Genomic DNA, 72,089 nt, shown 5'->3' with positions numbered 1-72,089 from the left:
TTACTTCATTTTAAATTGAAATTTTTTAAATTAAATCAAATAAATTTTAATTGAAATACAGATGTACAAATGAAAAAAGAGTATATACCTCGGCTCGTAATTCAATTTATATAAAAAATATATATTTCATCTCTATTGAAACAGGTAATTCTGTTTACATCATAAATGGAAATGAAGATATGATCAAAAATCAAATAATGTTTAATAGTAGTCTAATAAATTTAAAACTCATGTACTTTTTTTATAACAGCCGCAAAAACATAAAACGAGAGTTCAAAGTTATGTTTTTTTATAACGATAATTACTTTTACATTTTTTTTAAATAAATAGTCGCCTGCCCGTTATAAGCCTCTATCCCTTACGGCAGGTACTGAGTCCAAACAGCTTCCCCACTTAACCAATTTTTTGAGTTTCGTACCAGACATCCCGTTATAAGCCTCCGTTAAAATTCTCTAAATTATAAACTAACAATAGGAACAAAATATCAAAATTAATGATAAAAATTTACTATCGATCTTTCGCGGATAATAATTTAATAAAAATTAAGTAAAATATTATTTATTGTTGATAATTGTAATGATTAATTACAATTAAAGCTTCTGTTACAATTTAAAAGTTTTATTGAGCATTATGTTGATCAATAACAATTATTATTATTATTACTGTAATTAATACCGTTGTCAATATAATTTTTTCCATTACAATTATTATTAGTGTAAAAAGATAAGTATTTATTTTAGCGCCATAAGCACTAGAAAAATCGGGATACTGTCGCATGTAACAAAATGTAAATGTGACGTTTAAAATCATATTGAATAAAACAGGCTTATAACGAGTAGTCGAGAACAAAACTAAACGCCCGGTAGTAGGGAGACTGAAATTCCAATAAAAATTTCCTCTACATCCCCTAGACCAGGCTTATAACGAGTAGACTAATAAAAAAATTTTTAAAATTAGATAATTTTGAGTTTTTCAATTAAATTTTGTAAAAATCCATTAATAAACTCAATTGTCAATGAAGCAAAAATATGACTTAAGACTTTTTTTTCCAAGTGAATTTTCACGATTTTTCATATAAATAACTCTGTATTGAGTTCATAAAAAATGATTTAGCGACCGATAAAAACTTTTACTTCAGTCATTACTAGCATTTTAATTTTTTATGTTAACCTGCTTGAGTTCAATTGATCACTCAGACATACACGGATTAAAATGAGTTAATATTTAAATTGAAAAGGCTCACCTAGACAAGATATTTTGAAATAAAATGTTCAAAAATTAAAAACAGCTTTATCATATTCAACTCATACGTTTACCATCAAGCACCTGAATATTTAAACAAGTGCTCAATAAACCCCTATTATAAAAAGTAATAAAAAATTAAAATATATAAATCTTTATAATTTTCTAAATTCACTTTTTCCAGAAATGACTTGACATTATTAAATTTTCAGACTTCATCTTTTATTAATAATTAATATATTTTTGGGTGTAACAGCAATAAAAAAAACTGCAGAACATAATTGTCAGCCTAATGGCTGTGATAATAAAAAATGAAATTTTAATTATCTTGACAGTTGATCCAGTCAATAATATATAAAAGTTTAGCAAAGAATAACGTCTTTATCATTTGTACAACTAATTCATGTGTCAACAGCACGCATCAACCCCCCCCCCCTCTCCACCCTTTCCATAGGGGGTAAAATATTCCGACATATTTTTTATTCACGCCCTTCACATGCACTTGGTTAAAATACAGAGACTAAAGGGTAGTACAGTAGTTTAGTAGCATAGTAAAAGGGTAGTAAAGGCAAGGGTAAGTAAATGTATTGTCGGTGTGTCATGGAAATAAATGAACGCACGCGTCAACTAGCAACCCTCTCTCAGCAACTCCTACTGCTACTGGCTTCCACCTCACTGTGGTTTCAACTTTCAATGAGTTTGAACGAGTGCTTTTGCCGCTCTTGTTGTTTACATCATTCCTATACTGCCACTCCGATACTTTTAAATAATTGATTAATTTAAAATAAAACCAATTAAAATACAGAAACAAAAAAAGTATCAGAATAAAATGTAAATGTTTAAATTTTCAAATAAAATATAACTTAAAAAATGTTGCCGCCACAAAGCTTATTAGCTTCTATCAAACGGTAGCGATTAATCGTGTTTTATGTCGCCTGACAAGTATTTGTGGTCGATGAGAATGTCGACTCGACTCGACTTAAACATTTTTTTTTTTCTTTTTTCTTTTCTTTACCTCTTTGCTCTTCATATCCCTCAAATAACCAGTTCACTGAGCTGACTTGTACTTATATTAATACTTTGTAGTGTGTATTATAGTTGAACATGTGTAGGAATATTTAGGCCAACGTGAAATCGATTGCATAAAAGTATAGGGGCTTTACTCAGTAGACCAATCACGAAAATAATTCGACGACTCGGCGCCTGAGCTTATGCTTTATACATATATATGTATATATATGGATATAAATATAGATACATAGATAAATGTTATAATATTCTATGACCTTATAACAAACAGTTATTTAACCGCCCTCTACAGTACATTAGGCCATTCAATTTTCTCTTTATAACCATTAATATATATATATATATATATATATATATATATATATATATATATATATATACATATCTTTTGAATAAACTCAAACTTGAACGATAAATTATTTTAAATTCACTTTATGAGTGAATATGCAGCGGGATTTTTTATACTTTTAAATGGAATATTTTTTAATCGATCTTTTAATTCAAACTTTGCTGAGTTTTGGGAAAAATAATTTAGATATAATTTTTAATTATATGCTTTAATTTATGTTTACACTGATAGGAGGATTTATTTGAGAGCAATAAACTAGATTTATTAAAACTCTTGTGAAAAGCTTCTTTGAGACAAATAAATATTTATTAATAGTTAGCAAATAATTCTTTGGCGAATATTATCGATAGATGGCTGCATAAAATCATATGTAGTTGTATATATTAGCAAGAGACTAACTAGACAGTAGTAAGCGTTGTCACACGGTCATATTTTATATAAAATATAAAAATTATTTTAAATAATTGTTTGTTAATTACTTAATAAAAATAATTTCTTTATTATAATATATTCTTCATCTTCTCACTTGAAATAAATTTTTAAAAATATTTTTATTATTTATATTATAAGAGAATTAGGTTATATCTTCAAATACGTTAAATTGCGTCAACTAAATGAATTATTAAATATTAATAAATCATTTATTATACATTAATAAATATTTTTTTGGTGTAAGGAAATACGCTCTAACAAATAATTTGTTGACTGTTAATAAATATTTATTTGAGCCTGTTCATTAATAAACCATTTATTAAATATTAACAAATCTTATTAAGTCCAAAGAAATTCTTCTATCAGTGTATCTACCCTGATTAAGAAAAATGATTTGGAATGATTCAAAATAATTTGAAATGATTTAAAACAATTTGAATCGACTAATATATAGATATACATTTAGCATGAAGTAAATCATTTTTCTTAATCAGGGTGTATAGATACACTCAAATCGGCGACCAACTCTTTTTTATTATGCAATAATTTCTCATGGTAAAGATGTCAGATATATTTTCTCATGCGAAAATTTTGAAGGGGTACAGAGGCTGAGTTTCTGGTGAGAGTGGGAACGAAACCTCCCAGTTGGAAAATCGAAAATGTATAGAGTATATTATATATCATGTATAATAATTGCTTTAATATAAGTAGATTATCCAATCATTGTTTCTCCTTCCCTTGGGGGTGTAAGAGACATATGATGATGATCATGATCATGATGTAGGTGTCTTTGTATAGATGTCAAGGTGTATCGCATAATTAATTTCTGTTCAAGTAAACTGTTACAAGAAATTTTTACTGAAAAATTTTGATACGAGAATTTATGGTGTATAAAAAAAAAGTGAGAGCCACTCAAATTTATGTAAATCTCATTAGATTATAATTTTTTTTTTTTTTTTTTTTTTTCATAAAATGACGGTCTGTTTTAAATTATAAATTATATATATACTGAAAAATATAAAATTATCAACAAGAAAAATAATATTGTTTATGATCGCCAATATAATATATTTTTATCTCGAATATTGATTATAGAAAATTTATTGACTGAAAATTCCCTATTGAGATTAAAAATAGTTATTTTTTTATTCATGAAAAATTAGTAATTAGTGCACTGTAAAAAAATGGAGTGAATTCGGAGTAATTATGGATTTTATTTAAATTCGAATTCGCTCTGTCACTCAGAGTTCCGGGTTTTAAAAATAAACTCCTTTGAAGTAAATTTTACTCTAAGGAAATTAAATAAATAAACAGTCATCCGGTCCGCATTCACTCCGGAAATTTTTTACAGCAATTTTTTTTCTTAAAATAATTTAATTGTTTTAAGTAAAAATATTAAATTGATTAAAACAATTTTCTAAGATAAGTCTTGAGTATATACGATAAGTCTTGAGTGTAACAGATTATATATTTTTTTCTGCTCCTACAGTTTGGTAATTTGCCTTCTCAAACTTTGATCTACTTAAATCTCCACGGATTTAATTTAAAAAAAATTATTTCTACTATTTGTGTAATGCAGGATTTAAGTCCTCGTATATCTAAATTATTTTTCCCCATTTAAGAAATTTTCAAAGTTTAAAAAAATTCAAAAATTGAAATCAGATCTCAGCACCGAAAAAAAAATTTTTTTTTGCCTCTGCGTCAATCGTACGTAAAAAAAAATAAAATTCAAGCCCCGAAATTTGGTAACCGACTAAAAAAAAAATAAGAGCAATTAATCAATTAAATATAATTAAAATAGAGTATTTATTAAACTATAAATAAATTTAAATAGTAATATATTAATTATCATAAAAAAGTAATAGTATTATACCTTTTTAACGACATCCACATACAAATTGCTATCGTATAATTATTTAACACTGGACGTGTTTGAGAGCAATAGAATCGTTTATGTCACGAACATGCAGTTCTAAAGAATTCACGATACCCTTCTATTCCATTTAAACAATCTTAATTCTCTTTTTATTTCTTTAATTATCTGTACTGATGTTTCTTTCCTTTTTATTCTCAAACAAATTCACTGAGCTTATAATTATGTAAAGTTTACTGAACAATAATAATTTGATTTATTTAAATAATTACTAACAAGAGTAGGCCACTTGTACATTATTTAGATATAAATATATATATGTATATATATATATATATATATATAAAGATTACATATACATAAGAGTGAATATGTTGACATCAGCTCAACTGTATATGCGTGGTTATCGTGACAGCGCGACGTAACTTATTCCACGTTGGCCTATTCTCACTATTCTCACCACCCTGACGATAAAATATCTCGAGTTAGTGAGTGAGACATAAAATATCTTTGAGAACAGTGAGACATTTTTTTCCGAAGGTAACTTTTCTTTTCTTATTCATTTTTTATCATTAATTAAATTTCTTTCTGTTTGATAGAACATTTAAACACTAGGGGCGTGCAAATTATTTTTATTCGCTAATTATTATCGATTTGAAATTGCCGCGACAAAATAACCGATATTGATATGACTAATATAGCTATCGGGACTAAAAAATGTTTATGATATGATGAAAATATTTTACGACACTCCCGGGTAAGAAAATTGTTGAAAAAATGTCAAAAAAGTGTTGACTAAATTTAAAAAAAATGTAGCAAAAATATATTTTAAAGACGTTCTTTTTTCACCCAAAATTCGCTCATATGAAATCGTAGATAAACTTTTTTTTTACTATCAAAATTAATAAAATTCAAAAAAGTTTTACTTAAGATTCAAATCTGGCTCAAGTTTAGAAGTTCCACATAAGGTAAAAGCCTATACCCGCTCACTTTTCATTGGTGTGAATTTAAATCACTCAATATAAATTAATAAATAAAATGAAAATCCATATTTTTTTTTTTTAGTTATTTTTTGTGGTTTCGAGTATTAGAATAAAAGTTTAGTTTGAAGAATAATGTTGATAATTAATTATTATTAATTTTTTAAATAAGGTCCTTGAGTGTACCCATAGTTGCTCACTAAAAGTCGTGATGTACCAATACTCGATCAACACAAGACCCTATAGTCGCTCAAAGACAATATCAATTAAACTACACTACTGGAAAAAATTAAAGGATCAAAAAAAAATTACAAATTTTTGGGTGATTTTCAGCCGGCCGTAACTTCGAGATAAACGGTCTACAAGGAAGAAAAAAAAGGAAACTGTAGCTCTGTGTCACTTTTTGGATTAGAACTTTAAAGATTTTTATCGTCAGCGGTTTTTGAGTAATCTTAGAAAAACCAGCGACAAAAAAATTTTCAAATTTTTTTTACTTTTTTTTTTGGTCTACGGGCGTGGGAAAATTTTTTTTCGATTAACCACTCGAAGGATCAAATACCTTCATTGTGTGATAAGTTTGTTGATTTAGAAAATAATTTATAAGATATATAACTTTATTCTTTCATAATATGAAATTTCATAAATTTTAAAAATACATTTAATAAGATATAGTTATAACAATTATTAAAAAATTTGACGTAATCAAAATTTAATTTAACGAACGAATGTTAAAGTAAAAAATGCCCGGCTGAGCGCGATTTTTACAACAGTCACTTAATTTAAATTTATAATCAATTTATTTATCAATAATTATTTTTTTAATTGAATTTTTTTTTAAAAACGCATTGAACAGTAAAGTGAGCGACTAATGGTACTGAGCGGATATAGGGGCTTTTACCTTACTACAAATTATCGTTTTTTAATCGCTTGTAAACTTTTTTTGACGCTCCATTAAGTACTAGGGTTCATAATTTTTTTCAGTGCAAAATGGATTCAGAAAAAACTGATTACGAACTATTTTTGAATGTTTTTTGTTTTAACATACCTCAATGATATCGGGATATTTATTGATTTTTTTCTTGAATTTTTAAAAGTTTTTAAAAGTCAACACTTTTTCAAAAATTTTTTTTACACAATTATTATATATTTCGGTTATTTTGTCCGCGGTATTTTTTCACGCAGCCGAAAAATTTGAATTATTGTAAAAAATTTTTATAATTTATCACATGTTAAAAATTTAATTTAAAAATTTTAACCAAATAATCAAAAATTATAATTACTGTAAAAAAATTAGCAGAGTAAATCCGGAGCGAATGACTATTTATTTACTTAATTCTCTCGCAGTAAAATTTACTACGAAGGGAAATTTTATTTAATACTGACACTGAATCGGAGTGAATGCGGATTTGAATAAAGTCCAGATTACTTCGCTGAAAAAAGCAAACTCCTTATTTTCACGATCCTGAGGTCAGCAGACAATTAACAATTTTTGGATTTTTGTTTTCAACAATTACAAAAAAACAAAATCTAAAAATATGCACAAGTAGACAATTAAAAAAACTACAAGTGCAATTTTTTCAAATATTTTTTTTTTATAATTTATCATTTTTAAAAAAAACCAAAAAATTATTAGACGTCGGCTAACTTTACTCCGTATGCATAGTAATTTTTTTTTCTCCAAGACTTCAAGCAACGAAGTAAATTTGGATTTAAATAAAATCCATAATTACTTCGAATTCACTCCCAATTTTTACAGTATAGAAAAAATAAATTATAATAATTTAAAAATTTAAAAATTATTTAAAAAATTCTAATTGATGTTAAATTTAAAAAATAATTTATCGCATGTAAACTAAAAATTTAATATTGCAACTTCTAGTAAAATATTCAAATTCGAAATTCCCCGCGTAATTCAAAAGCTCATGAATTATTCGAAAGCGTAAGAATAATTCGAATTTTCAAATTGAATGGTAATATTAAATAAAATTCGATTCAATAAATATTCACACATCCCTACTATACACTTTTATTATCCCGTTACTTTATAGATAAATTTACTTTTTTTAAAATAATTTCTGATACGAGCATCGACGTTCTATGACTGATTGACGAAATCCCGTTACCGTAATACTTCGACGTCTTCACTAAGTACCAAATCCATCAACTCACACTTCGACCGTATTTGAAAATGACACTTTTTATTATTATTTTTTTTTTCTCTCCTTAATGTCTTAATTTTTCATTCTTTACACCATTAGACTTTTTTTTGCTTTTCATACAAAGGAGATACGTTCGTCGAGTGATAAATTTTTTTCATCGTGTAATAACAAATGTCTTACATTAACCCTTTATGTCATGTTGCTGTATTTATGACTGACATATATTTATATTCACATTTAAAGCTTTTTTTTACATTATACATTTATAAAGTCATCGATTATTCATTAATTAAAACATAAATAATCAATGATTTATAATATTTTTATTCAATACTATTGTCAATTAAAATTGTACTTGATATTTATTTATTAAAAATATCGATATATATATCTTGGAAGCAAATAAGTATATTTGTTGTGACTACACTATATTTATTAGTTTTTTTTTATAAAATAATTATTTATTATTCATATTGATTATGAATATATTTTTTTAAACTGAAGCTTCGTTTTAAATCGAGTGGAATGAGCGGTTTTAGTTCAGACAAATTATTTATTACTCTGAGTCCCCTCAGGTATATATCTGCAGTTATTTATTTAAGAATTTAAATTATTTTATTCGCATTCTCAGATACTCGGATAAATAAATAATCGATATTTCGTCCTAAAAACTCTTTACATTCATCAATTTTTATTACAATATTTATAATTCTCTTTAACATCGATACCTTCCACGTAGTCTAGAAATACAGCAAACATGTTCTACTGACACAAAATAGACTTTTTTTTATTTTAAAAAAGTACATTGATAATATATAAGACGGGGTAAAATGGGTGACCTGGATATTTTAGTAAAGAAAATTTTTTTACGATCTTGTAATTTTAATTACATTTCAATAATTCGCACGAGTTATTTCAATAAATTTTTTTTACTCTTAACCTCCACTTGTATTAAAAGTGGATTTTTTTATTAAACTAGTTTATTCGAAAGTTAAAAAAAATATATAACTTTTTAAAAATTTATTTTGTTTTTTTTAATACTTTTAATTTCCAGTCGAACTCCAAATCACTTTCTTTTTTTTTTAAATTTGTAATTTTAATTTTTTTGATCTCCTTTGACAATTTTTTAAAATTTTACCTTCCAATCGTATTATAAATTATTTTTTTGCTCTGACTTCTAAACAGCAGTTTATTTCTTTTTTAATTTTGGATATAAATTAGCAATTAAAACGTACACTGTAAAAATTTTCGGAGTGGATTTTGTATATATTTATTCCCTCGGAGTGAATTTCACTCCGAAGGGAAGTACGGAGAATATTAATTATAAAAAAAATTACTGATATATAGTGAGCTTAGGTCTTTGATATTTAGACATTTATATTGAGTACGGAAATAATTACGAGCTTCCGGTCCATACTCACGCGAAATGATTTTTAAAAATTATAACCAGCTGATAATAAAACTTTAACAAATATAATTACACTGAGTCGCAAACTGTCGTATGATTTACATCAACCATACCACGAGATAACATTTTATATTGCACCGAAATATCAAAGATTCCCATAAAAACTATGTCACTACAGCTATTCAATAATTTAATATTTTCACTATGTATTATATATATGAAATTATAATTTAGTGAGTTACTAAAACATTTTATAAATTAAAAACATAATATTTTAAGTTTAATTATTAATATCTCAATGAATTATTTATTTAAATAATCATGTTTATAATTGACATCTGTTTCTATTAAATATAAATTTATTTAAGTATTAAAACTCCGGACTGGAGTGAATGCGGATTTAAATAAAATCCGCGTCACTCCGAAATCACTTCGCCCACGAAAAATCCCTATTCACTCCTTATGCACAGCAATTGTTTTTTAAACTCCGGCACTCCGAGTAAGAGCCAATTCGGATTACAATAAAATCCGTACTTACTCCTGATTTTTTACAGTGTACTTCAAACCCGAACTAAAAAAGAATCAAACCATTTCCTCAGTACCCATTTAGTCCCAGTGCCTTTGCATAATTAAAAAATTACAAGACATAAAGGATTACGACATCTCTAATGTAATCAATTATTACTTAATGTTCTCTCATCGACCAAATTCTAACTTATTTCCTCAATCTTTTAATCATAATTAAATTCATAATTCATTTAGGTCACCGATGTCACTAATTTTAACGACATTTCTCAATAAATTATTTAATTTAAATATCTTATAGTTCAAAAACGTCGAATAGTTTACTAAAAATCCAATAAACTCAACTCTCTTTCTTTAATTATTAAATATTTATCTTATAAATTTTTTACCATTACTTTTAAAATACTTATTTTCAGACAAATTTTATATTAAATCTCATTAATTTTGATACGTCCCGTTAATGATAAATAACTTTTTTATTCATGATACGTTTCTCCAGTTTATTTCGATAATCAAATAAACAGAACAATGATTATACGGCAGTTTCATCAACATACATCATATATGCATGTATACATATATATGTATATATTTAATATCATATATATTTATACATATCAGCGTGCACTTTTCCATCAAGTACGATATGTTTGATTATAAAATTTATTGATACGAAATTTTGATATATTTTGTTGCTGTATTTAATTAAATTTACTTAAATTTAAATCAAACTTGTTTACTTAATAAATAATATACAATATTAAAATTTAGTCATTAATCTGAGCATTTATAATAATAATTAATTAATTAATAAATACAACTAAATTCATTTTAAAAACCTGACTTACTAATTAAAAAAATTAATCCACTAAAAATTTGAAATTCAAATCCAATCACTCATTCGCGCTTTTTTTCAAATTTGCAAAATAAAAATAAAAACGTTAATCCACACGATACCATACAATAACCAACGCTAAATTTAAAATTTATATCTCATTGCTATATTTAATAATAACACGTCTTTAATTATATATAAATAACGCGATAAAATTTATATATCTTAATTACATTTCATTCATCCAATCTATCCTAATTATTGAATTGACTAAAAAAATTCACGTATATATATTTTTATTTTCATATTTATATTTATATATAATGTATATGTATATATATATATTATCTTCTCCATCTTAATCTTATATTTATATTTATATATATTTATACTCAACGATTTAATTATTACTCATTTTTTGACTTGTCAATAATTCCATCATTGCTATCTATACATTTTAAAAGTAATGTACAGTCTTAGTTCGACATAAGTTATGTAAATAATTATCATAATTAAAAATAAAAAAAAAAATTAACTCATTTTTATTAAATGTTCAAAATATTGTACTTGTAAATACACAATAAAAATGAGTTATTTATTTTAACTTAGATTATTTTTTTAAATACAAGTTCTTCACATATTTATTGTTTATCCATTTATCGGACACATATATATTTTTAAATTTATTTATTTATTTTATTCACTACCACGACCAGAATCACGTGCACAATAGTAGTTTTTTATTTTTAGTATTATAACTATTATTAATATTATTATTATTATTATTAATATTATCATTATTATTATTATTATTATTAATATTATTATTTATTATTATTATTGATAAATAATTAGTCCGTGAGAGTCGACATAACAATTTCATCTTGATGTCTTCTCATAAGTTCAAGATACCTGTGCCGTGGATCGCAGTAATGAAGTAGCGGTACCTAGACATCAGTACCAGTACCCTCTTGGTATCCCTCATCTGGAGAGCTGCGTGTTGACCCAAGTACTCGTTTCAAAGCGGAAACAGGTGGTAATACAGGTACACCTTTTTGCCATACCCTTAATTGTTTAGCGCCAGGTGGAAATTGTTGCTGTTGCTGCTGGTGATGCAGCTGTTGGTGTTCGATTGAGGACATTGAAGACACGGTAGACTGAACTATGTCTTTACCAGCATATGTACTATTGCTATTATTGGTATTACTTGTTCCCGTGGCATTAGTTCGCTCACGCGTGTCCCACAAACTTGAATAAAGTAATCGCGTATCGTCGACCATAAGGCCGCTCATCAGCGTATCCGATGTATAATTACCCAGCTCTTCAATGGATGTTCGTGTGTCACGTATCAAATCGGGGTTTTCAATGGGAACAAGAGACGCCGTTGATGAAAACCTCGCGCCATGTATCACTGGATGCTCGTCAATAATATATTCCCGAGACGAATCCAGTGGGACTCTTTGTACATAACTAAGACTCAGTGATCCTGGTGGTTTTGTTGATGATGATATGATAATACCATCATTAAAAGTCGTTTCATTTTCCTGCTGATCAACTTTACGACTGAGTGTGTTGCCCATTGTTGAATTATTTGTATCATGATTACTCGTGTCCGATGGCAGTATTTCCATAGCATTTGCTGCGTTTGTTTTAACATCCTTCACTGGCATCCGACGCAAACGTACAAAGAGCACGAGTATTATCAGCAATATTATCAATATCAAGACAACAAGGGCTGCGGAAATACCAGCGATTTGACCACTTCCCAGTGTCGACATACCAGCAGTTCTTACAGAAACATGGAGCGTAAAATTAGCCTCGACACTTCCGGCACGGTTCTCAGCAACACAAAAAAAATCACTGGAGTCTGTTTCCTGGGCGTTGGTCAGTATCAATGTACTCCGTTTACTGAACTGTCCTTCCTCATAAATATAAATTTTTTGATAGCTACTAAATGACGTTTGATTTGTCAATAATTTACTGTTCCAGTACCATTTTATTTTAGCCGGTGGTACTGCGGATACACGACAAACAATACTCGCATTTTCACCAATTGTTGCCTCAGCATAACGTGAAGTTATCATAAGTACTGGACGACATGCAAAATCATCAATTGTTAAATCAATAAATGGTTTATTTATTAATTGCTCTGGGCCATGGCATATTGGTGATATCAGTGTCGGTAAATTATGTTTTACCAACCACTGTTTCATTTCACGTAAATGACAATTACATATCCACGGATTATCATGTAATTCAATACTTGTTAATTTATTTAATGGCTCAAAAGTACCCGGATTTAATGTTAATAAACGATTACCATTTAATTTAAGTGTCTCCAATGACTCAAGACCACGTAAGCCATTCGACTCTATTTCACTTATTTGAGCGTTTGATAAATCGAGTTTTATTAAATTAGACGTCGTACGAAATACATTCGACTGTATGCGAATCAGCGGATTATTAGCCAACGACAGATCCCGTAAAAATGGAGCCTTGGCTAAACTCAAACTTGGTACCGATGTCAGACGATTGTTACTCAGGTCCAATTCAATTAAATTCGTCAGACCATTCAGTGCATCGTTATCTATCTTTTCCATCCGACAATTTCGTAAGTAGACACGTTGTAAATTTGTTAAACTAACCCGTATAAATATATTACTCGGCAATAATTTAATATCATTATCACTAGCATCCAATACCTGAGTTTCAGGATCTATTTCATCTGGAATACTCGTTAATAATCGTTTTACACACTCGACAGTACGTTTACCACCTTTCCACTTGCACGTACACTCATCAGCACACTTGTCACCAATAACATAACAAACTCTGCCCAATAATATTATCAAGAGTAACAACAAAACGCCTATTGACGCCAATGAACAGTGTTCACGTCGTGGCATCGCACTTATCCTCGTCAATCTTACTTCCATTTAATTTACCACCGTTTTACCTAAAATTTTAAAAGTAAAAATTTAAATAAATATTTTATCCTTTTTGTAAATCCTCTATGTACAAATGTACCTCATTGTTGTCTTTACTGTAAATAATTCACTTAAATATTCCTGGTTAAGCTGTAAAATCGTACTGTTATCACTAAACATGTCCACTGGGGCGAAACTAAACGCCGAGGACGCCCGATAACTGACTATTCTACTGTTACGATATAAAAAAAATATATGGGCAGTTGCGGTTTCAGTAGTAACGGCAGTAATAGACAGACGGGGTGAGAAGCTTTGAAGTAAAGTTGGTCTGATATGGAGTAGAGTTTAAGACAAGTGTGAGTGGAGAAGAGTTGAGTAAAGAGATGAAAAGAGAAGAGGAGAGGAAGGGAAAGAAAAGGGTGGAGAGTGATAACAAAATCCTGGACCGCCCACTTTGACACAAAACTTTTGCTATTCAAATTTTCACCCGCACCACTAAGCTCGGCCCTATTGTAAACAAATTCGACTTCATTTTAATGTTTTTTCTAATAATATTTTTTTAAAATAATTATACAACACTATCACTGATTAGTTTTGATATCATTGATGAGTAGTTTGTTAAGTATAATATATTGATATTTATTTTTTTAAGTAAAAAATTATAACTAAAGAACACGGTCAGGATTTAATGTTAACGCCTCGGTGGTACGTGAAAACTGCGGGAGTCGGTTGAAAGCGCCACTGGTTTGCTCACCACCACCGCGTCGCAGCACACCAACTACAACTACCCCCGCCCGTAAAACCTTTTTTTTTTTATTTTATACTTTTTACTCTTAAAATTTTTTTTAAACGCGCGCGCGCGCGCTTAAAATCTACCGGCTTAAATTTTACACAACAAAGACAGTGAGATGAATAATACGAGCTTCATTCGCATCTCACTCACTTATCATTATATTTTTTCATTTTTACAGTCTAGACTTTATGAATAAACGCACATCAGTCTTCTTTTTACTTATAGTTTTTTTTTTTTTTTTTTTTTTTTTTTTTTATAATATTGTAGTTTGAAAAAGGTCTATTCGAAAGAGTACGGGTGAGTAAGTACGTCTGTATTACTGTGATTTTTTATTATAAAATCCACCCTAGCCCCGGTTAACTCTGAGCACGATCTCGCGTTTCTACCCTTCATAGAGTTCAGAGCCAGACTCAACTCTGGATACGTTTCTATGTTACGTTTCTTGCTCTGTAGTATACAGAATAGAATGAAATGCTATGCAACACAAACAAGGATAAAGAAACATTTATACATAAATATATGTGTATGTATATGTATATGTATATAGAAAAGGTAGCCCCCACTGTTACGTTATGAGATACGATGAGCGTCTCCCCTAAACTCTATAGCAACCCCTCGACAATCTACTATCACTAGTGCGATGACGTTTTACTTTGCACACACACACACACGGTGAAAAAGTGTGGGAATATATCTTGCTCACTTGCACCCATTTTACAATAAACCCAACTGGCTGGTTGCCGTTGCCGGTCGCGGGTCGTTCGCCGTTGGCACAGCTGCGCGACGTATGCGCGCGCAAATTCACCCCCTACCTATTTTAAATTACCCCCGTATATGAACGACTCGGCATACTATCTATATGTATATATATATATATATATAGATATATATAGACATTGAATGCTAGGTAATGTTGGATGTAGATAGATGTAGGTACACAGAGTGCTGGTGTTTCTTGAAAATCTACAAATGGTTACCACGAATCGGTAGAATGCCAAATTTAAATGCACCAGCAGCAGCTTCTTTTGTTTTTCCACGTTTCAAATTTTTTTTTTTATTTTTTTACAAACTTTTATGTTTAGTTTTATTTAAAAAGTAACAAAGGGGTTGTTGACCTCATGTAAATCGCGCAGACAAATGGATGTAGATAATTTAGTATGTCCCCCAAGGAAATAGTATCTTCCGGTAACGAGCTATTGTCAATTGGGAATTTGAATTGTGATTTGATTCATAGGACCCGCCATCTTGTCGAGGTTAAATAACAAAATCTTGTGAAAAATGGTAGTGAAGAATAGAAGAAAAAGATTTAGTAGACGATGACTAGGGTTGATGCTAGGAGTATAAAGAAATAAAAATAATAAAATAAGTTAAGAAAATAAATGTAAAGTATAAGCAGAAGCAAAAGTAGTAGTAGTAGTAGTAGTGGAAGTAAAAGTAGTAGTAGCAGACTGACGGGTGAACGCTTCTGTCTCTGCACAAATTCACACTGAAGGGCCTTTTAGACCTAATTGGCTGTCTGAATCGATATCACTCTCGTCGGGTACTACCGAGCGAGAGGAATATTGATGTTGCTATGGTCTGGGTGAGATGGAGAGCTTGTGAGAGCAGACGAATGGCCACCACGAGAGTCAGGACAAAAGGAATAGAGTATAGATATATATATAGAGAGAGAGGGAGAGGGAGATATAGATATAAATATGTGTATATGTATATAGATTGGAATAGGTGGCAGAGATAGTGTAGGTTAGTAGAGATTTGAAAAGAGTAAAGTGAACTGACGTGAATGGGTTGTGGATGATGCTGATGCTTGGATTGAGTATACCCAATAGCTTCCTACCATCGTTTTCCATTTGCACGTCATAGTTATAGTCATAACAAGATGAGCACTTGGGATGAAATTGTAAACGCATCTTGTGGGTTTATTCCATTGTATTGAATTACATTGATCGTTTATAACACATTTGCGGAAATTAAAATCACAATGATATTTTAGTTCATGTTGCTTGTGACTAAGAGCTAAGTTTAGATACCATAAGTATCATATGAATCGTTTATTTGAGAAACCTCATAAGTCATGTTTTTTCGAAATTGGGTTTTTTGCATTTTTGGGTTCTTTGAATGTCCCTCCATAGATATTAATAAAAATATCCATCAAATCAGTGTTTAAAAAACAATTAACGGGGTGACAGAAATTTTATTTTATTGAGAAACACTATAAACCAATGACTTATGGGGTTTCTCAAGTACAGATATGCAGTTTTAGTTTTATAGAAATAATTTTTTTTTTTTTATTTAAAATTCGCGCTTTTTTTGAAAAAAAAAAAAAAAATAATAATGTGACTAAGTAGAATATTCGAATTAATTATTATTTTTTGTAATTTCCGAGTTTCAGAGTTCAAATACATATTATATACTTCATTTTATCAGTCTAATAAATTATTTGAGTGGAAAAAATAAAAAAACAATGATTTTATAACTTTTTCTTCCGTTTGGTTGAGAAACCCCACAAGTCAATCAACTTTAAATAATTCTTTTAAGTAGTTTCAATTAAAAAATTGAATTTTTCTTGTTTGAATATTTTTCAGAGACGCTAACGTTATTCTCTTCAATTATTTATTTACTATTTCAATAGCAAGTTTTTCCCGAAAAATGTTTTTTGTGTTTCCTGAAAAATTTTGTTTTCTTGACTTATGGGGTTTCTCAAATAAACGATTCATATATTATATTAGGGTGATTTAAAAAAAACTACTCTATTTGTTTTCGAGTCTCATGAAAATTTGTTGGATAACATGTTGGAAGAACCCTCCAAAAATTAGCTAGATAAAAAATTTTCAAGAGGTGGTTCAAATTTTGGAAATTCCAAAAATTATTGAAATTCGGATTTTTTTTTTCTTTCTCGTGGTAGCAAGAGTTTTTATGTAAAATAATGAATATGTTGAAAATTTTAACCCGAAATTTAAATATTTGAACGTTGGTCAAGAATTTTGAATGTTTGCTAGTGCTGTGTTTTGGACGCTTTCGAGCGACTCTTAAATATTAATATTAAAGCATCTCAATTTTTTCACCATCAATTTATATCATAATGAATAAAAATATAACTTGAGACATAGTAAAAATTACTTATTTACATACTTTTTATTTTTTTATTCAATTTTTAGGTTTTTTTTGTTATTCAAATCTCACCCAATTCTATTGTTTAAGACTGACCAGTATATTTTCGTTTATGCAAAAGTTGTATTTTAGTGAAATGATAATAATTGAGTTACAAAAAAATACAAAAATTAATTCAAAATATTAATAACATATTATGAGTTAATATTCAAAATTTTTTAGCGACGTTTAAAAATCTATATTTTGAGCTAAAATTTTCAGCATGGCATTGATTTTACAGATAGAAAATATTTCTGCCACGAGAATGAAAAAATAAAAATAAAAAATCCGAATTTCAATAATTTTTGGAATTTCCAAATTTCTTGAGCGACCCCTTGAAAATTGTTATCGAGCTGATTTTTGGAGAGGGTCCTTCCGACATGTGAAACCAAAAATTTTCAAGTGAGACTCGAAAACAAAAAAAAGTCTGTTTTTTTTGGGTTACCCTAATATATATAGAGATTAAATTTCATATTATTATATTTTATTTTATTCTTTTAGTAAGTGAGTAGATTGGGGTGAATGAGGGTCCATTGGTTGATGATAAAGCAAACACTTCTCGACTCTCCTATCCTTTATCCCGATGACTATATTTAGAAAAGTTGCCTCTACTCATATATATACAAGTATATATATATATATATATATATATATATATATATATATATATATATATATATATATATATATATATATATATATATATATATATATATATATATATATATATATAAAATGGCTTTGTCTTTCTCCTGTCCGCGACGCGAGGATCTAGTTGCTTACTTAGAGCTGCTGCTGGAAGATAACTCTGTAATGGTTATCCTTGAATCGATGAAGGGTGTATTGTTGAAAAGCGTTTTATTAAAGAGCTTTTATCCCCTTAAATTTTAATTGCTGTCATCAAGAAATATATATTCTCTATGTACGTACGTTAAATAATTTTATTTGTTTATTTAAAGGTCTGAGTTGTTAAAAATAATAACAGAGTAATTTGGAAGAGACATTAAATTTTTTACAGCTGAGTGAAATTTTATAGAAAATCTCTATAAAAGTTTTTCATAAAAAAATATTTATGGTAAACAAAATAATTCAGAGAAAAAAAATTTTTTTGAAAGTGCCAGCTGCCGAATGAAAAATTTATAAATTTAAAAAAAAGTTTGTAAGCGATAATTTTTTATCTAAAAGATATTGTACAAATTAAAAATTTATCGGTTAAAAAAAAATAACTCACGGACTTTGAAAACATGTAGTTTTTTATAAAAACGCGTTTAAAGTTTTAAGTACTGGTTCGAGCGTTTTACAGACGTTTGAATTTATGCTCGTATTTCTGTAAGTTTCCATGAATCAGCTTTTAAATTTAAGAAAATATTATCAAGACATTAAACTTTTAAAAATAAAATAAATTTTATTAAAGTTCTCACTACCCCGCTTAAATATAAATGTATAATATTTTTATTCCCAAATTCTATCCTCATATTAACGAATTCCAGTGACTGATACTAAAAATTTTATTTTATACCATGCTACAAAAAGCTGTTGTACATTTTACTGTCACTCGTAAAAAATATGTATTTTAATATCCGTCAGTGTAAAAAAATTCTATTAATTTAAATAAAAAAACATATAAAAGTCCGTAAACAAAAAAAAACAAAATCTAGAAATCGTTTGACCCTGCAGACCAGCCCCGAAACTTCCCGCTACTTTCAAACTTCAAAAGCTCGAAAACACTTTTGTCAAAATACATGTTAGAGCTCAAAGAGCTTGGCAATATCTTTTAATACATTCCTACTAGTTTACGTCCGCGCGCAAACGCGCGCGTGTCGTTTTTCATACATTTATTTAAATGTATATTTTCGTGCTGTTTGCATATATTTTTTTTGCTTTTGACCAATCACGTTACGAATAGTTTGGCTTCACATATTTTTCATGTCTTTTATATTGTAGGGATTGTAGGGATTTATGAGTTCTTCGAGTTCCAACAAACGGTTTTTTAATTTTGTTCACATTTCAGTTTAATGAAATCAATGAATTCGGACAAACATCAATTAATGCGATTTAAATAGAAAGTTAAATGAGTTTTGAATCAGATCAGAGCGTTTATATACAAAATATCCGAAAGAAGTGTGAAAAGCAGTGATTTTTCTTAGATTTTTTTGATGATATTACTTAAACCAATGAAACGATTGTAATGAAATCTGTAGTGATCGAAAAAGACTGTAATATGATAGACGCGGTTCAATTTTAGGTACATTTGATAAATTATATAGTAAGTTATCTTGGGAAAATGAGGACGTTATTTTTTAAATATTTCATCGCCGATATCTTTTGAACTAATGACCGATTTTGACATTTGAGGTGACGCAGTTTTTTAGTCTCTAACACTGAAATTTTTTTGAAATAATCAATGAAACGTCATTGACTTTATTCGAAAAAAATACTTTTTTGAAATTTTTTCGTTAACGATATCTCTTGAGCAAATGATTCAATTTTGATGGTTGAGGTGGCATTCGACGCGGCTTATCGAGTTTTAGCACTGATCAGATTTTGGAATCAATCTATGGAGTAAATTAGAAGTTATTCGCAAGAAATATTTTTTTTTAAATTTTATTTATGAAATATCTCAACGTACCGAATGCCTAATTTTTTATAAATTATTGGAATCAATGAGTCTCAGACGCCACCTCAAAAAGCCGAATCAGTTCACCCGTTCAAAAATTACAAAAAATTTACATACATGCATACACTCGGACATTTCAAAATTAGTCAGAATATTTTCCTAGGACCTCGAAACGTCAAGATCTATTGAAAACTCATTTTCGAAAATCGGACCAAAATCAGTAACTTCTTTTTATTTGAAAATAAAAAATTTTCTTAGCGGGAAGTTAAAAATTTGAAACTGCAACTGTATCAAGACATTAAAGATTGATGGTAATTGAGTGTCTGAGTACCTGGCGCACAAGATTCGTTATTCAGGATTGATAGACTGGTAAACATTTGATTGGATAACTTTGATGCCGGTGATTATAGTTCACTAACGACCAGCACATGAACTCATAATAGCCGTTCAAATGTGGATCCTGAGACAGTCGTAGCGTCAGGTAGATGAAGATAGTGATGTAGATGGAGATGTTGATCAAATGTAATTAATTAGCCTCCAACATAGATTGTGTTCCTCTGGAAGATTGATACCTTCCCTTATACTACCACTGCTCGAGGAATCGGGCAAGTGCAACCATAGTGTTTGTCTTTGTATATTACATTCCTACACTACTACCACTACTACAGCTATTCTAGTGATGTAGTCATTGTCGTAGTCGCTGTTGTTGCTAGTGTGTTGTTGCATAGAACAGAGAAACTATAGAGACATTGCGTTAGGTAACTACGCAACAACGTTTCATGTTGAGTTTAAACTTGGTTGAGATACAGCAAACTAAATTTCACCATCTGGTGATTCTGTTGGTGGCAGTGGAACTGCCAGTGTTAGTTAGACGTTATGCGTCGTCGCAGAGAAATTTAAACGTTAAATTTATGGTTGCTACCAGTGTAAGATCTTCCTGATTAAATTATCATTTGTCCGGTCGACGTATTCACACTAATTACCTTGAAAGATATACTCCCGTTCCAGACTACTATCTAATAGCTCAGAAAGCTTGAGAAATACCTAGACAGTTACCTAACTAAGTAGTAGTAATCTTTTATTGTGAATTCTACATCCATGTGAACTACACATATATCTATATATATGTTAACTGAATAGTAAACTTCAAATTATTTCTAAGTATACGTATATATACATATATATATACGTATGATTCAATTCAAGTTGAATGACGTTGAATAAATAATTGTGATTAATGGCCAATTAAAATTATTTTAATTGCTACTGTACTTTTGTCTCGCACATATATGTATATATATATTATTTAACAAATATTTCACGCAGATATATTTAATTATAATTCATTTATGTAATCTAATTAGCTGAAACTTTTAATTATAAATAATTAAACTCTTTTAATTCAGTGGATCAAATATTATTTTTTTTTTATTAAATCAATTTAAATTATTTTCAGATTGTGAAAAATAAAATTAATTTTTTTTTAAATATTGTTTTGACATTTTTTAATTATAAGTGAATTCGTGTAATTTTTTTTTTTTTTTTACATGAGTTCACTTTTACAATTTTTAATTTTATAAACAAAATTTGGATATGAAGTCGGATATAAATTTGTTTTTCAGATTTAGTTAATGTATGTAAATAATCAGTAAAAGATTTAGTTTTTTTTTTAAATCAAAGAAATAATTATTTGAATTTTGTTTTCTTTCGTAAGACCGCTAGTCTGTAATTTAAATCATCTAGCGTTTTAGTTTTTAAAATTTCATTTTACTTTATTTTTTATGCTCTTTAAAATTTATTCGATGCAATTTAGCGCGACGGAAAATCGATTAAACTTCAAACGCCAATAGAGCATTATAAAGAAATACTTTATTATTATTTTTTTTTTTTTTATTTTTTATTGTTGTGTTGTATCAAAAAATAAATGGTAATTAATAGAAAAGTAATTTAATAATTTTTTTTCTTTTCTATCAGTGTAAAAAAGTAATTACACGTGATCAGGGATCGTAAGACAGAAAAAGAAAATAAAAATATTCCAAATGACAAAAAAAAACGACAATAGCTTTATCATCATATCGCGAACATCACAAATCACGATTATACTCTCAAGTGTCACATTATATACCAGTGTATTTTTTATTATCTCAACGTGACACCTCATTATAAAATAAAAATTTCAAATATATCTCGACGAAAGAAAAGAAAAAAAATAATAAATAATAAAATAAAGTAAAAGAAATAATAAATCGACTCGACAAAATACAAAAAAATTGTTGAGAATTATTTTTCATTCCCCCAGATATTTTTTATTTAAACTTGCTCGCCACCCTCTCGCTTTGAATCACAAAACTTTTTTTTACTCTCTGATATTTACGGCGACTTTCTATTTTTATCACTCTCTTTCTCTTCCTCATTCTTACATTTTTTTTAAGTATTTTTTATCATTTTACATTTTTTTTTATTTTTTAATTTATTAAAAAAAAACAATCCCGACTCCCGTGTTATCGCAGTACGTGTTGTGCAACCGCAAAATAAAAAATGAAAAAAATTTAACAAATTGTAATAGATAATTTCAAATTGTTAGTCTTTACTTTTTAATATTCACAAGTTATAACTACGATAGCAGGGGAATCGATTCCAGCATGTTGACGACGCCCCAATGTAGCTCGCCTTTTTTTATCTTATACATTTCCTTCTTCGCTCATATTATTTTTTTTTTTTTTTTTTTTTTTTTTTAAATATATTTTTTATATTTTTCTCATCTCTTAACCCTCCTCTCTTTCATCTCTCATCTCAACTCACAAATCTCAACGACAATGTTAACAGAGCGCAATTGACGCACACTTGCTAACATTTCCCTTGAAATTTTTACCCACTATTATTTCCTTCAAATTTTTTTTTACTATTATTATTATTATACTCGTACACTAAGACCCATATGTTATTTTATTTATTATTATTACCAGGGTCGTCATTTTTAATTCAATGCAATTTCAAATTTTATCGATGATGTTTTAACTTTCGCTCTGACGTTAACTCACCTCGCGAGTAAACGTTTTTTAAACAAAAAAAAAAAAAATTTATATATATATGCATACATATATAAATATGTATGTATATATATAACTCCACTTTATGAACCAAGAGAATTTTTTTAAGTTTTAATGTTTTTCGCCTGCGTTTGCCGATCAAAAAATATCTAAACGGATTTTAATTATATTTTATTTGAATAAAAAAAAAAAATGTCAAGCTTTTATGTTTAGTCAAAGTGGGCTTGGCGGGCTCGCAAATAATTAAGATCAATAGAGATCAAGAGTCAAGATTTTTGCTTTGATTTAAAAATAATTAATAGTTGATGGTGTCAAATTTTTGATACTGCGGCGGAAATATTGGTCGTATGAAAAAAATTTTGGAATAAAAGTTGTTCAAAATTACATTTCCTACAACTTTTGTTCAAAGAACTTTTTTGTACGGTCAATATTTTCCCTGCAATTTCAAAATTAAGATTTTGATGATTAACAAAAATTTGAATCATTCATTATGAATCTTAATTTGGGAATCGCGATGAAAATATTGGTCGTATAAAAAAATCATAAGAGACATTTTTTTTGTAAAATTAAATTTCCTACAACTATTGTTTCTTTTTTTTTCCAAGACCAATATTTTCGCCGTAATAATAAACATTTCAAAATTAAGGCAAAAATCCTGTCCCAAACATATTTAAATATTTAAAAAAAACCGGGAAACGCAGGAGCATGCGCGAAAATAACAAAGTTAAATCTCAATGATATTAATTGAGTAATTCTCTCTCTTGTGCTTGAGTGAACGAATATTCTCTCCGGTCGTTTAACTCACTACCATTCAATGCGCCAGTAATCTCTTTCAACAAGCTCTATCTTTCTCTCTCTCTTCCTCTCTTCTCCTAAACCTTCATTGCTTTTACGATCTTACTACGTCTTTTGTCGTGCACTTACGTACCTGCATATAATTCCTCTTAGTTTTATTACGTCAAGTGCACTCAAGAGAACACAAATGCGGGCAAAAAGTCTTTGGGAATTTAATCGTTAACTATTTTATCCCGACATTTATTCTTGTTACAATTATTAAACTTTTAATCCGCATCACCGATGTTATTTGTTCTCTTTTCTCCATATTTTCATACTCTTAAATCTTCTTAATTAATTAATTTTAATTATCAGTAAATTAAATCACCGCCTCCATAACAAGGCACTGATTTAATTTCATTTTTTAAATATTTTAAACCATTTTTTTTCTTTCTCTTTTTTTTCATAGAAAACAATCGGATGTTTACAAATCTCTTGTAGCCTTTGCTTCAATTAAATTACAATATCGCAGTTTAAAATTACAATTATTGTTTCTGTTTAAATGTTTTACAAACCAACTTAATAGACGTTATTTATAATTAATAAAAAGACCAACATACACGCGTTTCAATCACTCGAAATTTACAATGAAAAAAGTTATTCACACATTTATTAATTAGTCATCAATTGTAATCGATATTAATTTAATTAACAGTAATTATATTACTTTACTTTTTATTTTAATCGGTTGTTTAAATTTTTTATAACGAATCACTACCCACTAGTCGCATCCGTAACAATCACAATTTTTTTCACTTGGCAATGACGACGTGAATTAGCGGAGTGATTTAAATTCTTTGTTAACAAGACTAAAGTCAAATTACTGCAACCGTAAATACTTTTGCTTGTAAAATTGAAACAAGTTATCGATAACAGAATTGATGACTGTTTTGTTTGTTGTTGTTTTTTTCATCTTAATCTCTGGTGTAGCAGCAACGAAATTTAATGTACAATTTTTTTTCGTTATATTTTTTTTTGTTATTTTTTTTTGTTTTATTTTTTTACACAGATTCACACAACACACTCTGAGATCATACTTTCATACGTTGAAAAAGATTTTTGTTATTTAAAACTTTAAGTTTTAGTTGAAAAATTTGAAATTTTCTTTTTTGTTTTAAAGAAACAGTTTATTTTATTTAAATGGATATTTTCATTTAAAAGCAATACGATATTTTAGATGACTTGATTGCAATGTTGATACGAGGCACGCTTAACTCGTATCATCATTGATTGTCGATTGCTAATTGACCCGTGGGCGTGAGACAAGGTCATCGATTTTTAATTATAATAATTTATTTATTTAATCTTTTAATTGGCAATTATAAATTTTAGCAAAAGAAAAAGAAAAAAAAACGTATGGTAAATAAAAATAAAATATATTTTTATTTTCGTTGCAAGATTAAACCGTTTCTCATAATTATTGTTGTGTACTTTTTAAATTTTATTTATTTGTAGTTTATATCACGACTGAAAAACCGCGCGCGCTTCTATCGCGAAGCTAATTCGTTTTGTTGGCCCGCTATATTAGTACATATACAAATAAATGGTTAAAGTCTGTCTTGACACGTCACCAGACTTAATACACATTTCATTATAATTGTTATTATATTTATTTATCGTTATTATTATTTATTACTATTTTACAATGCAACGGATTATCCCGTTTGGATTTCTTGCGATACTTTTAACGTTTGAGAAAAAAAGAAATATTTTAATGTGATTCATGGACACGCGAGATCGTGGGGTAAAAAAAATTTATCTTGTTAAAAATTTGTATTTTATCATTTCGCTCCGACATTTTCGCAGACAATGATTATCATTTTTTTTCATATAATTTATTTCCAGCACCAGCACCGTTGAGATAAATTTTATGTATTATATATTTACTACGGATAAAAATATTTATTTCGATACCGTAATTTCGTTAATTTAATTTAATCAAAATTAACTTTTTTTTTTTTTTTAAATTTATTTCTGTCGTAAATACTCGCGATTATCTATAATTAAATTTTATTATTTTACGATCCCTGTGTCTCACGTAACCCATTAGCCAAATAATTATAAAAATAATTGTATAAAACTAGTCAATTTATACAATCTCTGATTCTCAATCACAGTATTATAAAATAAACAAAAAAATCTTATATTTTTACAAAAAAAAAAAAAAAAAGGAAAAAAATTAATTTTTATAAACAAAAATTATTCACGGATTTGAAATTTTTTTTTTGTAATTAATTACATTTTGAATATTTGTGATTAGAAGTTCAGAGTTGCTTTTATGACAGTACTGAGATTACAAAATCAAGCCACAATCAACCTATACATTTTATATTTTTAATTCTTTGCACACATTTTGTAAATTACTGATTTTATTTTTTATGAGTAAAAAATAAAAAAAATTGATATTATGAATTATGTATATATAAATATATTCTATAATTTAATGAGTGAGTGTAGCAGACATCAGACAAATTTAAAACTATCAATAATTAGAGTAAATAATTAATAAAATAAATTTTTTAAAAAATGCACATTTAAAAAATTTACAAATTAATAAGTGCATTTTTTCCAAATTTCGTTTTTTAATTATTTACTATATTTATTTATAGTTTTAAATTTGTCTCATGTCTGCTACGCTACATTCACTCTCATATTTTAAAGCTTCAGTGAGCTAGAAAAAAAAAATAATAAACATTTTAAAACATAAACTAAATGTAGAATGAAGACTGTTAAATTTATTACATATATATACACATATATATGTATATATATCAAGCCGTTGATTTATTATTTTTATTTCGGCTTATGGATTTTAATTAGACTTTACTTTTTTATTAAATTTCAAGTAACAAAAAAAAAAGTAGAAGGAATATTGAAAGTATGAGGCCTTTCGTATCAAAATTTTTTTTTTTTGTTTTTTTTTTTTTTTTTTTACTAATAAAATGATATATCTCATGCTGTATTTACATTTACGATAAAATGCAATGACGGACTAAATTCACGTGTGTGTTTAACGTTTACTTTAGTGTGTATGATTTGTTACTTTTTTTCAATGTATATATATTTATTTATATATGTTAATGTTAATGAATATTTTTAAATTATTAATTATTTAGATAATTAATAATAAAAATTATTTTAAATTATTTTTTTTCCTTCTACGCATTGTGCACTTGATAATGGCTTGACTCTGAGCTAATTATAATTAATTATTTACACTTATAAGTAATATCTATTTACAAAGAAAAATGACTCGCACTTGCACACTGACGTTCACTTCTTCAGTCACTGAGTTTTTTTAAAAATTTACTTTTTTTTTATCATTAGTTTTAATTATAAACCGAGCGAAAAAATATAAATAATAAATTTTCATATACTTTTTTTTCCCAACTTCTTTTCGTTTTTTTTTTACCAATGCTCGGCAATAAATTTTATGTACAAGTAACACATTTATTCATTTACTTTTATAATATTTTGTTACGATGAATTTATAATTTTATATTTTTCCCCGTTTATTCAAAAGTCTTTTGTGTATCTATTAAGTTTATCCTCAAAAGCACTTGCTGTTCCCATTATTTAAATTCTTATCGACACTGACGCGCACCCCAAGACTTAAGTAACGATTCTTTCAATTATTATTCATTTTCTTTTCCATCTATTTATATTATTTTAAAATAATAATTCACTACCTTGATTATTTATACGCTCATATCGATGTGTTCGAAGTTAATAATGGATATGCCACGTGTAGTACGAGTCACAAATCACTTGTTTCTCCATTTGTTGTTGTTTTTATTGTTGTTGTTTAATTATTATCATTTATATTCATTAATATTACTTTTAATTGAAGAAACTACTTGGACACATTACCTTCATCCAAACTAGTATTGTCCTCAGGTCGTGCTACGTATAAACTAGGATCTATCACCTTGGGAATTGGTTTTATTTCGGTACCAAGTTCTTGTTCAATACGATGAAGATTAAAACGATCTTCGTAAGTTATTAGATTTATGGCAATACCTAGATGACCGAATCGACCAGATCTACCGATACGATGTAAATACGTCTCGGCCATTTTTGGAAAATCAAAGTTTATCACGACATTTACTGCTTGTACGTCGATACCACGTGTGAATAAATCACTGCTCACCTAAAATAAAAAAAATATATATATATATATTCATAAATTATAACACTGTGATTTTTATTTTAATATGCTAAGAGAAAAATTTACATTAAATTCGTGTTTAAGTTACATGTGATAAATTATAAAAATTTTTTACAATAATTCAAATTCCTCGGCTGCGTGAAAAAATACCCGCGGATAAAATAACCGAAAGATGTAATAAGTCTGTGTAAAAAAAATTTTTGAAAAAGTGGTGACGTTTAAAAAATTTTAAAAATTCAGGAGAAAAATCAATAAATATCCCGATATTATTGAAGTATGTTAAAACAAAAAACATTCAAAAATAGTTTTAAATCAGTTTTTTCTGAATTCCTTTTGCAATAAAATAAAATATGAACCCTAGTACTTAATGGAGCGTCAAAAAAAGTTTACAAACGATTAAAAAACGATAATTTGTTGTAAAGTAAAAGCCCCTATATCCGCTCAGTACCATTAGTCACTCACTTTACTGTTCAATGCGTTTTTTATTGTTTTTATAAAACAATTTCAACTAAAAAAATAATTATTGATAAATAATTATTTGTGAAACTAAATATTTTAAAATATGATGTATTAAAAATATTTTATAATAGATTATCAATTTAAATTAAGTAATTTAAAATCTAAAGTCGTCATTTGAGAAAATATTTAAACTAGTAGTTAAAGTCGACTGAGTAATATAAAATATTTCTATCCGATGAAATTTGATGCTTGAAAAAAGTAAATAAAACTTTAAGAAAAGTAACAACTCGACTTAAGATTTATAGACATTATTTTTTCTAAGTTTAAATTAAAATTCCTGTCTCAAAGTTTCAAGTTCGTGCTCAAGATTTTACCAACTGATTTTTATTTACACGAGTAACGCCCGTGCAACATGGGAACAAATCCTTTGTTTTACAGGTTTTATTTCCTGCTTTGACAAATGAACACTGCGGTGTTTATTCTGAAGGTAATTACATTGTATATTTTACTCAGTAACTTTGATAGTTATGATTTATGTAAATTTTTCACTATAAAGATAAAAGTATATAACAATATATAAAAAGTAACGTACCAAGTTTCGGCAAAGACCGGCGCGGAAATCATGGAAAACGCGATTTCTGTGTGCTTGAGCCATTTTGGCATGTATGTAGTAGCAACAGTATCCCAAATCTGTTATTTTTTTAGCTAACAGCTCAACACGTTGCGTCGAGTTGCAGAATATAATACTCTGATTTATTTGTAACTTCGAAAACAGTGTGTTGAGACAATGGACCTTTTGTCGCTCTTGTACAAATGCATAGTATTGTGTAACACCTTTTAGCGTCAACTCCTCCATCAAATTTATCTCGTATGGATCTCTCAAGTGTTTTTCCATAAATTGCTTAACGGTCAGTGGGAACGTAGCTGAATACAGCAATATTTGTCGTTCCTTTGGCAATCTATTCAACAAATAAATTTCATCGATTAAACATTTATTTTATTTACAATAATTATATAGTCGAGGCCATTCTCAGAGAGTACTTCCCTCCCCCACACACTTTTTAAAAATATACAATGACTATCGACTGTCATAAGCCTATCAAAATTGTATTAATAAATTTAAAAAAAAAAATTAAAGCATTCATTGAAAATAAGACAACGTTCCGATCTTCAGATACATCAAAATTTGAAATCATGTTAATTAATAATAATAGTCGTTATTCAACGTCATATTAGGTATTTATTTAAGATATATTTTTATTTAAATGTTTTTTTGTTGTGTTCCAAACAAGTAACCGTACATACAAAAAAAGAAAAAAAAAATACTGACTATTAAATAATAAAATACTTAAAGATTATTTAGTGTTTGTTTCTTTTTTCTTGTCTTTATCAATGAGTAAATAAAATTCTTTCGTCATTATTTCATACAAAATTTTATTTAAAGTATTTACTAAATCGGTCACTAAAAATTACTTTTTTTTTCTCTCAAATCGGGACAAATATTTATTTTATCTCAACTACTAGCCTCCTTAATAGTTCTCAATTATCGAGAAATTTATTTATTTGAAAATATTCAGCAATTTATAATGAAAAAGTGTGAATTCAGAAGATATTAGACAATTCAAAAATTTTAAATAAATTTAAATAATGGAATTTAAAGAAATGCGCGTGATTTTTGTTGATCTGAATACGCATTTTCATTTTTCTAATCCACTTAGATTTTATTTATTTACTCAAAATTTTAAAAATTGCCGCTTGTTGTCGGCTAAATTCACATTCATAATAAAAAAAAAGATATAAGGAAAGAAAAAACATATGTATATATACACACATATATACACTTAAACGAGTGTTTGATTTAATTGCAACTTATGAGATTTGAACTTCGTTATTATTTTTTTTTTTTTTACCTCAGAAAATTATACCAAGTAATTATTATTGTTTTAAATGAACGAGTACAAATATATATTATAAGTAGAATTATATATATCATATGTATAAGATGATCATACAAATATATTTTTAAACTGAGCTCTAGTACAGTAATATATTGCGGAATGAAATTTCAAATTTCGAGCTTAATAAAAATTTCTGTTTATAAATTTACCCAGATCTAGACAATAATAAAATAAAAAAAAAAATATTACCTGGAAATTACGTGATCCAACATTCCTTTGAAATCTTGTGAGAGAAGTTTGTCAGCCTCATCTAGTACTAAAATTCTGCAGTGATCCATGGTTGCGACATTTTTGTCCATTAAGTCGAGAATTCTTCCCGGTGTGGCGATGATTACATGAACTGTAAATACAAAGAATAAAAATAAGTAAAAAAAATATTAATGATGATAATTAATAAATAAAAGTTGATAAAAAATGAATGAAACCTTTTTGATAAATCCTCATAATATCATCACGTAGGTTTGTTCCACCAGTAGTTACCATAACTTTAACATCCATATGTTTAGCAAGTTCAATACAAATTTGAGATGTCTGTAATGCCAACTCTCGAGTAGGCACTATCACTAAAGCTTGAATTACGTCTTTTCGTGGGTCAACCTAAAATCCATTTATTATTTATTAGTTAATGATCATTATTCAACGACATTTCAATTATAAATAAATTAACAATAAATATTTTCAATATGGAAATGTACTGATAATTAATATTAATTACCTGTTCCAAGACAGGAATAGAATATGCTCCAGTTTTTCCTGTACCGTTTTTAGCACGCGCTAAAATGTCTTTGCCGGACAATGCAATTGGAATACTAGCTTCTTGAATAGGAGATGGTTTTTCCCATCCTTTCTCAAATATTCCCATCAATAGTTCACGTTTTAAACAAAACTCCTCAAATTCATTTCCACGTGTGTTTGTAACATCCTGTTGACAAAAGCATATTATAATTAATCAACAACTGTATGGAAAAAAACTAGGGATTTTGTAGAAATTACGGCATATAATTAATTAAATAATTAACTACGACAAAATTTTGACATCTTAATTAAACAATTTCTTTTATAATTAAAATTTTGATTCGCATATGGATAAGTATATCTTTAATTTTGTCTTTAGAGGCTTGAGATAAATTGATTAATTTAACATATCAATCATGGTGATCACAGTTTGAAACTGAAATTCCCTGACTTTCCCATGTATTCCAGTCATATAATTTAAAAATTTCCTGAGCATATGTACTAATATTAAATCATTGGAAATATTTATTTAATTCAAAATAAAATGCCATAAGTCAGTTCAATAAATAATCAATCATTGTCGTTAAATGAAACTTTATTTTATTATTTGTCAATGTTCATAGGTTTTTTTTATTTATTAAATGAACAGTTTTTTTTGAACAGTTTTGACAGAAAAAAAAATTTATCGTTTTTTCAGTCAAAATAAAAGTAAAAATTTTTCCCGCTTCATGACGAAATTCCCAGACTTTTCTAGTACATTTATAATTCCCTGACATTTACAGATTTTCTATAAATGTGGCCACCATACAAATAATTAAAATTTGTTAAAATGTTTTTAATAATTCCGTTGCTAGGAAACTATTCGTGATAAATTATTTATAGTAATTATAACAAATAACTTGATGTCTTTCAAAGTCAATGTCAACAAATAAGACTTTTTTTTTTGAGTAATAATAATAATGATAATAAATAAAAAACTTACACTTGTTTTAATTCGCTTATCTCGCGGTGGAATTCTCAGTTTGGATTTCCAGCCAACATCGTCCATTTTTTCGAGCTCTGACTTAGAGCCCAAGCCCGAATTCAACATGTGATTGGAATTAATATGCGTTTCGGTCATCATTTCGATAACGCAGTTTTACTGTATTTTCTTAAACTAGAATCAAAAATTCAATCATCAAACTCTTTTACTTCATACTCTTAAATAAATAGTTAATATTAATAAACCTTACGAAAAGTAAATAGAAAATTCTTCGAAACAATTAAAATAAAGAAAATAAAGTTAAAGAAAAAGAATATTAAACACTAATTGATGTACAATAGATAACTTTGAAACTAAATAAAGCAAAAACAAAATGAGATCATCATTTTTTCGTATTATTACACTAATCCCCAAACAATTGTCGGATTAACTCGACTACCTAAGAATTTTTTTCTTCTTTTCTAAATACTTTAGATCAATATCCTTTTCTAATTTTCTTTTTTATTTTTAGCTTCGTTAAATTCAAATATTAAAATAATTATAAATTAAACAATAAAATTAATTAGTTTACGATACCGTTAAATTTTCAAACTCGTCAATCCCATCAACTTTTCATACAAAAAAAAAAAAAATCATCCGGACTGAAGTTAAAAAACAAAAGAATTAATTTCTAATAAAATAGTAAAAGAAAGTAATGCCTTAAAAGTTAATTAAAATAGTTGACTAATAAAAAATATGAGATATTGAACCGGTAAAGCCTAAAAAGAAAAATGGAAGCGACAAAACCTCAACCTAAATTCCTTGTACTTTGGTCTGAGTATAAAAAAGTTATAAATAAATATTTGTTTTGTTAAATAATATAACGTAAAATAAAACAAATAAGATAAGATTTAAATAAATAATAATAACAAAAGGTAAAGACAAAATAATTTACCGTGAAAAGGATGGCCAGAGATTGTATATTTTATATCGAAGCGTATCACTTGAATGGTGAACACAAAATGCCAAAATGGCCGTCTAGACCCAATGTCAAGTTTCGATCTTTAGCCGTATGCGCTACGAGAGAGACACACCAACAACTGCTCATACGTTTCAACTAACGTTATGTGTTATATATATGTATATATATATAATATATATACAATATTACTCCTTGTTCTCCCTTCCGACAATAATTCTTTCTCTCTTAACCTCCAGTTAAAACTCGCGCCTTCTCACTCTCTCTCACAAAAATGTTCTCGAGCGTCTCTACGCGTCCACTTATTTTATACTTTTTTTAAAAAATAATATTCATATTTGTTGTAATTATATATATTTATAAATTATAGAGCTAAAATTAATTTTTAAACTTTCTTTGTTAATAAACTTGTTATTTATTTTATAAATTTATATTTATTTATTTATTGTTTGTTGTTTTTGTTTTAAATTCAAATGAAATATCAGTAAAACTTGAAGTTTAAATTATTTTATTTATTTAATCGGCAACTAACGCACTGCGCTAAATGCGGACGATAATTTACTTGGTGGATAACACACTTGGTATCTTTTATTAAAGAATAAAAACACTATTATAACAGTAACCGTTTTTTTTTATCTTTTTTTATAGCGGTTAAAGATGGCGCGCACCATAAATCGATGCACATGCTCGCGTTATTGAAACGTCAAGGGGAGTTTTTAATTCTGTTAATTTATTTATTCTTTTGAATTTTCATTGGGTTAGAAATTTTAAACTGAGCACTTGCGCGGGATTTTTAAAAAGGCGGGAATATTTAAATAATTATTTTTGTTAACATGGTAGATTTTTTTTTTTAAATAAAATGTACAGTAATTTTGTAATAAGTAAATATTTATACATTTCATTGAGACAAATAGTAATTTACAATTTGAGTACAATGTAAATAATTTTAAATTTTATTTTAACAATGATTTTATTTATTTTATCGATTTATTAGTCGCCGCGCTTTTGAGATAATCGATATTTACGACAGGCTTCGGGACAATGACGATCTAAATAACGACGTTGTGAAAATGCTTTGAAACAATTTTGACACTTCCATTGCCATTCGTGATGATTTCTTGTTCTTTGATGTGCTCTTAAATTAGATCTATAAATAATTAGTGATTATTATTATATTTATTGATAAATGAATAAATGAGTAAGAATATGAGTGTGAACGTAGCAGACATGATAATACAAAAGTATTTTAAAAGTGATACTGAAGTTAGCTGAGGTCTAGTAATTTTTGAATTTATTTAAAAACGATAAATTATAGAAAAAAAAAAATATTTAAAAAATTGCACTTGAAACTTTTTTAATTTTCTACATGTGCATATTTTTAGTTTTTTTTTTTTTTTTTTTTTTTTTTTTTTTTGTAAATGATTTGTTGAAAAAAAAAAACTCAGAATTGTTGATTGCCTGTAAACTTCAGAATCAGAAAAGTAAGTTCTCGAATTCTTACTAAGAATTAATGATCCTGAAGTTAGCAGACATTTAGTAATTTTCTTATTTTTTTTTTTTTTCAACGAATAAAAAACAAAAAAAGAAAAACTAAAAATATGCACATGTGGAAAATTAAAAAAACTATAAGTGTAATTTTTTTTTATAATTTATTGTTTTAAAAAAAAGTCTAAAATTTATTAGACGTTGGCTAACTTCAGTGTCACAAAAATTAATGAAATGTCATTATATCATATATGTAATACTAGGAGTATTACATATATGCTTTATATCATTTGTTTCTTAAAACTTTGTACAAAATTTTTAATAAAAATAAATATTTAAAATTTAAGATTTGACAAATTGAATAATTAATTTAATTTTCTTACATGTAAATAAAAACTTTTTACAAAAACTCAATATGGTGAACATTTGATTAGGAGACAGTTTGTAACTTCAAGATAATAATTATCAATTTTATTAAAAACATAAGTTTAAAAAAATGCTAAATTTAAACTTTGCATAATTTTAAAAATAAAGATTAACTGAAAAATAAGCAAAATCTCCTCTAATTTTTTAAACACGTACAAAAAAAGATTAAATGAATTTTTGCATAACTTTAAAAAGATAGAAAAAATTTTTTCAAATAGGTTAGATAATTAAAGCCCTGAATATCTCAGAATAAAGGAAATTGCATAGTACTTAATATAATTATACTAATAGAATAGTAATTAACGTTATTCGATTCTATTTATTTTATTATCTACACTCTATTCAATAAACTTGTACTCTAACAAATAATTCAGTTTGTTTAATTGCATATAAATGATAGTTTTATCAATTCCATTTATCTACCAATAAGATTTCTTGAAAATTAATATGAATAATATAAAGAAAAGATATTTTACTAAAATCATTGCAATTAAATTTTAGAATTTAAATATCTACGAAATAATTTAATAATTATTTAAGACTTCTGAAAATAATCTCATTAAAATCTATGAAACATTTTCTTTACGTAATGACGTGATTAAAATTATTTAATTTAAAAAAATGATATTCTCAAAAAATATATCAACTCGTAAAATACCCCTGCCACCGTTTTATATATTTTATTAATAAAATAATATGTAGGTAGACAATTATCTGCATTTTTTTTTTTACTGACTAAGTGGATTTTTTTATTACTTTAGTAATTTCAAATCTCGTAAATTGTTTTTTTAATGAAAAATTAATGGGAATGACGACTAATATTTTACTGACATACTTTTTTTTTACTTGATATTTTATCTATAAATATAAGTATAAAAATAAAGTCTCATTGTTTTAAGATCAGTTTAAAAAATTAAGCTTTTTTTGTGAAACCCATACGAAAAAAGTATATATCCAGGCTAATCTGAATGTATATCACATATATGAGACATACATTCAATTTAGCCAAGATATATCCCAGATATTTTTTAAGGAGGCTTTTTCAAAAAAAAAATTTATATGCTTTTCTGATACATTTTGACGTTCAGTTGACTGCTAAAAATATATATAATTTATTATTCATATGATAAATAAAAAATATACCTGTCAGCAAATGATTTTTGACAAACCGGACACTCAAAAGGTCTCTCTCCCGTATGAAGTCTCAAATGTCCTTTCAAAACCCAAGGACGGTCAAAACTTTTGTGACAATAAGGACAATAATGCAATGTTTTATTTTTTTTACCATTTTGTTCATTCTATAAACCATAAAAAGTATATATAAATATATAGTTACTAAATAAATTAAAAAAAAAAATTACCTCGTCAATTTGTAGCTCTTTGCTAGACACAGCAACATCTAATTTATTACTATCATTGAAAATATTATCAACAATATTATTTCTGACGTAATTATCCACCAATTTAATTTCTCCGTAATTATTGTTGTACAAACTACAATAATTATTATTTTTAATATTTAAATCCGTAATATTATCAGCTGAGCAACAGGTATTATTATCAGTATCCACAAAATTCAATCGTAATCCTAGAGGTACTTGATCTCTTAATGAATTATTTTTATTAAAAAAATATCTCGTCATAATAGGCAAGGATGAGTAATTAATATTATTTTTTTTGGTTTCTTTAACTTTCTTTTTTTTATTTGGAATTCCTGCTGGAGCTACTCTTGATAATTTATCTGTCAGTATAATAAATATATGGAAGATAAAATATTAAATAAATTTATTTAAAAAATGTCGATTGTATGTAAGTTTAAATAGTAGCTCGTTAATTAAAATCACTGTAGATCTTACCTTCATAATTATTTTCTTGACGATATCTTACTATTGATTTCATTAAACACCGTGGCATATTATTGATATTATTGGATATATCTAAGAGAATAATTTATTTAATTATAAAAAAAATTATAGTTATAAAGGCATTTATTAATTATTTTCAATATGAGTATAATTATTTTTTGGTGACAAGCTTTGTCGAGTTAAATCACTGGGCGACACTCTGTAGACAGGATTTTCTGCACTCATTTGTTTTCTTTTAATTTTTTTAAATTTTACGTCATATATATGTACTATATATATATGTAGATCATCTTGATAATTTATGATACTGACTTTAGCAGACATTTAATAGTTTTTGAATTTATTTAAAAATGATTAATTATAAAAATAAAAAAATTTCACAAAATTCCACCAGTAGTTTTTAAAATTTTCTACATGTGCATATTTTTAGATTTTTTTTTTGCCTCTGATTAGTTGAAAAAAAATTCAAAATTATTATTAATCTGCTAACTTCAGGATCACAATAATTTATATATTTTTTTTTTGGCTTAATTTTTTTGTAAATTTAAAATTTTAATAATGAAAATTTTTTTTAATTTCGTACTTTTTTTGGTTTTGTAATTAATTAAGAAAATTATTTTAATTAAAATTAATTAATGATTATTACTAAACTATTAAATGTAAATTACAAATTTTTTAATTGCAGAAATTCAAATATTGTATGAAAATACGAGCGAGTCAGTCACGTGACCGAGTATTTCTACAAAATTTATAAAAAATTTTTTGAATTTAACTGCTTATTAAAATCTATACTAGAAAATAAACTCTAGAATCTTCTGTTTATTTTTGTTACCATTGAAATTTAATAAGATAAATCTCATCATTAACTCGCAAACTTGTTGATTTCAATGATTGTATAATCATGGGATTGTGGAAAAAAAATTTACACGGTCAAATTTTTTTTATTAATCTTCTACATTTTTTTCACTGAAACCAAATTCAATTTTTGAAATTTTTATTATAGAAGACGGCGTAGACTAAATTTTTTTATTTCCTCTTAATTATATATATAATAGTTATATATATTCTGTGGTATTCAGTGACAGAATAATTAAAATATTAATTTATTTGAAGAAAATAAATACGACCTTTTTTCCCGCGTAATTTAAATGTAATTCGAATTATAGATTAATTGATTTATCTCGATACTTGGCAATAAAAAAAAGTTCAAACCATGAAAAGGCACAAATTCAAGTCAAGACCTTTCTAACGATACCAAATTTAATAACATTAACTTATTTTATCATATAGATATGACCAGAACAAAATTTTCCTTATTCCCTTAATAATATATATATTAAAAGCTATTGAATAAAAAGTTAATTAATTAATTTTCCTTGAACGAAAATTGATTAATCAGACACTGGATTTCTTAAACGAGCAAAAGGTGAATCAAGTAAATATGTGAATTAAATTGCTAATGGAAGTTAAGAGATCAAGTCAATGCTTCTTATACATTAATATCTCAAACAATTTCCTTCACTGAAAGGTTTTTTCATATATATGCACCAAATAATAATTTATTCGGGTTTTACGTTGGATAAAATTATTAATTATAGAATAATAATAATAATTCTTAAGATTTTGTGATTAATTTATTACGCTTTTACAGCACGAAAACAATTTTACGCAAGCTTATATTTTATTAATGGTTCACTCGATGTAATTATTAATATTTATAATATTTTTAATGTAAGCTTTGGTAATTTTATTAAATTTAAAATATTAATCTTTTTAAAATTATTTACAAAAAAAAAAGTTTTTGAATCTAGCTGTGATAAGTAATGGTTTCTTGTAAGTTAAAAGAATCGAATTGAATAAATTTTGTTAATATTTTCGACTATTTATTGTTATAATTTTTTGATTTTTAATACTATAAAATTTAGTGTAAAAAAAATTCATAAATACTTTCATGACATTAATTCAAAAGTTTTTTTTTTTATAAGAATAATTCACAGATCGATAAAATAATAATAAATTTTCTATTTGTTGAGTGAAGAGAACATTTTATTCTATTTTTTATAAGTTATTTGAGGAGAATATTTAAAAAATATATTGACACAGCCGAGTCTAGACAGTATAATTTTAAACTTTTAATGAGAAAATAAGTACATATTTAATTTTAATAAATTTTATAATGTGATCGTCGAGTCTGGGCTTTATAAAATTATTCCAGGTCAATTTGTCTAATGAAAAGTAACTTTGGTTGTTGAAAAAAGCAACTAAACTCTTGCATACATACGGATTGGATTATTGCTAATAATTGTAAATATTTAGTTTACTCGTAATTTAAATTTAAAATAAACAGCCAACCCAATTTTAAAATTCTCTTTGTGTAGAAAAATTACATGTGCATAAAAAAAGTTTAAAACTTTAGAATGCAAAACAATGATAAATTTATTCACAACTTTTGAAAATACAAGAAGCGAATTATGGTGGACTAAAACTTTTTTTTTTTTAAGTTTTGCGAATAGTAAAATAATCATAAGATGAATGCTGTGATAATAAAGTCAAAAGAAGGTTGCAAAAAAATCTAAAAAAGTTTATGATGAGAAGGCGGTAAGAGTCAGTTGTTTTTTAAACGAACAAGTTTTTAAAAGATATGATTTAAAATATTGACTTGAAGTAATAATTCACTGTAAAAAATTGGGAGTGAATACGAATTTTATTTTAATCCGAATTCACTCTTACTCGGAGTTCCGGAGTTTAAAAAAAAATAATGATATAAATAATTCGACGAAATTATAAAACAATAAATATGTTTAAAGTTATGCTAATTTATTTATATATACAAATACCAATATAAATATAATATGATATATACATAAATATTAATAGTAAAATAATACACGTGGGAAAATTTTGTTAATTATGCGTCGAAATATATATTGATTAACGAGAGTAGGTAAGCGAGCTTGTATTAACGCAAATCACGAAGTATTGAGACAGAATAATTACATTTTACCATTACTATAATCTCTTTAATTATTTATAGAATCGATCAAAATTTCCATAGTAAAATTATAAATTCCTCAGATTGGAATTTTTTTTTTGTTTTTGCAATTTATTATTTTACGATACACAAAAAACGTGTTTAAAAAAAAATTGCTTCCCGCCATTAATATTCAATTTTTTTTTTTTTTTTTTTTTTTTTTTAGGAATTATTCAAAAATTACGTCAAAGGAACAAGAACTTTTTTAAAAAATACTCTAGTATGTATTGTATTTTTACGAAAATATATCAAGATTCGTCTCACCCATACGTTTTAAAGTATATTTATTTATAAGGGGACTTGGTAATTCTTCCAATGGCCATTTAACCGCCGAAGAAGTCACACTTCCTCATTAAATATTTTTTCAATTAATTAACAAGTAATTTTTTTACTCTAGAATTTAATGAAAAGTGTACAGTAATTTAAAAAAAGTACGAAGCAAATTAAAAACCCGGTAATTAAAATTCTATAGAGTCAGTATCATAAATAAAAGAACAATTATAACTATCTCTAATTGCAACGTTATCTAAAAATTAATTATGGAATCAATGGTACTGTTATTATCAATATCAATACTTATATTTGCGCTAAAAAAATTAGCGATATATAATTATGGAAGATTAGATTTATATAGAGCTGGTAATAAAATACCAGGACCATTGACAATACCAATTATCGGAAATGCTCATTATTTTTTTGGTGAAGCCGAGGATATTGTTAATAAAGTTATGTGATTATTAGATAATTATCCATCGTCACTGGTGCGGGCTTGACTTGGACATAAATTATGTGTTGTTTTATTTGATCCCGAGCAACTGAAGGTGATTAATTTATAAAATTTAATATTTAAATTAACAAATATTACAAAGATACAGTGATGAATTGCAGTACTTAATGCAACTGAAAGTAATAAATCATTATAGTGGGTAGTAAGAAAATAAAATTTTTATGCAGATAATTTGTCTTCATTAGAGTTTGGAATAATGTGTTCTGTAATTAATTATTGTTTAAATTTAAGATAGTTTTTCATAGTCCAAAAACCATTGAGAAGGATGAAATGTTCAGGTTTGTTCGTCCTTGGTTGGGAACAGGATTATTTACAGCACCAGGTAAAAGTAATGGAAGTCGAACTGAATAAAAATTAATTTGATACATTTACTTACATATCTCTTTGTACTCTCAATATAATTTGTGGTAATTATTTTTTTAAAAGAAAGAAAAACAAATTAAATTTGTGCTTCAATTAATTAATTAAAAAGTACTTTAATATTTTTAGAAACAGCCATGGGACCTACTACGAACGCGCAAACAACAAAAGATACAAGTTACTTAGAAGCTTTGCAAAAGTACGTACACACAAATTTATAATAAGATTTATTTTGTGTAAATTAAATGACTGTAATTTAAATCTAGAGAAAAGGAAATAGTATGGCTGTACCCAGACATCATTTTTAATTTAACAAAATTTTCACGAGACTAAGACAAGTATATTAAGTATTTACATAAACAGACAAATGATGTCATAAAGCAAAAGCGTCAGCAGTATTCAAAAGAAATAAATTATGAAAATAACCCTGAAGATACTTCCCGAGTACAAAGAAAAGCTTTTCTTGATTTACTAATTTAATTATCAAACCAAGGAAGTGAATTAACGAATGAAGAACTTCGCGAAGGAGTTAATACCATAATGTTTGGTGGTAATGATACAACCGCGACAGTTAATTCCTTTGTAATATACATGCTTGCTAATTTTTCAGAAATACAAGTAAGTTTGTGGTATAATAAAACTTTTTAATGAATTATAGAAGATAATTAATATTTTTTTCAAGTAGAGTTTATTTTAAATAATATTAAAATTTATACACTGTAAAAAATCGGGAGTGAATACGAATATGGATTTCATTTTAATACGAATTTATTCCGTTATTTCGTGTTCCGGAGTTAGATTTTTTTAGACAGTGACAAGTCCTGGTCTTTCTATAGATTCTCTATGGATTTTTTTAGATGGTAACAAGTCGTGGATTTTCTCTAGATTTTTCTTTTAAATAAAAACACTGCATGGGGAGTGAATAGGGTTTTTTCCATGGGGAAGTAATTTCGGAGTGATGCGAATTTTATTTAAATCCGCATTCACTCTGGTCCGGAGTTTTAATACTTAAATAAATTTATATTTAATAGAAACAGCTGTTAATTATAAACATAATTATTTAAATAAATAAATCATAAAAATTAAACGGAGATAAAAAATTTCCGCATGATAAAATATTATTATTTCTTTTATTTGATTGTTAATAAAATATAAAAATTTCAAGTATTGCTTCAACCCTTGTTTAAAAAAACGTGCAATCATATAAAGCTATTTTTAGTTGATTGCCATTATGGCAATAATGATATTAACAACAATTTGTAAATAAATAATTACATATTTTACTCAACAAGATAAGGGCTATCAAGTCCACCAGCACCAGCAATAATACCACCTTCATCTTCACCAAATGGTTTTGTTCGTAATACATGACCCACTTCTTTATTTAATTTTATATTATTCTGATCTCTGTAATTAGATAATAAATAAATTCTGAATAAATTAATTAACCAGAGTAAAAAAAAAAAAAATTTTTTAAACTTTAAAAAATTTTTTAAATAAAAATGGTAGATTTGTATAAATTATTTTTTTTTAACTTCCCGCTAATAAAATAAAAAAATAAAAAAAAAAACGAAAGTTATCACTCGAGTAACACAGAGACAACTTTAAGAAATCATGAAGATGTTCAAAAAAGGACGAGATAAACTTTATTATGTCTCAAAGAAAATATTTTTTCATATAAATTAGAAGGCTTTTGCGGGCTCAATATTTTTTGCCTCTTGTAATATTTTGATAACTACCTTCTACGCTCCTTTTATGAAAAGGTAATTATTAAAAATATTCATCATGGATGCCTATTGTTCCTATTAGCTGCTAACATGACCAACCATCCCCATAGCAACCGTTGCTATGATATTAGTCTCCATAGCAACCGTTGTCATGACAACAGTCTCTATAACAACCGTTGCTATGGAAACTGTCATCATAGCAACCACGGCCATGACAAGTCTCCATAGCAACCGTTGCCATGACAACTATCTCTAGGTTCGAAAATTGTACATTTATATACTCTGTCCGTCTTGAGTTCAAAACTTATACAAGATCTTAAATTTACAAATTTTAGTATTTATAAAATAGTATAGAATGCAATACCCAATTATTATTCCATAAATTCCTAACTCAGAAATAAGTTCTTGTAGACAAATGTCTTCATTGTTAGGGCCCAAAAGATAATTTTTCTGACGTGGTGCATCAATATACTCCATCAAAATATATCCAGTGCGTACTTTAGAATTTTTAATAGACTCTAAAGTCGTTTTAACATCCAACCCATAGATATTGTTACCACCACCTTCACGCTGTGGTTTCATAACATATTTTTCCGGATGCAGTATTGCCATTTCTGCTGCTCGATCTCCATTTTCATCCTTAATTTAAAATTTAAAATTAAATTACAACAGTAATTGCTTTTAAACAATCAAATAAATAAATACTTACGAAGTCTAATGAATAGAGGCCTGCAAATACTTGACGCACGAGTATAATTTCATTTTCACTCAGAAAACGTTTCAGTGCATCAGGTTGCGCGAGAGCTTGTTGAACTTTTTTAGTTCCTGCCAAATGATACTGTATTGATGGGCATTTGATAGCACGCGAGCGTTCCATAAGTAAACGGACTTTCCAGACTTCTTGTGATGTATAAGCTGATGACTCGTAACCCGTGCGGTAATAAACAACTGCCACTAAATAATCTTCTCTAAAATAAAATTAATAATAAAAATAAAACGTTAATTAATTAAATTATTGATTAACTTACACAAATAATTCTTTGTTTGCTCTTAGCTGTGCCTGATTTATTAATTGATTGAAAGTACGTCTAATAACTTTTATTTGAGGATTAATATCATGAATTGCATGCTCAATAACTCGCTGATCACATATATTATATGTTATTTCCTCCACAACAAATAATATCACAGATTCTTTATTGTTGTAAATTTTCCAAGCCTCAGTTAATCCGCTGGCAAATCCCGCGGCTGAATTATTGTCGGGTATCTGCCATAATTATTAAATAAATTAATTTATTAATAATTATTCATTAATAATTGATAGTAAAATTAAATTTTGTAATTTATTATGACTTACATTTTTAATTTTATCTGCATGCCCTAATTGTGATAGTATATATTTATGTAATTTAGAAACAACTGGTGCTAATCCGGCGAAACTTGATGAAATAGTATTACATTCGATTTGTTTAATATTTAAATCACCATTCAATAAATAATCCGATCTAAATAATCCCAAACTATTGTTCTGTATATTTTTTCAAATTAATATTATTATTATTATTATTTTATTAATGATTGAATAAATGTTACCTGCGCATATCCTGTATTATAAATTATTTTATACAGCTTAAATAATTCCATTGTAAAATCATCAGCTTCAATTGTACTGCAATTAAAAAATAAATATTCATTTTATTTATTTGTTGAAGATAATTGATAATATATGATTTTGAAGGTAACAGACAATTAAGAATTTTTTTATTTTTTGATGTATTAATCAATTAGAAGAAAAAAAAATTATAAAAACTAAATAATATTTTTTAAATTATTTACTCTATTTAATTATAGATTTACATTTGTCTGATGTCTGCTACATTCACACTCATATTATTATTATTATTATTATTATTATTATTATTATTATTATTATTATTATTATTATTATTATTTTTGTTATAATAAAATACCTTTGTAAAGTTTTAGTAAGAAATTCATCATCATAAGCAACTTTGTGCATCAATTTATTTATCGTCACTTGTATGTTTTTTGCTTTATTAAATTCATCTCTTGGAAAACTTGTAGGTATTAGCGTGAATTTAGATATTCTTACACAATTACGATCAAAACACGCATTTGAATGCAACGAAATGCCTGAAAAAAATATATATATTAAAAATAATTATGAAGCTGAAGTTCACCGACGTCAAAATTTTTGAATTTTTTTTTAAAAACAAATTTCTGTGGTTGAAAAATCCAATTTACTTCAATAGGATTTGATCGGATTTTAAGTGGACTTTTTATGGAACATACTTCAAAAATTGCACCTATAGCTTTTATATTTTCCTACATGTGCATATTTTTAGTTTTTTTTTTTTTGCAACTGATTTGTTGTAAAAAAAAAAACCCAAAATTGTTAATTATCTACTAATTTCATAATCATAAATAATTTCAACAAAACAATGAATATCTTAAATAAAAAACATATTTTATTATTATTTACCATTTATAAGAGCAAAATCTTTGGCAACATCAACTATTTCTTCAAGTTTTTTATTTTCCAATGGCACGTCAACGCACAGTTTAATATTCGATGGTTTCATTATTAAATAAAATTTAATTTATATAAAGCAATTAAATATTCAAATATTGGTATCAATTGTACGTAGAGACGTTGGGCGTTTGAATGTAAATAATAAAATTGCAAATGTCATCTACTGGAACTTTATATTTAATAATAAGAAAAGCAACACTTGTTACCTATAAAATATGATACGAAATCTATAAATTATAAAAAATAACACAATCAGCAGATTATTAATATACATAGATGTATATATCTATATATATAAATGGAAAATAATACGACGAGTAAATTAATAACTCTTTATCACATGATAATTATAAACAAAAACAAAAAAAAACGATCGTACAATTGCCCGCCACAAGGTTATGAGTGTGAATATACAATATAGCTGACAATTGTCAATGTTTTGAATATTTATAAATGAGTGAATTAAATTTAAATGGAATTAAATTTAAAAAATATGCATTCATAGAATTTGAAAATCAGTATGGGAATTTATCATATTTTTATATTTTTAATTGTTCAATTCGTTTATTTGTAATTTAAAATTTGTCTCATGTTTATATAGTTCTTTACACATAGTTAGAACAAAAGTGTGTAGGTATCTGAAGTCTCCTTTGTGTTCATCTGTCGAATAAGTATTGACTGTCGTAATTATGTTTTCCTTGCTAGCCACACTTTGAATATACCCTGATTAGCCACATTTTAAATATAATTGCTCAGCAAGTTCTGCAGTGAAACATTTTTGGTTAACTTTTATTAACAAGTTTCTGGCAAGCCTTTTACTAAATAATACCTGCGTGCAAGTTGATACAATGATGCACATCAACTGCCGTCATCTGAATGTATGTAATTTGACAGAAAAACTTGTCATCAATTTGGAGTGGAACTTTCAATCAACTTAACGTCATTGTCTGACATATGAAGGGTAGAGGTACCTCTACTCTCCATAGTTTCACTCAAAAATCAAAAAAATTTTTTGGTTTCGGAATATATGTAATAAAATGTAAGTAGAATAAAAATAAAAATATGCGTACTGAGATAATTGAAAAATAAGTACACTCATTTTTTTAAATTTCTTAATTTCATCAATTTATTTAAAATTTATAAATTGTCTCATGTCTGCTAAATTCACTCATTCGAAAATTTACACTTGTTTGTCACTTGCACGCTCATTTTCTTTTAAAATAAATTAAAATCGCGCTTACAAGAAACATTAAAAAATAATGAGTGTGAAAGTAGCAAATATCCGACAATTTATAAATGTTAAGTAAATAAATTAAAATAATGAAATTGAAGAAAAATGCGCAGGCTAATTTTTCAATTATCTAATTACGTATTTTTATTTATTATTTTAAATACTTACATTTTATTTATTTATTCAAAAATTTAAAAATTGTTAATTGTCAGACTACCTTTACGCTAATAAAAAATTTACCACAAAAAATTATACTACAGTTAGCCGACGTCTCATAATTTTTTGATATTTTCCAAAATGATGGACATGAGAAAAAAAAAATATTTTAAAAAATACACTCAGAGTTTTCAAAATTTTCTATACGTCCATATTTTTTATTTTTTTTTTCTTGTAAATGATTCGTTGAAACAAAATTTAAAAAATTGACAATTGTCTGCTAACTTCAATATAATCCACAAACATGAGTGTGAGTAGCAGACATCAGACCAATTTAAATTATAAATAAATATAGTAAATAATTTTTTAAATGCACATTGTTTTTTAATTAGTCTATTTATTAATAATTTAAAATTTGTCTTATATCTGCTACATTCACACTCATTCTACAAAAGTAAATTTTCAATAAAACGATAATTGTTTAGCCTGATGATGATTGGTTAAAATTATCACAATAAAGAAGCGTCAAACGTCAACATAAAAAAGCACCATAATGAATTCTGATTGGTGAAAGGATCATCCAGGTCAACATTTGAGTTTCAACTTAATTCCAGTAGTTGGAGCCAGGGAGTTGGCTAGAGTTAGAGAGCTTGGAAACTGCTTGGAGATCTCGAGTCCAAATTCAAGCAATTTACTCTTAAAAACCATTAAATATTTAAATCTTTGTGAATTTTTACTCACTATTTAAATTCATACTCCCAATTCAAACTAATTTCACCACCGGGTAATTAAAAATAATTATTTTATTTCTCTAAAAGTAAATCTTGAGTTTTGGTGGTACCTCAAACAAAGTGTGGTGCGTTTTAAAAAAAAAAAAAAAGTTATCAGTCACAAGTTCCCAGTGTCGGCCTAAGTTCCAAGGGCTGCATCATCGTCATCACCTCTATCACCAAAATCATAACCATAATTATAATCAACGTTAAATCTCGTCCTCGTTCCTCAGCATCACGTATCTGATTCCTGGTGATTCTAGTATATTACTGACGCTTGCGCGCCATTACTAATTATCCATATTCTCTTAAAGCATTCTTCAGTTATAGTTTAGTATAAAATTATTTTTTTTTCTCTCGCTTAATTTTTTTTTCACGTATAGCATCAGTACTTTATTATAAATAAATATAATTTTCAAGTATAATTTAAAGTGAAGTGAATTTTTAAAAATAAAATAAATTAAAATTAGTATAATTCATATATTAATTAACAATAATAATTAAAGACAGTAATAAATAAACCGGTACGTTTTAAAATTTGATGGTTAACAATGAGTGATTATTCAGCGGTTGCTCCGCCTCAGAATTTCAGCCAGAGTTCGGCTTTTGCCGCGGCATTACAACGTGCGAAACAGGTATATGATTCATACAAAATATATATGTATATATAATTTAATAGTTATAAATAGTATTATTCCAAGTATGCTTTTAAGTTTTAAATTTAAATTTATCATACAGACTGCTTGACCTTTTGTTTAACTTTTAAACTTTCAAACTTTTTTTTTACCATTAAACTCTTGAACTTAATATAGAAAACGTGGATTTAGATTTATAAATTTTATATTGACTGATACCGAGACTGCTGAGTGTCTGGACTTGAATAAATGAATGTATTGATTATAGGATGCAGTGCTTTTATTTATATTTTCTCATCCAATGAATTTTTTTAATTGGTTTTGTTGTTGATGGATTCTATTTTGTTGTTTTTTTTTTTTAGATCGCTGCTAAAATAAATCCTGGTGGCAATCAAAATACCGATGGTGGGATCAAGAGGTCACTTGAAGACAGTACAGGTAATTTTATATTATTTATTTGTTTACTAGTTTACGCTAAACGGTTAAATACATATACATGTTATGAAAGATAAAATAGGAGAAAAGAAAAAGATAATGAAAAATTAACGAGCGAAAGACAGGGATAAATAACAATAGATTGTATGTAAGGGGTTCATGTTTGGTTGTAATCCAGTACCAGCTTTTTGATGTCATTATTTTGTTATTATTTATTGATATTTGAATTGGTATTGGGTTAGAATGTTTAAAAGTATTTAAATATTTAAATACAAGTACTGGAAGTTTAATTAATCTGTTGATAGTAAACTGGGGTCTGAGATAGTAGATGTACAGTTGACTACCCGTAATAAGCCTCTTCCCCCAATCGGCAGGTACTGAGTCCAAACAGCTTCCCCACTTAATCATTTTTTTGAGTTTCGTACCAGACAGCCCGTTATAAGCCTCCGTTAAAATTGTCTAAATTATAAACGAACAATAGGAACAAAATATCAAAATTAATGATGAAAATTTACTATCGATCTTTCGCGGATAATAATTTAATAAATATTTAGTAAAATATAATTTATTGTTGATAATTGTAATGATTAATTACAATTAAAGCTTCTGTTACAATTTAAAAGTTTTATTGAGCATTATGTTGATCAATAACAAATATTATTATTACTGTAATTAATACCGTTGTCATTATAATTTTTTCCATTACAATTATTATTAGTGTAAAAAGATAAGTATTTATTTTAGCGCTATAAGCACTAGAAAAATCGGGATACTGTCGCATGTAACAAAACGTAAATGTGACGTTTAAAATGATATTAAATAAAACAGGCTTATAACGAGTAGTCGAGAACAAAACTAAACGCCCGGTAGTAGGGAGACTGAAATTCCAATAAAAATTTCCTCTACGTCTCCTAGACCAGGCTTATGACGGGTAGTCGACTGTAAAAAGATTTTTGAGTAAACCTATTAACAAATACACGAGAGACATACTAATTGATCCATACATCAATAAATGTGACAAATATTTATTACATGGTGGCCACGTTTCTGGAAAACCTGGAAATGTAAAGGAATTTTAAATATACTGGAAAAGGCAAAGATATGTCAGAGAATTTCGTCACGAAGCTAGAAAAATTTTCACTTTCTTTCTTTTGACTGAAAAAATCCGATAAATTTTTTTTTCTGTCAAAACTGTTCAAAAAATGGCGCGGCGTGAATGCGATTTCAATATAATCTTGAAAAAAAGTTAGTAGAAATTTATTTATTCGATAGCGAAAAAATGAAGCAGTTAGAATTAAAAAGGCTGTTAGAAAAAAAAGTCTCAGTAGAAACCAATCGCCAGGATCTTCAAGTTATTAACATGCATATTGACAAGTTAAAAAACCAAAAAAATTAAAAGTATACACAAGTATTGAACTAATAAGTTTCACTATATTTATTATTCGCGTACTTGATTAATATTTTATTAATATTCTATAAAACGTTCTTATTTATGAAATTTATTCTAGGTAAAATGAAAAATTTATTTATATTTTATTATAGAGTAAGTTATATAAAAACATAGATTTAAAATAAAAAATAAAAAATTATTCATTTAATAAATAAAAAAAATCTATGAACACTGACAAATAATAAAATAAAGTTCCATTTAACGACAATGATTGATTATTTATTGAACTGACTTATAACATTTTACTTTGAAGTATATAAATATTTCCAATGATTTAATATTACTACATATAGTCAAAGAATTTTTAAATTCTTTGACTAAAATACCTGGAAAAGTCAGAGAATTTAAATCTCAAAAATCTGTGGCTACCATATTATTATTTATGTACAATAAATCAATTTTTTTTTTAACAAATTTGATTTGAAATTAATGTTAATTATTCTGTTTGATTAAAGGGTTCAGTGATGAATTTACAGAACCAGAGGCAAAGAAATTAGCACAAGATCCATTAATTGGAATGAGAGGCGGACCATTGGGAGGAATAGGAGACAATGGAGGGAATCGAGGAGCACCAGTATCGTCACCAACATCTAGCTTGGGAGGTATTTGCAATGAAGATATCAGAGTTCCGGACAAAATGGTCGGATTAAGTAAGTTTAGGAATTTTATTCATTAAAAGAAAAATTCCTAATCTTTATTAAAAAACTGATCCACGCGTTATTATTAATTTAAAATAATATTTGTTTTTATTAACTGATTTTTACAAATATTTTGATTGAAGTTAAACAATATTTATTAATTAATTACATTTATTAGTATTCACACTTATTAGTATATTTTTTTACTGCTTTATTTATTTATTTTCTTATAATGATTATAATTCAGTCAAAATAACTGTACTTAATCCGAGTAAAACATTTATTATCATTAACATTATTATCACGGACTAGTTGGATTTAAATATATAATCGGCTATTCACCGATTACTTTTTAACCAATAATATATATATCAAATTAAAAATAACTTTATATTTATTATGAATTAGAATCACAGTTTATTCAATTCCTTTATTTTTATTTATAACTTTATTACGCGCAAATATTTTATCTATTAATTTTAAATGATAATGTAGCAATCAGTGATTCTAATTCCCACTAAATTTTATTTGAGAATTAATTTAATAAAATTAAATAAAAATAAAAAAAAACTAATTCAGTGAAATTAATAATGTGAAATAGATATAGTTGGGTAGTTGTATAAAACTTTGTTACTAAGTCTAATTTTTATTTTTTTATTATTTTTTTTTTTTTTTTACAGTTATTTTTATGGGTAATTTTTCTTAATGATAAATTAAAATTTTTTGACAATTAAATTCCTGAGACGTTGACATGAAAGCTGACAAAGTGACGAATTGAAAAAATTTAGTATCAAATAAATTTATTTACTAGTGATTTAACTATTTCATACATAATGTGGTTTAAAGTATTAATTTACAGTAAAGGCAACATGACTAGGGCTTCATATTTAGCAGAAAAAAATGCCCCTGAAGATTAGAACGTTTTTTCACGCAACGAAAATAAAAATAATTTATGTAATTTGAGTCTTACGGTGATTTTAAGGGTAGTTGGGCCGGTCTGCAATTTTCGGCTGACGTGCGAAATATTTCTGAAATCTAGATCCAGTGGAATTTTTACTTTTCACTTGGTTTTTTTAATTCTTGTTCCACGAAAAACCTTTCAATCTTCAGTAACATAGAAAAAAATTGATACTCTTGATTTAACAATTATTTAAATCAATAAGAAATTTTACTAAAAGAAATCAATATTTTATTTAAATAAAATTGATGCTGTAAAAAATCGGGAGTGAATACAGATTTCATTTCAATCCGAATTCATTCCGTCACTCGAAGTTCTGACAGAAAAACTGATTGACAAGAGACCGACGTTTCAGGAAAACAAATATAAATTTAAGGTCATTCTCAGTGTGCTCCCCACTTTTTAAAAATATTAAATAATTTTAATTTTCAATGCCCGTAATAAAATTTTGATAATTAATTAAAAAATAGTTTAAGCATCAAATGGAAAAACGGCAATGCAATTACAATTTCACCGAGACATTTTTTTAATCTAATACTTTAATTTTTATGAAATTAACTAATAAAATTTTAATACTGCTATAAATATTTTTAAAAGATGGAGATGGGGTCTGAGAATGCCTATAACAATTATAAGTAATTTTTTAAAAAATCTATATCTTGGCAAAAATGTAACTGCGTTGTCTTTTTTTTAATTTATTTAAATAATGGCGGGCACCGACTGAGAATGCCCTTAATTTCAAATTTTATATGTTTATCATTTGTCTATAAATTACCTGTACATATACATTAACAAACATTATATATGTTCACTAGTATCTGATATATTTTTGAAGACATAAATTAAATCGAATTTTGTGTAACTACCCATATATAATAAATAATATAGTAATTAATTAATGAATTATCTTTAAGTACTGTTTAATAAATTAATAATTGTGTGTATTTTTTTAGTAATTGGACGGGGTGGTGAACAAATAACACGGTTGCAAAGTGAAACGGGGTGTAAAATACAAATGGCACCCGAAAGTGGCGGTCTGCCTGAACGTCTTTGTACCTTAACGGGTTCAAGAGAAGCTGTCAAGTAACTCGTTTTCCCTTTTTTTTTATTTTCTTGTTTTTATTAATGCCGTATTATTTATATTTTATTTATTTTTTAATTATTATCATTATTATTATTATCATTATTGTTATTATTTTGTATGCAATGCAATCCCATATGAAATTACCCCTTAAAATATTTACATTGATTTTTATCTGCTTTAGATTTACTTTTTGTTTTATAATTATTATTTATACATATAATTACCAAGCAAACTATCCTCCTTGATATTGTTTTAAATAAATGTCTGCCATATTTCACTATATATTTATATATATACACATATAACTGTTTGATAATTTAAATAATTATATCGCACATGCATTTATATAGAAATATCAAAATCGTTGACATTTTTTCAGAATTATTGTAGATCCTGGAGCGACCATGGACAATACGTCTTATTATTTCATTTTTTATTATTTTATACTTCATATATTTATATATATTTTATATATATATATATATATATATTTATAATCATGTATATCGATACTGGTCATGATATTTTATTGAAAAAAATATTTTTTTTTGGTTTTATTATTTTTATTTTGTTAAAATAATAATAGTTTTTTTATTTTTACATAGGGATTGTAAGAGTGTGAGATTTATATGTGAAAAAAAATTGTAGGGAGGATAGAATTGTGCATGGGATATCTCAAACAAATAGAAACCACCTGGACAATTTATAAAATTTATTTAAATTGTATTTAAAAAGAAAAAAAAATAGTTGATTTAAAAATTTAATAATTAATTATAATTATCGTTACTGGTTTAATTATTATATTTATATAAAAGAAAATGATGTAAATTATTATTTTTTATAATTCGGAATTATTACAGCCATATATGATTGTGCTTTGCAAACAAATATTGTATTATGTGTATTGTATATTGCTTAGTATTTAATAATTAGTTTATTTAAATTAATACTATTAATTAATTCATTTGCTTATTTATATAATTATTTATTATTTGTGTGTTGCAGTCGTGCTAAGGATTTGGTACTGTCGATCGTCAATCAGCGCTGCCGATCTGAGGGCGGTATGGGTGATATGAACATGCCTAATCCTAATAATAGCGGCGGAGGTGGAGGCGGGGGAGGGGGTGGAGGTAGTAGTGGCGGCGGAAGCAGCGGAGGAAGTGGCGGTGGAGGTGGAGGTCCGATGATGAGTAGTAATAGTCATCCAGGTAGTGTGGAAATAATGATACCTGGTCCGAAAGTTGGATTAATTATTGGAAAAGGCGGGGAAACTATTAAACAGCTTCAAGAAAAATCTGGCGCTAAGATGGTTGTTATTCAGGATGGACCTTCACAAGAACAAGAAAAACCTTTGAGGTAAATAATTAATTAATTTATTTACATGTTTAATTAATTAGCATGGCCACAAGAGGAAGTATCGGGGAATTATTGGGGAATTTAATGCAACTGGGAAGTATGGAAAAGTCAGGGAAATTTTACAAGTATCTGGAAATTTAATTGCGACAGTTTAAAATTTTTAAATTTTTAAGAGATTTTCAACAAGTGGTAAATTGGAGGAAAATGGTCGTACAATAAAAACAAAAAAGGCAAATCGTATATGGAAAATAAATTGTGGTTCTTCTAATCACAATATTGTAGTAAAACATTTGTAATACAGCCGAGTCGCGTTATAAGTCCTCTTAGTGTCTCTCTCATATTACCACGAGCCTGGTTAAAAGAAAAATAAAACAAGCAGTACCTGTCGATTGGGGGAAGAGGCTTATAAAGGGCAGGCTTATGACGGGTAGTCGACTGTACTGATTTTACTACACGTATGGTTATTTCAAGTTGCAGTTGGCATTTTTTCACTCCAATTTATAATAATCTCAACTACAACTGCAGCTGTAGCAGCTACAATTTGTTTTCCATGTAGTTTTAAGTGTTTAGTTTTTTAATTTGATCTTTAAATTTTTTTATTATGCACGGTCCCGAAGTTATTCTAAGAAATTCTTCATTAAATATTTCCTGATGTAATTAATTAGCCAAGTTCGTTTATAAATTAAATTAATTTATCTATTGTTGTGTAATAAATATTTAAATAATTATTTTAGAATAACTGGAGATCCTCAGAAAGTAGAGTACGCTAAACAACTAGTGTATGAATTGATCGCCGAGAAAGAAATGCAAATGTTCCATCGTGGGCCACGAAACAACGATCGAAATAGTTTTTCTAATGACAATGGCTTCAATAATCACGGATCGTCATCAGCACCACCAAATAATGGCGACGGATGTGAAGTATTAGTACCGCGTGCAGCTGTCGGTGTTGTTATCGGCAAAGGAGGTGATATGATTAAGAAAATTCAGTCTGAAACCGGAGCACGAGTACAATTTCAGCAGGGAAGAGAAGAGGGTCCAGGTGACAGAAAATGTTTGCTGTCAGGAAAACCACAAGCTGTAGAACAAGCTCGCCAGCGAATTCAAGAGCTCATCGATAGTGTCACGGTCTCTAACTTTTTAAAATTTGAATTTGAATTTTGAGTTATCAGGGTAAAAAATTGAAGATACTGATTTCTTTTTTTTTTAAATTACAGAGACGAGATGATAGACCGCCTGCAGGAAGAAGTGGATCACGTGGCAATGGCTTCGGAGGTGGCAATAATAATGGAGGCGGTGGTGGACGTCCTAATGAGTACGGAGGTTGGGATCGACGACAAGGAGGTGGTTCGATGCAAGATAAAATAGAAGCTACATACAATGTACCTTCAACTAAATGCGGAATAATTATTGGCAAAGGTAATATATTTTTTTAATTATGTTCATTAGCTGTCTTTTACCTTTTTACTAAAATTTTTTATAATTTGTGACATAATTAAGCATCACTCCAAGAATATTCTGCAAAATTTTCATAAAAAAATATTGAAAAATAAGCCAGTGGTAGTGGGGAGAGACGAGTCACTTTAAAAAAAAAGTCTCCATGCCGTAGGCAGGATAACTCATGACTGTCTTATCTGAAATAAAAAACCAAAAAGATTTCTTTAGTACATAAGTTTATCTTGGATTTGAACGAAGGAATAAACAAAATATTGATTTTAGAATTTTTGGTAAAGGTGCAATCAAAAAACTCTGATTTTTGCCAAAAATTGCTCCTTTTGTTTAATTAAAAAATAAGTAGTTATTGAAAAAAAAATCCGTCGTCTCTCCTCACTACCACTGGCTTATTTTTCAATAATTTTTTCCGAAAATTTAGCAGAATATTGTTGAAATGATGCTTAATAATGTCACAAATTTTAAGAATTTTAGTAAAGAAGGTACTGTGAAAAAAAAAATTATTTTCATTTCATTGAATTGATTGTTTTTTAAAATGAATTTAATTAAAATTTAAGGTGGCGAGACAATAAAACAAATAAACCAGCAAACAGGAGCACACTGTGAACTTGATCGTAGAAATCCAGGAACTGAAACTGAAAAGATTTTTATTATTCGTGGCTCTCCAGAACAAGTAGAACATGCCAAGAGGATATTTAATGAAAAACTGGGCGTGGTATATAAATTATCATCAATAAATTACTTTATTCATTTATCATTTATAAAATAAATATAAACGTTTTTTAGCAAAACGATCCAATGCATGATTTCCAAGGAGGCGCAAATGCAGCATACGCTGGTGCTCAAGGTGCAATTGGTTATAATCCGACATGGAATGCAGGTGCAGGTTATCAAACATGGCCTACTCAAGCTCAACCAACTGATGCCTGTTAGTATATATTTTATTTACTCTTAATAGTATTACGATATAGTTTACTGCTGATACTAAATTATTTAAAATTCGATTTTTGATAGCTGCTACTGCACAGCCCGTGCAAATAAATCCTCAAACTGGTCAACCAGACTACAGTGCCCAATGGGCTGAATATTATCGTTCTCTGGGAATGCATCGCGAGGCTGAATTAATTGAGCAGCAGTCGAAACAAGCAAAGGCCGATCCAGCTCAGCAACAAGCTGCGACAGCGGTCGCTGCTGTTGCAACTCCAGGTGCCGCAGCTACTGCACAAGCGACTCAGCAACCTCAACCTAATCAACAAGCTCAGCCACAAAATGCTACACAGAATGGCGGACAAGCTGATTACAGTGCTCAGTGGGCTGAGTACTATCGTAGTATTGGTAAAATAAAAGAAGCTGAAGCTATTGAAGCACAAATGAAAGCTGGAAAGGTATAATATTTTATTTATTAATATTGTTTTTATCATTTACTTTTTGGTTTTTTAATAAGCCAAGTCTTCATTTGTATTTTATTGACAATTTTGAATTTTATTATCAGTGACGTTGTGAATAAGCACACGGTTATCTGCAGTCTCTATATATTTATATACTTATATATATTAGGGTGTTTCAAAAAATAACAATTTTTTTTTTCTTGGAAACAGGTTGAAAAGTTTCATTTAGGTCTAAAAATACGCCGTGAAAATTAAAGCTTTTGATATTAAAAGGTTCCGCATCGCACTTTTCTATTTTCCATAAGAATGACATGAATGAATTTTTTTGCGTCCTGATTTTTATAACTATATATTTGTAGAGAATTGAATGCTCTGCAAAAAAGTATCTTTTCATTTTTTGATAAATACGTTTGTTGAAAAGTTATTTGAGCTTAAAGTCGAATTTATAATAAAGTTTAAGATTTTTTTACTTTTCTGGCGAAACTATAAGACTTATCACAAAATATCATGGGACCTTTTTTGTAGACAATTTTATTCCCTACAAATTATTTCTATTAAAGTTTTTTCGAATTCCGCATTGTTTTCTAGTTATTGTCATTTTCATGTCAAGCTCATAAAAAAATAGTCTTCTGATCGATTTAAGAACAATGTAGAATTCGAAAAAATTTATTATTTTACATCAAAGTCTCATAAAAATATATATATATATATGTAAAATTATTATTTGAAAATATTTATCTGTTGTACTTATAAACAATAAATGACATATAATTTGATGCATAACAAATTTAATTATAAATGTAATTGTCAGAATAATCAAATGGGTCAAACACAAATGCAACCACAGGCAATGCAGGGTCAAGCAGCAACACCAGCTGCACCAGCACCAGCAAATGCCTTTCCACAAGCATACGGGGCTTATCCAGGCATGAATCCTGGATCAACTCCCGGTAATTATTACGCACCGGGTGCTGGTGCACCTCAACAACAAAATCCAGGGCAACAGAATCCAGGGTTTCCCACTGGCTATCAAAACTACTCTTACTCCCAGCCTAACGCTGATAATTAAGAGTCTACAATATTGATAAGTAAGTATTTATTTATTTTTTATTTTTATAACAGTTTTTTAAAATTGCATATATAATTCAAAAGTACCTTCTTCAAATTTAAATTTAAATATTTTAAAATTCAAAATAAAATATGCAATTTTTAAAAGCTCATACAGTCGATTGCCCGTCATAAGTCTGCCCTTTATAAGCCTCTTCCCCCAATCGACAGGTACTGGGTCCAAACAGCTTCCCACTTAACCACTTTTTTGAGTTTCGTACCAGACATCCCGTTATAAGCCTCCGTTAAAATTGTCTAAATTATAAACAAACAATAGCAACAAAATATCAAAATTAATGATAAAAATTTACTATCGATCTTTCGCGGATAATAATTTAATAAATATTAAGTAAAATATAATTTATTGTTGATAATTGTAATGATTAATTACAATTAAAGCTTCTGTTACAATTTAAAAGTTTTATTGAGCATTATGTTGATCAATAACAATTATTATTATTATTACTGTAATTAATACCGTTATCATTATAATTTTTTCCATTACAATTATTATTAGTGTAAAAAGATAAGTATTTATTTTAGCGCCATAAGCACTAGAAAAATCGGGGTACTGCCGCATGTAACAAAACGTAAATGTGACGTTTAAAATGATATTAAATAAAACAGGCTTATAACGAGTAGTCGAGAACAAAACTAAACGCCCGGTAGTAGGGAGACTGAAATTCCAATAAAAATTTCCCCGTCCTCTAGACCAGGCTTATGACGGTCGACTGTAATAACAATTAATAAATTAGTTTAAAATTGTCATTAACAATTTTAAACAATTATCAATCTGTAAACATGATTGTTTATCAATGGTGTAACAATATTAATCCGATATTATATAATTATATTTTATATTATATATCATGTATGTGTTTTATATTATTATTACTATTATTATTATTATTATACATATATATATTTATATATTTGTTTTAAATATCTGGCGTTATTTAAATTTTTCAGGGTCATAAATTAACTGTTACTATTTTTTGACTTAAAAAATATGATATTGAATGTATAATTATGTTTTACACCTTTGAAAATTATTACAAATATTTAACAAAAAAAAATAATAATTATCGACTGATAATTGATTGTGATTTGTTAATTATAACAACAAAAAACTATTTTCTTTTTTCTACAGTAATCATTTCATTTCCCACAGTTTTCAGATAGCTTTCCATTGGGACGCGGTTACCTGCTGTCTTCACAATATATTACAAAATTAATTCATTAAAATAATTAAGAAAAAAAAAACAAAATTAAGAAAAAATATTACATATACAATTACAATTATATTAATAATGATGATTAAGATAAACGACTATGGTAATTTACGATCCGCTTGCATAGCGATTAAAAAAAATATAACTAAGTATAAAAATCATTTAAATATAAATTTTAAAAAAATATTAAATAAATATAAAGATAAAAATAGTAAAGATCACAGTATAATACAAAGTCCTCCGTAAATTTATTCTTTATGTTATTTTACGTTTTTTTTTATTTAATTAATTGATTATAATTATTATTATTATTAACTACTAATTACTAAAAATATAAAAACACCGTAGGATATTATATTTTTAATCGCTGAAAAATTATATTAATTAATAATTAATGTGTAATCAAACGTAGTCCGTCAGTGTTCCAAAAAAAAAAAAAATAAATAAATAAATACTGTCAGATATTTCTTATGAAAAAAATTTTTACTGTATTGTAATATAAAGAAAAAAAAAGTTGTATAAAAAAAAATTAATAGCAAGCGAGTAAAGACGGTATGTATTGGCAGGTGAAGCAGCAGACTGGAGATCTTGGGAAAATGTATGACGTTACTGCTTATAAAATGAATTAAAAAAAAAAAACAAAAATGAATATTTAAATAATGGACAATTATAATAACATTAATTTGATAACAACTGATATGGACGAAACGAAAAATATAATTTATAATTGGTATATTTATAAAAAAATATGTATGATAGGTTTTCGTGTCTGATGCAGCAGCCTCGTGTGCTTTAATAATTATTATTATTAATGATGATAATAATATCATTGTCTTTTTAATTATTTTGCTTTTTCATATTGTCATTTATATTATCAATTACTATAATTATTTAAATATTTAATTGATAATCTTGTATTAATTAACCAATATTAATAGTTGAGAAAATTTTTACTTGTGTACACTTTTAATGATATTTAAATACCCATGCCTTAATATATTATACTATATATATATATATATTAGTTATATATTTATTTAATTTTTTATTTATTTCAATTAATGTAATTTAGGTTTATTGTACTGCATTAGTTTCATTTTTAGATGCGGATCCCAGCTGTCTAGAGCCTGCGACAGATTACAAATTGTACGATTATCAATACATATATGTATATATATATATATTTATTTATGTATATATATATGTATTTGACATGCCATACACATATAGATGTGCTTGAAATTTTAGTTTAGCAATTGCAATGCATTTGATTTATATTGTTTATTTATTTTGTTACTCGTCAAATGATATATATCAATATATGAAATGCATTCTTCAGGAAATAGGAGAGGCAAGAGGTTTAACGTTATACCAGTTATTGATGGACGTCCTCTTTATCAACTTAATTATTATTTATATTTATATTATATGACATTTGTATCAGTTATCATTCGTTAGAATTTATACGGTTTAATTTATACTTTTTTATATCAATATGATAAGATATGAGGTTTGTCATTTTAAAAGGAAAACGGCCGATAATTCCCTTGTAAAAAATTTTTATTCATAATTAATTAAAATGTAATTTAATTATGAAACTCAGATCGTGATAAAAATATGACTTTCATAAATTTGTATCAGTAATTTTAATCAAGACAAAATTGTGAGTCAAATTTTTATCTTTGTGATCCAAAGTCCATGTACTAAATTAATTTTACAATCGAAATTTTTGTAAACCAAGTACTTGATAGAAATTTATTGGTAATTTTTGAATCGATAAATTTTACAAACTTTTTAATACAGTAAAAATTCAGTAAAGTTTCTATCAAAGTCATCTCAAGTTCAATTCAAACATGGAATAAATTAATTTTATAATTGATACGAAGTACTAGATGAAAATTTGTAAAAAATTCATGATGAAAGTCATATTTGTGTCACGATCCGAGTTTCATGATGAAATTCAAATTTAAATTAATTATGAAAATTTTTTCCACACGGGTTATGTTGCCGTGCTTAGGAAGAAGGCAGTAACTTCACTTACCGCTTTTCTATCTTCCCAATATTAAATTAACATGGAAAAGATAGAAAGGCAGTAAAATGAAGTTACTGCCTTCTTCCTAAACACGTCAGTATTATAATTATTTATAGAGTATAAAATTTAAAAAAGGGGTGAGCGAATAATTCAAATCGAATAATTTGAAATTTTGAATTATATGAAGTTTTTTAATTATTCATTAATTCTCGAATTATGGAAAATTTACGAATTACAAAATTTTTTTAAAACGACTAAAAACTGTAAGTTTTTGGAATAATTCAAATTTTTGTCAGAGGTAAATCTTAGACATGAATCTACGAAAAAATTTTTGGTTGCTTTGAAAACTTAGCTCTCCAACTGAAAATTAATTATTTATTTTAAATGGCAAACCTCATTAAATAATTTAAGAAAAATGTAATGACTTAAATGTATGTAATTATAAATATCTAAGTGTTATAATATTAAAACTAAAGAAATATGAATACAATAAAATTTAGTATTTATAAGTTATCGGAACAAACAAGTGGATAAATCAATTGAGAGCTCAACGATACCATCAACGACACAGCAGCTCAGTTATAACAAAACAAAATCTTTATATGATTGATTATTAGGGTAGACCGTTTGGAACGACTATTTTCTTTTTTTACTCCCATTTCAAAATATTGTTGGACATTGAAAAAAAAATTCCTGAAAGTTTCAGCTCGGAATTTTAATTTTAAATACTTTACATTTGATTTTAAAGTTTTTTCGTTTAAAATCCATATGAAAGTTTGGATTTTTTTTTGATTCTCTGTAACTCAGCTGCATTTTAAGTTATTGGGTTACCGTTTGCGGCGTTTTGTAGGTAATTTGATACTCTTCAAAAGTCTCCTTAGTAATTTTACTGAGATTCTAATTGTTTTTTCTGTATTGGTTCTGAAAATCATTTTTTTGATGATAATTTGGGTTTTTAGTTGATATTGATCTAATAACGAAAGTTACAGTAAAAATGCAAATAAGGATTTTTTAGGAAATTTGATTCTCTACAAAAAAGGTCCTCTTAGTTAAGTAGCTCAAGTTCCTCGTTCTCGTGATATAGGACTTTATAAATTTTGCAAATAAAATATTTTTTTTTAAAATTCGACCAAATGCTTTTTAATTTTAATTTTTAATAAGTAAATAATTTTCGTTTTATTAATTTAATCCATTAATGAAAAAGCGAAGGATTAAATTTTATAAGCTTCAGAAAAATTTTTGACAAATATTTTATTTACAAAATTTATAAAGTTCTATATCACGTGAACGAAGAACTTGAGCCACTTAACTAAGAGGACCTTTTTTTGTAGAGAATCAAATTTCCTAAAAAATCCTTATCTGCATTTTTACTGTAACTTTCGTTATTAGATCAATATCAACTAAAAACCCAAATTATCATCAAAAAAATGATTTTCAAAATCAATACAGAAAAAACAATTAGAATCTCAGTAAAATTACTAAGGATATTTTTGAAGAGTATTAAATTACCTACAAAATGCCGCAAACTGTGACCTGATAACTTGAAATGCGGCTGAGCTACAGAGAATCAAAAAAAAATTCTAAACTTTCCTATGGATTTTAAACAGAAAAACTTCAAAATCAAATGTCAAGTATTTAAAATTAAAATTCGAGCTGAAACTTTCAGGAAATTTTTCTTCAATGTCCAACAATATTTTGAAGTGCGAGTAGAAAAAAAAATCGTTTCAAACGGATCACCCTATTAATTACAAATGGTTATTAATTAAATAGTTATAAATGACTAAAAGGTACATATGATTAAACTAATTAAATTTATATATGTATATATATATATATATTTATATTTATATTTAAATCTATATATTATGACCGATAATATGCTCAACACGAGTTGCTATTTATTTTTAATGTCTAAAATAAGTTTCATGCTGAATAGTGTTGATATTGTTGTTTAAAAAAATTTTAATAATTGAATAATTAATTATCCTATTATTTAGTGAATGAAATATATGTTTTTTACTTAGATTAAATCACATTAAATACTTGTATTAGTTAAATTGTTTATTTTAAACAACAGCACTCTTGTTTCTTTCTTTTCTTTTTTTTTTTTAGACTTGACGCACCAACTTTGTTTTTAAAATTGTAGTCTCTAGCTATTTATATATATATAAAGTACTATATTATATTTTGTTCTTCATTAATATATATATATATTTATTAACTGTTAATGTAATTTATAAATTATAAATAAATAAAATAATTTATAAAATTTCTAATTTGAATCTATCGTTTCAGGAATTTAATCGGAGTCTTCAACCGGAAGTGGTCATGGATGGAAAATAAAAGGATTAAATTAATTACAAATACTTGATTTGTTTTCATTAATCAAAAGTGTGAATGTAATGTATCTACAATTAAGACCGTCCTTGTATTATATAATCAGTGAATTTGTGTGTTTTTAAAATTTTATATTAGTCAACAAAAAATATATACATACTTATATAAGTATATATGTCTAGACTTTTCTACTTGCAATTAACCGAGTCATAAAAAATTAATTTAAAAATTTTGCAATTTTATTTCTTTGTAATGTGATTGGTGACTGATAAATTTTATTATGAATACTCATAATGATGATAATTATATATATATTTATAATTATTGATGATTTATTAAATTTCTTTACAAAAAATTTGTTTTTTATTTTAAACAATTTTTTATTGATTTATAATTTTATCATTTTACAATATAATAAATAGAAATTAATAATGAATATAACATATATTTCTTTGGATACAATTCCATGTATTATTTATCACACTAGACACCAAATTTATGTGATTATTAATTAATATTTTATTACTTTTAATTGATAACTTTGCATCGAGTTGTATTTCATTTATTTACCGATAGTAATTTTATTACTTTTGATTATTTGATGCAAAGTTTTGTAAATTAAGTAAAGGTATAATTTCCAGAATTCAATTGATAGTATCTGTAGTAATTTTGGCAAATATAATTAATAATTCAATTTCCTGTTTAATTGTTTAGCGAATTTAATTGCATGTTTAGTTTGCGGCTTCGTTAATTTTTCTTTTTTTTTTAAGATATTAAAATTACGCTTCAATTGTATACTTATTATTGTTTTATGTAAATCAATTCGTGTTGATATAATTGTGGAATTTGACGTTAATTTATTTTTGTAAATAACTTGGCATGGTATTTTTACAGGAGACAATAAAACTGTAATTATTTTTTCAGGCAATTAAATCGTGTGAAATTAATTCTAGTAGACAATTAAACGGTATTGAATTTTTTAAAGTAAGCATTTAATATTAAAAACCTGTATCGTAGACATTCGTATGGACTGTTAACATTTTTTAATAGAGAAGATTGGTAAAAAATTTAAAACAATTTATACCTTTCTATTTTTTGAACAATAAATTAATAGAATGTTTATAAATTTTAAGCCGCTGAGAAAAAAAAAACTATTTTTAAGCGATAAAATTTAATATCAACATTAGAAGCACAAAAAATTTTCTCATTAATTGAACAATTTTTATAAGAATTATAATAATAAACTTTCAAATCTAATTGCATTATTTTTCTTACTTTCATTATAAAAGAATTAAGTTGTCAATGACAATTATTCAATTTTTTTAACTTTTAATTACACGGAATTACAATTGACATCAATACTGTTCAGTAAAAAAAAAAAATTGACAAACAATTATATGTGCGTTCGATTTCCTAATACATGTGTGCATTTAAATAATTTAATTTTATAAATTATTTTTTAAAAACCATAAAAAAGTTTTAAATTATTCAAAATCCGTTGCAACTGCTCGAAATAATTTAAAACTCACGGTTTAAAAAACAAGTCAAGTTTAATAGTATTAAGTAAATTTAAATGACTTAAAAATAAATTAAATTTTTCTATGATCACTTAAATTTCAACAATAAATCTAACATAAATAATTCATTTTAATTCAACGAGCTAATCAAATCATTCGATTTGAATTTTAAATACGAATATTAAATAAATAATAATTCAAAAAATTATTATTATTTTTGTCGTATGATAAAGAATTTTATGATATCAGTACTATTTAATCAAGTGTATATATAATACTGTCGCATTGCGGCTAGAGTAATAAAACCACGACAAATTGAACTTTAACAATCAGTAAATATTAATAATCTCTATCGTTCAATAAAAAAAAAAATAAATAAATAAACAAATTAATAGCAATTCATAAACAAAGTTTCGTTGCGCAAATATTAAGTTCATAATAAAATATTTTCTCGCCTCCGGGCGGAAAGCGTCAACTTTCGTCCCGCTGTGCAAAACGAGGTTGCCGCTTTCCGCCTCCGTCGACGAGAAAAATAGTATACACTCCTCGGGAAGTAAATAAAAAAGCCTCAGATCACATGTTTGTTGACCTCGGCTTCGCCTCGGCCAACACTTATATGTGATCTGAGACATTTCTTACTTTACTTCCCTAGATGTGTAATATACTATTAAAATGGCAATTTGAACAATTCCTCATATCAAGCGGATTATTGTTTAAAAAACCAGAATTATCTAGCGGAGACATAATAACTTTAATACATTATATAACATAATTAGTTATTACAGTCCCGGAGGTGGTCCGTACATATTATTTAGTTGTTGTGTGCACCGTATAAATGTTGCACGACGTGACAACTCACGTATTTTTGAAGCACCGACATATGTACATGATGATCTTAATCCACCGAGGATATCTAGTACTGTTGTTTCTACTGCTCCTCGATAAGGCACCTCGACAGTCTTGCCCTCTGATGAACTAAATTTATAATAATAACAATAACAATAATTATTATTATATAATTATTATTCAATGTACAGTCAACTACCCGTCATAAGCCTGTCCTTTACAAGTCTCTTCCCCCAATCGGCAGGTACTGAGTCCAAACAGCTTCCCCACTTAACCACTTTTTTGAGTTTCGTACCAGACAGCCCGCTATAAGCCTTCGTTAAAATTCTCTAAATTATAAACTAACAATAGGAACAAAATATTAAAATTAATGATGAAAATTTACTATCGATCTTTCGCGGATAATAATTTAATAAATATTAAGTAAAATATTATTTATTGTTGATAATTGTAATGATTAATTACAATTAAAGTTTCTGTTACAATTTAAAAGTTTTATTGAGCATTATGTTGATCAATAACAATTATTATTATTATTACTGTAATAAATACCGTTGTCATTATAATTTTTTCCATTACAATTATTATTAGTGTAAAAAGATAAGTATTTATTTTAGCGCCATAAGCACTAGAAAAATCGGGATACTGACATATGTAACAAAACGTAAATATGACGTTTAAAATGATATTAAATAAATCAGGCTTATAACGAGTAGTCGAGAACAAAACTAAACGCCCGGTAGTAGGGAGACTGAAATTCCAATAAAAATTTCCTCTACGTCTCCTAGACCAGGCTTATGACGGTCGACTGTATTTAATTTGAATACCCAATGGTCAAGTGTTATATAATAGATTATTATACAATATATAATCAATAGTTACCGGTATTCCGCCATACCACCAGAATGTTTATCCATGGCAGTATTGGAAGACATTCCGTAAAAAAGTTTTATTTTTCTTCCGTCTTTTTCTGTAACACTGCCACCACATTCATCATGGCCAGCAAACATACCACCAGCCATTACGAAATCAGCACCTGCTCCAAATGCTTTCGCTAAATCTCCAGGACATGTGCAACCACCATCCTTTAAAATTTAAACAGTTTAAATTCAAGTATCTACAGAAGCTACAATCCCGGGTTATACTCAGTTCTATCTCAGATTTAACTTATGCCGTTACATCTCAGATCCCGTGTGGGTTCCAATTATTGAGATTTAATAATAATATTACATACATTTTTTTTTTTAAATCTACTTCATAGAAACTTTGATTTCAAGCTCAACAAAAAATTTTGTTTATTGATTTGAAATAAATTTCGTAATAAGCATAAAATTTTTTTTTTTTAGAAAAGTTGATATTTTTTTAAAATTGAAAAAAATTTATTTCGAGCTTTTGAAAATTAACAAATATTTTTTAATTAATTTTTAATCAAGGCTATCTTTTGTTATAAAAAAAAATGCATCAAAATAACCGTTTACATTTAAAACATTTTAATTAAATAATCAGTAAATTTATTTGCGATTTTAATCATCTGATAGCCGTTAAAATAAATAAATCGTAAATAAATATAATCAATTTCGATTCTTACCGATATAATATGACCTTTAAGGCCATGAGCAGCATCGGCGCATTCAATTACAGCACTAAGTTGGGGATACCCGACTCCTGTTTTCATTCTCGTGGTGCAAACTGACCCAGGACCAATTCCTACTTTAATAACATCTGCGCCGGATAGTATCAGTTCTTCAACCATTTCTCCAGTTACGACATTTCCAGCCTAAAAATTTTAAATTTCAAATCTACACTTTGATTCATCATAAAGTTCGACAATTTTTTTCTTTGCTGTTGCTTGGAATAAAATTACAATAAAAAAAGTAACGATTAATTATTTTGTTTTATTCCCAGTGGTTATTTGATCGATAAAAAGTACTAGCTGGTATCAACCAACTCGAGCTTGAAATTTAAACCGTAAATTACACTTACGATAATCGTATGACTCGGAAACTCAGCGCGGACTTTCCTTACATGCTCGACAAAATGCTGCGAATATCCATTGGCGACGTCCAGACAGATAAATTCAATATCGGGTACTGCTCCAATTACTGTTTTTAATCGGTCGAAGTCATTGTCGCTCGTACCTGAGCTCGCAGCCATATGTTTTAGACAGTCTAAATTTTTCGACGCAAACTCTTTCCATTCTTCAGCTGTATAATATTTATGAACTGCTGTAAAAATTCCATGCTAAAAAAAAAAAAATATAAATGTTGACACTTTATTTTTTAATTTTTATATTCCTACACATGCTGGCTGACAGACCAAATGTTTCTTGTCTTTACATTTGAAAGTTTGTTTATTTTTAAATTATTTTTATAGACCAAGTTAATTCTTTTAGAAATAGATGTAGATTAAAAACTAAATTCTTTTGTTATCAGTGATAAATCTCGTTAAGGTGAAATATTTCCAGATTACTGTCTGAATTACTTTTTTTTTTGTTATTAGTAATTACTATTGATTAAATTGAATTTATGGTTAATTACATTTAATCTAAATTCTTATCAATAAATAAAAATTAATTAAATAAGTAACAGAATTTAAAATCTTAATTATTAATGATTGATATGATGAAAAAAAATGGAAATAAAAAAAAAAATATATGGAAGTTTATTCAAATTTTTGCGGGTTTTTTTAATTTTTTCAAAACAATAATAAAAAAAAAATAAAAAGTATTTTAAAAAATTGCGCCTATAGTTTTTTCGATTTTCTACCTGTATATATTTATAGTTTTTTTTTCTTTGAATTTAATTGTTAATAAAAATCTGAGAATGTTTAATTGTCGGTTAAGGATCATTGATTAAGAGATATAAAAATATATTTTTTAATCATTGAATATGTTGTAATTTATATAAAATAGACTTAACAATAAATAATAACTTTATTTAATTAAATGAAAAGATTCCTAATGACAGAAATGGCAGATTGACAGATAGATAAACAAAGAATAAAAATTAAATAAAAATAATAGAAACAAAAGATTGTATAGTTCGTCGTCATTTTTTTCGCTCTTATATTAATTATTATTTTTAACAGAACATAAAAGCCCCTATACCCGCTTACTTTTCATTGGAGTGAGATGAAATCACTCAATATAAATTAATAAATAAAATGAAAAACCATATTTTTTTTTTATAGATATTTTTTGTCGTTTCGAGTATTAGAATAAAATTTAAGTTTGAAGAATAATCTTGATAATTAATTATTATTAATTTTTTAAATAAGGTCCTTGAGTGTACCCATAGTCGCTCACTAAAAGTTGTCATGTCCCATTACTCGATCAACACATGGCCCCATAGTCGCTCAAAGACAATATCAATTAAACTATCATAAGTTTATTGATTTAGAAAATAATTTATAAGATATATAACTTTATTCTTTCATAATATAAAATTTCATGAATTTTAAAAATATATTTAATAAGATATAGTTATAACAATTCTTAAAAAATTTGACGTACTTTAAATTTAATCTAACGAATGAACGTTAAAGTCAAAAATTCCCGATTGAGCGCGATTTTAAAAACAGTCATTTAATTTAAATTTATAATCTATTATAAAATAATTTGGTACATGATATTTAAATATATTTAGATTCACAAATAATTATTTATCAATAATAATTTTTTTAGTTGTAATTTTTTTTTATAAAAATTATAAAACACACCTTAAATAGTTATAGTGAGCGACTAATGGTACTGAGCGGGTATAGGAGCTTTTACTTTAAAAGTAAGATAAGTTTTTTAAAAAATAAAAAAACTTAAAGCCAATGAAAATTTTTGAAGGCTAAAATTAAGAGCCTATATATTTATCTGAAAATTTTATTAATTTTCACTCAAAAAAAAAATAAATATTTACAACTAAAAAAAAATTTTCTTTACAATTAAATGTATCAAGTGACACTTTTTTTTGATACTCACTAATTTATCTGATAATAAATCATTAAAAAAAAAAGAACGTTTCATTGTCGAGTAAAATAAAGATCAAAATATCCAGCCTTGATATTGATATTGACCTTACAAGTGACATTAAATTGATATAGATAATTGCAAACATCAATAAAATATATGTCATTAGTAACAATAAATAAATAATTAAATACATAATAAAAGTAATAAATAACGTGTACCTTAGCTAAAGCTTTTGCCATTTCAAATGTACCCACAGTATCCATATTAGAGGCCATCACAGGTATACCCTTGTATGTACGTTTAGAATTACGAAACGTCATTTCACGAAAGAGGTCTACCTAAAAAAAGCACATCCATCATATGTTTTCATTATTTTAGTTTTTTTTTCACCCGTTTCATAATTCATTGATTACTAAAAATATTACACACGGTCGCTTATTATTTCCGAGTATTTATATTTATATATATTTCAAAATACTAAATAAATAAATATAAAATTTTTTGATTAATCGTAATGACAGCAGAATTATAAATATAAAAATAAATTTAATTGCTTTGAATGAATAAAATAAATCAATAAAATATAAATAGGAAAATAATAAAAAAAAGTTACCTCTGATCGACTTCTCAAAGTACTTCTCTTAGGCCTCAATAAAACGTCTTTAAAATCTAATTTCACATCATTTATTATATTCGGCATTGTGGTATTGATATTATGACACGTCGAGTCTCAATGATTTTAGCAGACTGAAGCTGAAGAGTGATTTTGTTACTTTATTACTATTACTGTCAAGACCGTCAAGATGGTACAAGGTCTAGGCTGCCTTGAGACCACCAATGATCAACGACTCCGAACCGACGACGACAAAAATTAACCAGCGACCAACGACTGCTCCGACTACTCAGTTTAGTCTTTGCTTCTGATTCTGACAGCGATACGACACCAGGACGGCTGACTGCTTTCGACTTTGCGCTTTAAATTACACATGGATTTTTTTCGTGTGGGGGATCGCTCGTGTACATTCGGCCTCGTATGCTGTAGCTCGTAGAAATAAATGCCGATATGAACTCTAGCTGAGGAGTCAAAAGAGAACAGAAGGTATGTAGTGTACTCATAGCAGGTAAGATGGGTACCTGGCGAGAAATTACTTTTTAAAATTATTGATACCCTAGGAAGATTTTCTGGTTAGAAAATTGATGTTAATTGATTGAGATCAAATTAACGATAACTTAATGACAACTTGCAGCTTTTGTATAAGTATAGACAACAAGTTATCAACAATTTTCTTAGAAAATTGCTGTCAATTTATAGAAATGCAAATTTCTGCTGCCAACTTGATGACAAACTGCTGCAGAAAGTTGTCATGCTGCCAACTTGTCTACCAGGGTATTCCTTTCCTGATAGCAAGATTTTCTGGTCAGAAAGTTAATGTCAATTAGTTGTGATTAAATTAATGACAACCTGATGACAACTTTCAGCTTATGTATAACTTATGTATTGACAAGTTGTTACCAATTTTATGAGAAAGTTGATGACAATTTACTGCTGCAAAATGTCGCAAACATTCTCAGAAAATTGCTGTCAAATTATGGAAGGGTCAATTTTGGCAGCCAACTTGGTAATAAGTTGCTGCAGAAATTAGTTGTCAGCTTGCTGCCAGGGTATTTATATGGCGGTAGAAAAAAATTTGAATCACGACTACGGCGCCACCAGTTGAGACGGACATGCGCAGTTAAGACCGAGAGTTCCTTTGTCATGCACAGAAGCTACTAGAGCTCAGCCGGCTTCCCGCTCGAACGTTGTCG

At 26.9% G+C, this 72,089-nt stretch overlaps 6 protein-coding genes and 1 pseudogene across 10 annotated transcripts; 2 read left to right on the top strand and 5 right to left on the bottom strand.

Annotated features, from left to right (window-relative positions):
• Positions 1-11,709: 11,709 nt before the first annotated feature.
• LOC103574986 (leucine-rich repeat-containing protein 24) lies at positions 11,710-14,464 on the bottom strand. The gene has a single exon (XM_008554565.1). The coding sequence runs from the start codon at positions 13,766-13,768 to the stop codon at positions 11,780-11,782; it is 1,989 nt and encodes a 662-aa protein (XP_008552787.1). The 5' UTR covers positions 13,769-14,464; the 3' UTR covers positions 11,710-11,779.
• Positions 14,465-23,084: 8,620 nt separating this feature from the next.
• Positions 23,085-34,116, bottom strand: LOC103574987 (ATP-dependent RNA helicase me31b). The gene is made up of 7 exons (XM_008554566.3): positions 33,440-34,116; positions 32,506-32,679; positions 31,504-31,710; positions 31,214-31,385; positions 30,978-31,128; positions 29,423-29,789; positions 23,085-28,353 (listed from the first exon to the last, which is right to left on the bottom strand). Exons 2-7 carry the CDS (start codon positions 32,644-32,646, stop codon positions 28,057-28,059), a joined length of 1,335 nt encoding a protein of 444 aa, XP_008552788.1. The 5' UTR covers positions 32,647-32,679; positions 33,440-34,116; the 3' UTR covers positions 23,085-28,056.
• A 217-nt stretch (positions 34,117-34,333) lies between these two features.
• LOC103574988 (zinc finger and SCAN domain-containing protein 5B) lies at positions 34,334-42,468 on the bottom strand. The gene is made up of 5 exons (XM_008554568.3): positions 41,434-42,468; positions 37,231-37,311; positions 36,736-37,115; positions 36,518-36,672; positions 34,334-34,610 (listed from the first exon to the last, which is right to left on the bottom strand). Exons 2-5 carry the CDS (start codon positions 37,286-37,288, stop codon positions 34,454-34,456), a joined length of 750 nt encoding a protein of 249 aa, XP_008552790.1. The 5' UTR covers positions 37,289-37,311; positions 41,434-42,468; the 3' UTR covers positions 34,334-34,453.
• On the top strand, positions 40,542-41,897 carry LOC106694237 (cytochrome P450 4c3-like; annotated as a pseudogene).
• Positions 42,469-42,528: 60 nt separating the features above from the next.
• LOC103574989 (glutathione synthetase) lies at positions 42,529-46,799 on the bottom strand. Of its 3 annotated transcripts, XM_008554570.3 has the most exons (10): positions 46,528-46,799; positions 46,308-46,460; positions 45,648-45,904; positions 45,115-45,298; positions 44,738-44,813; positions 44,502-44,672; positions 44,173-44,411; positions 43,854-44,112; positions 43,509-43,783; positions 42,529-42,824 (listed from the first exon to the last, which is right to left on the bottom strand). In XM_008554570.3, exons 3-10 carry the CDS (start codon positions 45,745-45,747, stop codon positions 42,698-42,700), a joined length of 1,431 nt encoding a protein of 476 aa, XP_008552792.1. In that variant the 5' UTR covers positions 45,748-45,904; positions 46,308-46,460; positions 46,528-46,799; the 3' UTR covers positions 42,529-42,697. The 3 variants fall into 3 exon arrangements, with proteins under 3 accessions (XP_008552792.1, XP_014300474.1, XP_053594128.1); XM_014444988.2 differs by lacking the exons at positions 46,308-46,460; positions 46,528-46,799 and adding an exon at positions 46,078-46,297; XM_053738153.1 differs by lacking the exons at positions 46,308-46,460; positions 46,528-46,799 and having other exon boundaries at positions 45,648-46,297.
• An 894-nt stretch (positions 46,800-47,693) lies between these two features.
• On the top strand, positions 47,694-64,223 carry LOC103574990 (far upstream element-binding protein 3). Of its 3 annotated transcripts, none has more exons than XM_008554571.2 (12): positions 47,694-48,490; positions 48,853-48,928; positions 50,831-51,025; positions 52,925-53,054; positions 54,061-54,411; positions 55,146-55,539; positions 55,629-55,830; positions 56,421-56,578; positions 56,650-56,791; positions 56,878-57,248; positions 58,063-58,339; positions 63,918-64,223. In XM_008554571.2, the coding sequence occupies exons 1-11, from the start codon at positions 48,407-48,409 to the stop codon at positions 58,318-58,320; spliced, it is 2,361 nt and encodes a 786-aa protein (XP_008552793.1). In that variant the 5' UTR covers positions 47,694-48,406; the 3' UTR covers positions 58,321-58,339; positions 63,918-64,223. The 3 variants fall into 3 exon arrangements, with proteins under 3 accessions (XP_008552793.1, XP_014300437.1, XP_014300436.1); XM_014444951.2 differs by lacking the exon at positions 63,918-64,223 and adding an exon at positions 59,530-60,549 and having other exon boundaries at positions 50,831-50,977; XM_014444950.2 differs by lacking the exon at positions 63,918-64,223 and adding an exon at positions 59,530-60,549.
• Positions 64,224-64,370: 147 nt separating this feature from the next.
• LOC103574991 (GMP reductase 1) lies at positions 64,371-71,248 on the bottom strand. The gene is made up of 6 exons (XM_008554575.2): positions 70,897-71,248; positions 70,502-70,621; positions 68,306-68,563; positions 67,911-68,099; positions 67,205-67,407; positions 64,371-66,451 (listed from the first exon to the last, which is right to left on the bottom strand). Exons 1-6 carry the CDS (start codon positions 70,981-70,983, stop codon positions 66,256-66,258), a joined length of 1,053 nt encoding a protein of 350 aa, XP_008552797.1. The 5' UTR covers positions 70,984-71,248; the 3' UTR covers positions 64,371-66,255.
• Between the last annotated feature and the right edge of the window lie 841 nt (positions 71,249-72,089).

Source organism: Microplitis demolitor, chromosome 1, assembly GCF_026212275.2.
Source record: "Microplitis demolitor isolate Queensland-Clemson2020A chromosome 1, iyMicDemo2.1a, whole genome shotgun sequence".
NCBI lineage: Eukaryota > Metazoa > Arthropoda > Insecta > Hymenoptera > Braconidae > Microplitis > Microplitis demolitor.
Note: the sequence above shows the minus strand (reverse complement) of the source record. Positions and strands in the feature narration are given on the sequence as shown.

Excerpts from the sequence above, each read along its gene's own strand:
- LOC103574986 (XM_008554565.1), bottom strand. The coding sequence starts at position 13,768 with ATGGAAGTAAGATTGACGAGGATAAGTGCGATGCCACGACGTGAACAC.
- LOC103574987 (XM_008554566.3), bottom strand. The coding sequence starts at position 32,646 with ATGATGACCGAAACGCATATTAATTCCAATCACATGTTGAATTCGGGC. Across the intron at positions 31,711-32,505 it reads ATAAGCGAATTAAAACAAGT|GATGTTACAAACACACGTGG; the intron begins GTAAGTTTTTTA and ends TTTTGTCAACAG. Across the intron at positions 29,790-30,977 it reads TTGGATCACGTAATTTCCAG|ATTGCCAAAGGAACGACAAA; the intron begins GTAATATTTTTT and ends TTTGTTGAATAG.
- LOC103574988 (XM_008554568.3), bottom strand. The coding sequence starts at position 37,288 with ATGCCACGGTGTTTAATGAAATCAATAGTAAGATATCGTCAAGAAAAT. Across the intron at positions 37,116-37,230 it reads TCAAGAAAATAATTATGAAG|ATAAATTATCAAGAGTAGCT; the intron begins GTAAGATCTACA and ends TTATACTGACAG. Across the intron at positions 34,611-36,517 it reads CAAAAATCATTTGCTGACAG|ATCTAATTTAAGAGCACATC; the intron begins GTATATTTTTTA and ends AATTATTTATAG.
- LOC103574989 (XM_008554570.3), bottom strand. The coding sequence starts at position 45,747 with ATGAAACCATCGAATATTAAACTGTGCGTTGACGTGCCATTGGAAAAT. Across the intron at positions 44,673-44,737 it reads ATAATACAGGATATGCGCAG|AACAATAGTTTGGGATTATT; the intron begins GTAACATTTATT and ends AAAAATATACAG. Across the intron at positions 44,412-44,501 it reads ATGCAGATAAAATTAAAAAT|ATACCCGACAATAATTCAGC; the intron begins GTAAGTCATAAT and ends TAATTATGGCAG.
- LOC103574990 (XM_008554571.2), top strand. The coding sequence starts at position 48,407 with ATGAGTGATTATTCAGCGGTTGCTCCGCCTCAGAATTTCAGCCAGAGT. Across the intron at positions 48,491-48,852 it reads CATTACAACGTGCGAAACAG|ATCGCTGCTAAAATAAATCC; the intron begins GTATATGATTCA and ends TTTTTTTTTTAG. Across the intron at positions 51,026-52,924 it reads GGACAAAATGGTCGGATTAA|TAATTGGACGGGGTGGTGAA; the intron begins GTAAGTTTAGGA and ends GTATTTTTTTAG.
- LOC103574991 (XM_008554575.2), bottom strand. The coding sequence starts at position 70,983 with ATGCCGAATATAATAAATGATGTGAAATTAGATTTTAAAGACGTTTTA. Across the intron at positions 70,622-70,896 it reads CTTTGAGAAGTCGATCAGAG|GTAGACCTCTTTCGTGAAAT; the intron begins GTAACTTTTTTT and ends TGCTTTTTTTAG. Across the intron at positions 68,564-70,501 it reads TGGCAAAAGCTTTAGCTAAG|CATGGAATTTTTACAGCAGT; the intron begins GTACACGTTATT and ends TTTTTTTTTTAG.